General features: G+C 41.2%; 2 long non-coding RNA genes across 3 annotated transcripts in view; one reads left to right on the top strand and one right to left on the bottom strand.

Moving 5' to 3' along the window:
• Positions 1 to 16,396: 16,396 nt before the first annotated feature.
• LOC132327054 (uncharacterized) lies at positions 16,397 to 47,778 on the top strand. Of its 2 annotated transcripts, XR_009486430.1 has the most exons (4): positions 16,397 to 16,805; positions 32,791 to 32,874; positions 38,391 to 38,462; positions 42,865 to 47,778. It is a non-coding gene; the product is annotated as an uncharacterized LOC132327054 (long non-coding RNA). The 2 variants fall into 2 exon arrangements; XR_009486429.1 differs by lacking the exon at positions 32,791 to 32,874.
• A 22,323-nt stretch (positions 47,779 to 70,101) lies between these two features.
• The window catches only part of LOC132328070 (uncharacterized), a 5,167-nt gene continuing 3,179 nt past the window's right edge, over positions 70,102 to 72,089 (bottom strand). Inside the window, exon 2 of the long non-coding RNA XR_009486675.1 lies at positions 70,102 to 70,539. This is a non-coding gene — a long non-coding RNA (uncharacterized LOC132328070). The remainder of the gene's footprint in view (positions 70,540 to 72,089) is intronic.

Raw genomic sequence — 72,089 nt, 5'->3', positions numbered from 1 at the left:
TCTGGGAGAGTCCTGAGGCAGCCAGGGTAGGCACCAGCAGCACTTGAGCTCTCCCCTCCCTGTTCTGAGTTTGCAGAGTACAAGCGCTTACGTTTTTTAAAATGTTCCAAAACTACAAAGTGAAGAAAGCTGACTTAAAAACTGCCCAGTGCTCTCAAAAGGTAGGAGTTAAAGCGTGCAGAACATATGGCACTATTTACTGCCGGCTCACACACTGAATTCAAGGGAATTTTCCATCAGCCTCATACTCTCTGCAAAAGGTACATTACAGAAAAATGCATGTGGGGATCCTTTAATTTCTCTTGCATCTTCTCTTATAAGATGCAGCTGGGGAGCAACACCCACTGGTATTGGTAGCATGAAACGGCGATCCTTTCCTGTTACCGAGGTCTGGTACAAATTACCATGGATTTAGAGGCACTGTATAAAAGACAGCACTGATTTGTTTCTAAATTTGTATCTTGATTAAACTGTCAGGCTATAGCACAAATGCAGAGCTCACCTGACTTTAAAATCCTACAACAATAACTTATCCAAGAAGTGCAGTACAATTTGAAAATGCTTATAAATGGATCAATACTATGCTTTATGTTTAGATTTTACATCTCGGTCATGCCAAATCAAATGGAATAGAAGCAGCACTTTACATTCAGACGGTAAACCCAGTGTGCTCCAAAAAAAAACTGTAAGTGAGGGGAGACTGTGAAGCAGGATTTTAAAATCCACCAAGCTGGCCAACAGGATAACACCTGCATTATTATTTTCAGAATTATTTTTAAGTGTGTTGTGGTAAACAAAAAAACAAATATAAAGGGCCCAAACTCCTATTCTCAGGAACTCGCATGCAAACTTGCACGGGTCAGATCAGTGTTTTTCAGCATTTATCCCTGTAAATAGAGCAGAATTTGGTCTCATCCATTAAAGCAAAGTCATTTATTCCAGAATAGTTTCAATGATACCGAATATATTTTAACTATCCAGAATCTCAACATCTAGGATTAGTACTGCAAACACACATAGGCATTGCAGTCTAATGAAAGAAAAAGTCAACAGAAATACGGTGCAGCAGAAGTGAGATCAGCCATGCAGACCTTCCAAAAAGTAGCTTAGGAATTAAACTACTATTATTAAAGCTACTGTTATTGAACTATGTTAGAGCTTTCACAGTTTATAGAACCATTCTGCATAATGCAAATATTATAAAACAGAATAGATCAGTTTTCCATCATAATTACAAGCCACTGCTGTTCCTAAAGCTTTTGCTTTTTTAACTGATGTTCTTGTATGTTTGAACAAAGTTTTTCTACTTGCGTTTACAGGGTATCCATGTAAGAAAAGAGCTATTCTAAATTAATTAATCAACACACACCCTTCCAAAGAGGGAATATATGATAAAAGTATTACATAGTGAAGTTCAGGCATATTTTTATACTCACAAAAGAGGGTAATTGATCCTCCCCTCTCCCCAGTTTCAAATGTGGAACTTGGCTGCTATGGATTCTTTCCCACACAAATCAAGCCCTAGCTCTTTTGAATTGAAACAATATGGGATGATTATTGTGGGAAATTTTTTACTGTTACTGTAATTTAAAACTTTCTGTACCTAATTTTGCATTTTCTATAAATCAAAAACCCATTTCACTTAGGGCTACAATTAAACGGAGGAAATCAAAGACTAACTTCTAAGCAAGTCTTGCTATTAATCATAGGACAAACTAGTAGTACAACTACTTTTACTGCAGTTGCTTTCTGCCTGGGAACTACATTTTCATCTGAAGCTCGAGTTCTTTAGAGGAGGCTGTGCCACAGATGAGACAAATTAAGCAGAGGTACAGCAAATGGGAGAGCACCATGTGCTGTTGAGGATGAGCCTGCCCAGCAGCCCAGCACAGGGCTACTGCAGAGACAAATACTCAGGGTCTGACACTGCCATTCCAGAAGCTACCATGCTTCTTCCTTCACCAGGAGCAGCCACGGAGTCACGTCTGTTGCTTTACGTATCTGAACTGAAATCAGTATCTTTCTCCTTTTGAAAGAAAAATTTACAAAAGCGGTGGATTTCAACACTGAAGTTTGTATTGAAAACAGGACACACAAACGCAAAATTAAATCAAAAATGTGCAAAATGAGTGCAAAATGAAACCGTAGAGAATATGGAAACATAGGTCTTGTGTTTTTTCAAATTGGAAATCAGATGATGTATTTTTATTTTCTAAAAATAAAAAATGCATATTGATTGCTAGACAAAATAAAACATGAATTCTCAAATCAACAGAAACATGTTTCACCCAGCTGTCTTTATTTTTTTTCTCTGTCTCTGTTTCTCAAAGAAAATTTTTTATGTAATTTCTTTTTTTTCATGTATTTTAGGGAGAGGTTTAATGTCTCATGGTGTTAGTCTTTGCAAAACTCCTACAGAGGTGCAAGTCATACAAGTCATCACATTATTTACAGCAGTATATCTACAATAAGAATAGATGATACTAGTAACTTATTCATAAAATATATGCTCAAAAGAAAAATTGGCTAATTCCAGTTAAATAGTCCGCAATGTGTATTCCATGCTAAAGAGGAGCCTTTTACCGATTGTAAAATAAAATTCAAATGTATCTTGTAAAAAATGCCACTTTTTAAAATCAGATGCAAAGAAAACAGCTGTGAGGAGTTTGAGGAGTTATTGGAAGGGCTTCTTACACAAACAAAACAAAACCTTCCCAGCACTTACTTATGACTCTGTGATTCAACAAAACCTGAATGGAAATGGTTTCACCTCTGAGCACAACTAGATTTCAAAAGTAAATGACTTACTAAGGCTATAGATTGAAACACTGTTTTACCATTGATTTTCTTCCTAACTAAGATCTCTCACGTACTTGCAACTCTCATTATCTCTGACAATGAACTCCTGCAGCAACTGACACATCTGTTTCTCAAAAAGTGCACTGAAACCATGTCAGTGGCTGTGGCCCCAGGAGCTCCCAGGCCTTTGCTTCAGGCTGCTGATACCTGCTCATCCCTTTGAGCACACCTTTCACTGAGGACAACAGGGAGCTTCTTCTGCCTTCCTCTGGTCTGCCTATCAGTCAAAGGCAGGCACTGACCACACAGGAGGTGCAGGAGCAAAACAGTGCCTGCAAACACAGCTTTGCCTACCAGGAATGTTGAAAAGACTGGATATCAATTGACCTAAAGGGTGAAGAAAGAAAGAGTGAGAAAAACCCAAAAAATCAAACACAGAAGTTTGGAAGTCTCGTGCAAAGAGCATGAAAAAAGCCCGGAGCACTCACTTCATGTAGATAGCTACAAACCCTGCCCAACTCCACAGTCCAGACAGCAACATCTACACCTTCGCTTTTTCTCTTTAGGTTTATCACATTAATTTCTCCCATTTGATCTCAACTGATACTGCAAACAAGGGAGCAGAGCTGCCTGCCCCGGCCAGCTTGTACACCCCTGGTGCTCAGGACATCCATATGCAGCTGGGCCTGGGAGTGGAAATGAGAGGCCAGGACCACTAGCTAACAAAAGCACACCTGAGACAGCTGGAGACACCAAAATAAACACCAGCACCACACCTTAGGGGCCCAGCAGCACTCACCCGAAGATTTTCAGAGCCATTAATAATCAGAATATAAAGCTGCCAAACTGGGCAGAGGAATACTAGGAAACATTCCAGAGAAGTCTGGCTGCAAGACTCCTCTATGCCTACCTTTGGTTCAAAGCACTGGTTTGCAACTCAGCACCAAGCAGCTGGGGATGAGGCAGAGAGGACAAGGAAAGAGGACAGAGAGTCCCAGTCCAGGACTACATGGGGGTGTGCAGGTCAGTCCTATGCATAAGCACCTGCAGGACTTGGTTTTCACAGGCACATTTATTAAAAATGCAGGGAAAAACTAAACCCAAACAGCTTTTCCAGTGTTTCTAAACACCCTGGCCTGCTGGAGCTGTCCACACAGTGGAACCAGCATGGCTCTGTGCACTCAGCTGCTCCTCGCTGAGCACCCCCTGTGTGTCTGGGGCACTCCAGGTGGCCACGCTCTTGGGGTAGGGACACGGGACACAGAGTGACCCAGACATCTGCTGCTCCAGCCATTGCAGTGCCACAGTGCCAGTGTGGACAAATCTGCCTCCTGGCTCCCAGAAGCCAAGCTCCTAGTGCAAACAGAGTAGAGGCTGCTGCAAAAAGAAAGGAATCCTAAACTCAATTACATTTAGGCAAGCAGGAGGATAAAAATAATAGAATTTTTGGAGAGAAAAAAAAAATAAAAATTCAGCAAACAAAACATGTAAATATGCTTATGTCTTTATTTTTAAAAGTTGCCTCCCAGCTTTCTGTTCTGCAGAGAGCACATAAAACGTTATGATTTGTAAGTTCTAGTTGTCATGGTCGTTGTTTAGTATTCTGTAAAGATCTGGGGGATTGTTTTGTTTTTTTTTTTATTTTTTTATGCAATGATCTACCTAACCTCCCCATATAACCTTAAAATGCTATCAACACACCAGATTTTAATTACTTGCACAGCAGAATCCTAAACTGGAAGGATAAGAGACCAGGCAATTTCACAGCATCCTTCTCCCAAGCTGTTCAGATCCGACCTGAACTTTGACTTCAGGTATATTGATGCAGATGCTGGTGTGTTAGTCTCTCCTATTATTTATCAATGCATAAAACATTGAGAGACTAATTTACAAGATAGCGGTGATGAAAGAAATCTCATGGCAAACAATACATAACCTTTCCAATTTGATAAGGAATACTAGTGAATTTTGAGAGGCAAGGCCTCTCAGAGCTATGAGAAAAAGCCTCCATTCAAAGGCAGTCAAGGCCTAGAACAGCAGCTGCACCCCAGATGTAGACTACAAGATGCCCCTTGTGCAAAGGCAGCACTGGACCCCTCAAATTTCTGAGCAACTCTCCTCTCCCAGAGCAGTGTTCTGTGCTGTGTGTTGGCTGTATCTGGTTTATTCAGACATCAGCTGTTTCTCACACCAGAAATCTCATGAGCAACACCAGATTTATCTCCAACTTATAAGAGGAAGTGCTGAGGCATGGAAAGAGGAGGAAACTTGAAGAGGCTCTTACTCTTATACCCAAGGCTGAGTGAAAAAGAACCTCCCAACTTCTCACTCACTTTTCCAAACAATGGCATCACAATTCCCAATTCATCAAGGCCTAATTTCTGGACAACAGCATGTCTGGATGCATATTTTGCAAATTAAAGGATATTATAAGAAATGATAGAAGAATGACTAAATAAAGTCTGTGATCAAAATAATCTGCAGTCCCAGAAGTGTTAATTATTCTCTGTATCCCTTATTTCATCCAGTGGCTTCTACAGTAGTACCTCATGGTACACAACAGACAGAAAAAAGCTGGGGGCTATCTGAAGTGATTTGAGTGGGCCTTAAACTTTATGCAGGCCTTGAAATAGCCATTAGCATGAAGCTGAAATTCACTCTGTGAAGAGTGGCTTTATTTTTTTTAATTGCCATTAGAAGCAGACCCACCCGACAGCTACTGGCTACCCGTGGAAACTTTTTTGTCCTGAGCACTCTACAGAAATGCTCATACAGAGCCAGAGCTGAGGCTACAAGCACACTGGCAAAGTGGCTTTTCACCTTGATCTCCTGGTGTTAATTGAATTGTAAGATTTTTCTATTTGTTCTTCCACTACTTGCAACTTTAATAGACACAGTTAAGGGGTAGGCCTAGTTTTTCACAGATTAATGTTCAGGAAAGCTTGTTAGCACTTCCTGCTGAAATCTTCACTTGCTCTTCCATTTAATGTTTAAGTTAGATTGTATCTCAGGAGGAACATACTGAACAAAAACAGTTACAAAATTCAGGAACAGGATACAGGTGCACTCATCCCCCTTTTCCAGGGGAAATCCAACTCACCACCAGGCCTGTGTGGACTCTTCAGCGCATTCAGCTCAGCAGGCATCAAAAGTTAAAAAGCTTGCAGAAATTATTTCAACAATAATGGAATTTTAGTGCTTCTGTGTCCAGCCCAGAACCTTATATGGGTGCAAACCAACCATATCCAGCTGACACTGTAAAGAAATCTATTCTGGGAAGAGAATGATGCTCATACTTTAAGTTCCTTCCAACTTGATAAAACCGATTGCAAGACATGGCCTGCAGTGTCCTGGACCAAAGGGACCTGCACAGCAAGGACACACACACATGTATGGCACCCTCCACAAATGAAGGTCTCCTTAAAAAATTACACTTACTTTATGTTCAATGACTTCCACTCTGGCCTGCTCCTTACAACGGTCACAACCACCTTCCAGTTGGCTTTCCTGTCCCAACCAGCCCATTCCTCGAGACTCCAGGACACCTTGTTCCCAGCTGGCTGCACCTGCAGCCATGTGCTATTCCTTAATAGATTTTAATTAATTAATTAGATAGAAATCCTTTATCTTCTTTTAAGCAACACTGCTGAGCTTTGATTCCTGAAAGCATTTTGAGGAAAACAAAATGCAAGCACCAGGTACCATTTCTATGCTGTTAAATACCACCCCCAAAACCATTTTGTGTTATAGAGAAGTAATCACTACTCTAAGTAAAGTGCTATATAGCATCTTAAATGTGTACATGTGAATACTGTACAAGCAACTTCACTTTTATTTACACCAAATAGGAGCACACTCATACAAAAAATACTCAGATCTCATACGTGAGACATATACATAGTAACGCAGGTTATACTTTAAATGAAATAATTTTATAGAGACATTCAAAGGTACCAATAAGACAGTAGAAATAATTGTTTTAGTATAATTTAAAATGTAAATGTCATGTAATATGTAATTTAAATGTAAATCTGCACCTTAAACCTTCAATCCATCAATGTAAATCTCCATATAAGAAACAAAATTTCCATGTGATCATGTTAATTCCTCCTTCTATAATAATTATAGAACGAGAAACGTATAACCTTCAATTAAAAACTAGTAACTAGCTATCTTCATAACAGATCGAGTTGAAAAACTGTTTTTATAAAGTGGATACTAATAAAAATAAATTTTAAAATGTTAATTATTTATTCACATAATAACTAAGTAATCAAAACCACTCCTGTATGTCACACTGCATTAAAACCAAAACTAAACCTCACGATGAACCCCTGCAGCAAAATTATATCCATCCTTTGGGCCTGTAACAGAGTTTCCATCCATTTTGGGATGTGATCAATTCCTTACACGCACCCTGCAATTCATAAATGCGTGCTGGATTAGAAAGTATACTGATGCTGTGTCCCTTAAATGAAGAAAGCAGGATCCTGACACTTCTTGGGTTAAACTGGGTAAAGCAAGGAGGTACAAAAGCTCACTGCCCAAGTCTGAAGGTTGTAGAGAATGTAGCATTCTTTAAATGCACTTTAAGAGTCATTCGAGTTCAGGCTTCCTGCATCAGGTTTTTAAATTAGTGTTAGTTGGGTTTGAGAGCACAATCCAAAACCCTCTGATATCTGTGGGAGACTTTCCACAGACTCAGGACTGGATATACTATTTTGTTTCCTACAGACAAATCAGACAATACATCTTATCTGCCAAAGGTAACAAAACGATCATGAGAACTCGCCTTTCCTAAAAAAAAAAAAAAAAAAAAGAAAAAAAAAGTCTGCAACCAGAGAGAAAAATAAATATATACATAAAAAAAGAAGAAAATAAAGAATGATTTATCAAAGAGGAAAATCTTCTGAAAATGATACTTGCTGTATATACAAATGTAGAAGTAAATATACCAGAGGTCTTTGTGTTTGGGTAGCAAAACAAATACAGCGATCAAAATCTCCTGAATGCAACAAAACAGCCTTCCTAGCCTTTTGCAGACTGCATTCCAATAAAAAGCAAGAGCGGCTCAGAAAAGATTGCCAATGCATTTAGAAGTCCATGTCAAAGCTTCATCTTCACCAACACAGAACTGCCTGAACTGAAACAACTGTCCATCTGAGACACTGTCAATATTTGTAGCTGCTTTATGGTTATTACACCCTGCAGATGAAAATGCAAATGAACTCTCCCACAGAACAGCCCCTCCTCGATCACCTATGCTACTGCGATTCCCTGAGACCAGTCACTGTGAGCAGTGCTTCAGAAATAATAACGTAACTTGTGTGAAAAAACCAGCATTTGGTGATCACTTTTACAGGCCCCTTAAACTGACTCCCCTCTCTGAGGAATTAACTCCAGTGTAAAACACCTTGGCCTAGCAGGGCTGTGAAAAAAAAAATGTTCTGCTCTCATTTATTTCTCTAAGCAACTCAGTTCAGCAGCCTGTCCCCCCAGCATTAAAATAAATAGACTTGACGGTGCTGCTCCTTGTCTTCCAGCTCCTGTCTGCAGGGTACTTTCCTACTTTTGGAACTACGTAAAATGAGGAAAAAAAAGCAGAGAAAAATAAAGAAAACAACACCAGCCTAAATAGTACTATTTTTTAAATTTGGCACTCCAAAAATATTTGCCTCTGTAGTTATAAAACCATGTGAACTCTTTTATTACTGAAATTGTAGCTGGCCTCTCCTCTGGAAATGTCTGCTTACATTGACAAAAGAACTTCAGGAGCTGAATGAATGCCACAGCAAACATATCTGTGTGAAGGTATCTGAATAAATGGGCAACATGCTAAGTGTCCTTCAGATTTAAAGTATGGCAAAATATCAGTCAGCAATTCAAATGCAATCAATCAAGAGCTGTAGAAAATGATGACTTAATTAATATTTGATAAAGGCATATTGGTTATTATAATAGTAAATTCATTTTTCCTTAGCTCCTCTTCCCTCCCCTTTGCAAAATGTTCGATCGGTATGCAAAGCAATTTACTTTTCTATTTGCGCTTTAACAAGTTTGAAAAGAGCAAATCACTTTGAAACTCCACACAGATTGGACAGGAGCTAAATGTTTTCCTTGGCAGATAACAGGATACGACAGTTGAGGTTAATTTAAATTTACGTGTGTAAAAATAAATAGGCAGTACATTGCCATCTCAGATCTATAGACTCCTTCCAAAAAGGCTGCCCTAATCCCTAATTTAAATAAAGAATGCATAAGGTAATGCATCAGCTACATACCAAATATTGACCCAGCATTCCCTCTTTTTTATTCATAGAACACTCATTTGGAGCACCAGTGAGATAAAGCTCTTTGGAGCACCATCCCCCCCCCCCCCCCTTTTTTTTTTTTTAAAGCAAAACAACAAAACAGGATTCGTGCTTAGATGTGTATTTTGGAGCATCATGCATAGACAATTTTTATGAGAGTTTTGAAAAGTTATGTGGAAGACCCTGAAAACCACTGTAGCAGTCAGATCTTTATTTGAAACTATTATGTATATAGTCTTAATCTAAATCCCATTTGAAGTCAGTGAAAAAACCCCTGTCGCCTTCAGAGGCCTTTGGATCAGATCCTTTGTTTCCAGAGGTACAACACAGCAAATTTCAAATGTATGCAAGAACGAGGAGTGTACAACTACTAAATAAATGGTAACACTAATCTGTGAAAAAAGACAGTTTTTATAAAGGGCAACTCAAAATTATGAGATCTCATATTTGATGGTATATTTTTTTTAAAAGACAGGCTGCAAAAGGGCCTGATCCTGAGCATTTTATTCCTACATATCCCTCTACAAATGAAGATGTCTTGAACAGAATTACATTCTGTTTTGGAGATCATAAGTCAAATTTAAATAAAACCCTTCTAGAACTGGAGATTTAAAATATCCTCTGTGAATGCAGAGGAATACCTGTGGACAGATTTCTGCACCATTGCTAAGAGAATCACGGGCTGCTTTGCTCTCTATTGAGAAGTTACAGGCCAGAATTATTAGTGATTCCACAGATCACAAATAACACAGTCTGCACATAGACTATATTAGTGAATATCTGGTGGGGGGGGATTGCTCCAAAGGCCCTCAAACTCAGTTCAACAGAATTCAATGTATTGTGGCTCAGGTATGGAGTCAGATGCATAAACAAGTACAGATCTGCACAGCCCAGTACAGTTTACAGCAGATAAAACTCAGGACTTGCAGAAGTGCGTGTGCACTTCCAAACACCTACCCGTCCATTCTCTATCTACTGGGATCACTGCTGGGGAACGCCTATTGTGCTGGCTACAGGGATTCCAACTTTTTGTCTTCTGGCTGCAAACGTGAGTCTAGCTGCACACACACTGAATAAATGAACACTTATCTCTGCGACAATCAAACGCGCTGGGCGAGCACACACTGCACGAACACGCATGCAGCTATGAAGGAACACGCTCCACACCGTGTCTTATTTGAGAAACAAGACACATGCAATTATATTTTTAAATTATTTTTCCCCCCTTCTCGGACAGGTACAGGCACCAGCATTAGAACTGTGGCAGCGTGGCTTTGTTGTGCATCTCAGACCTGCACAAGCACCACCACTGCAGGGGGAGGAGGGAGGGCTGATTACCAGCACCTGCTTCAAGCTGCGAGGGACTGATGCAGTTAGCAGGAAAAATGCCTAATTAGAGCACATTTCCATTTTCCTGAGGGAAGGTGTCACGATCACGGGCCTGCCCCTGCCCTGAGCACCCATGTGCATGGCAGACTCTGAGCACCAAGGCCCTGCCAAGGTTTATGGAACATGTGGCACACGGATGGAGGCCGAGTGCAGCACAGAACCCATTCTGCTCACAGGGGAGCTGATGAAGCACTGAGTGGATGAGAATTACATCCCCCCGCTTCAAAAAAAAAAAAAAAATTTTTTTTTCTAAAGAAAACTGGATGAAAAAAGACATTCCTTCCACTCCTTTTATTTCTCCTTAGCTGCTACCGAAGGTTTATGAATACTTGGCATGCACTATGAGAAGACAGTGCTGTACCCATAGAGCCACACAAAATACAATCCAGCTTCACAGTCCTACTCATCTCACACATTCAACAAAGACGAGAACCCCGGACTGCACTCACATCTACAAGAGCTAACTCCCGCTCCATCCTCTTTCCCTTTCTCCTCTCCACCTCCTCCTCCCTTTTCCCTCTCCTTTACCCACAATAAAATCTCTCTTAACCTGATCCAAACCTGGCAACATTAAACTGGACGAAATTACAATTAATTTTAAAAAGTTTAGCCAGATGGCCCAGTTGCTATCTCTGGCAGCAAGGATCCCATGGTAGCCTGCCTGCCTGCAGATCCTGCTCCTGTGGGATCACTGCTGTGCCACGCACGGAGCATGGCTCTGCCCAGCACTCCGCACCCCTCTCAGGCCTAGAACACATGGACCTTACCCTTGTGTTCCCCTTGCTCTCCACACCAGTAGGTAAAAGCCAGATTTTCAGCCAAGAAAGGTGGGAGGCTAACAAGAGAGAGTTCATTTACCAGCAACTCCTTAAATTTCCTTTCGGAGGACAAAATTGCATTTTGAGGATTGAGATGAGGGAGAATCAACCTGCTCTATCATAGATTATTTAAATTCTGTTTCACTCAATTATTACCTGAAAATATTCAAAACTTCATAATTATTATCTGAAAATATGCCAAACTTCATCCAAGCCAGCTATAAAATAAATTTTTTAATTAAGCAAAGTATTGTCTATGCTTTTGTTTTTTCATTTCATGCACCAAACATTTTGTACGAGAATCTTGGCACTCCAACACAAAACACTTTCAAAATGTAAATGCTCCAGCTCACATGTATAATTTCTGAAGACATTCATCTGAAGGGCTGAATAGTTCTATCAGCAGTTATATTTCAAGTTACAGACTAAAAATAATTTTAAATTTAAACCCTGGAAATTGCCAATCTAATGAACAGATTTTAATCCCTGTTCAATTAACATGCACGTGGTCTTTACACACTGCTATGATCAGCATACTTATAGAAACCCTCACTGTGAAATAAACCAGGCGATTCTGCTTCTTTTACTTGCAGAGGTAATTTCTAGCAAGCCTCCACAAAATAATGAATATGTAAGAAACAATTTTATATTCCTTTAAGCTAGTCCTCATCAACAAAACATCCCCCAAGTATTACAAGCTAAAGATTAAAAAAACACCTTCTTTAGATAAATAGCATCATTAGGAGCAATACTGCCGAGAACTCTGAAATTTCTCAGTGAGGAGTGTTCAGCAGTTTGTGAACCCTCAACTAAGATTTTACTTGCACTGTACCGTGTAGCTGCTATAGGCCTCTAAAAACTACTTTGAAGAAATTAATTTTAGCTATCACCAAGCCATATGCTCCTAAATTCCTTTCTTAATCTACACAGTTCACTAAAATATTCTCTAGTTACTTTGAGCATGATCAGCCAATAAATACTGCTTTACTTCTTAAAGTTATGAGTTGTATTTCAGTTTATGTTGCCATAAAACACTTCTAATGCAATGCCAATACGGAGATGTTTTTGATACAATGCTGTCAATGGCCTGATTTTAAAATTATTTTTGCATAAGTCACTAGGTATTTTTAAATTATCTTGGGTTTTTTTTGAAGGGGGGGTTATTTAGTTGGTTTTTTTTGTTTGTTTTTTTTCAGAGAAAACCCCTGAACTTATTTGTATTTGGTCTGTTATTTACTTTAAATCCTAGACATAAAAAAAATCAACAGGAATAGATTAAAATATTTTACACAAGCCTCCCATTTTTTCCAGTGTGCAGAAAAAGCATTTTGGTTTAGAAATACATATGAAAGGACTAGTTTCCTCATAAAGTGTCCTAAAATATATTTTTTTCAGATACTTTAATTTCCTCATAGATTAGTCTATACAAAGAATTGAAAATACCCATTATTGTAAGTCTGGCAATTTCACAGTAGTAATAAATCCTAAGTGTTTAACTATCTGTCAAATTGCGCCCAACTCAGTACATCTCTATCCACATGCTACTTTGGTCTATAAATGGCATTACTCTAATATTTAAGTATTCTACTTAAAATAAATTCCTTCATTAACACCCGAAGAGAAAGACAGTGGGAGTGTGCATGAGCATGTGCCAGGTCGCATACATAAAAGATAAAAAGAAAATACACTTTTGGCACTTATGGACCTTTAAAGGCCTTGAAAAACATTATTTTTTAAATATATGATAAAAATGGTAATTAGAAAGTAAACCTGAACAATTCCACGTATCAAAAAATTTAAACATGAATGATGAAAATATTTACGTTCAAATTCACGTTGCTAAGAAAATCAGGAAATGTAATTGTGATGAGATACAATCATTGAAGAGCATCAGATAGTTACCTGCAAAGCCAGGAGTTGAGCAATGCCACCAGGTCCCTTCTCTTGTATGTGTCCCTACAAATAAACCCCATGCACTGGCTGGTGGCTACGTTACAGCTGCTCTGCACAGGGATGCTTAATAATGCTTCACACAGACTGAAATATTAAATAAATGTAAAAAACTTGCACCGCCCAACTTTGTTTCTTCTCTTAAGCTCCCTTCTATTTTTATTTTTTAGAAGGGTAGGGGGAAGCGCCATTCAGGAAAGCAGTTATATTGTGCTCAATGAAGGCAGGACTGGCACAAGTCCTAGAACATTTGCATTCAGAAATAAAAGCTGTGATCGACCTTTGTCTGCTAAGAAAATGAAGCTTGCTGGTTTTAAACAGGCTAGCGAAGGGAGGGGCAGACTCGATAGAGAGGGAGAAGAGAACCTAAAAAACAGCAACAATAGCAAATATTAGTCTATCACATCCTTAATAGGCAGCAAAGCGATCCTCCCGAATGAGCCTGGACCTCGCCGGGCTGATAACGCACTCCTGGTTAATCATAAATTATCAGGCAGACGCGAGCCAATGTGCCGATCCCCACGTAGTTCCCGAAACTTGATTTTCCCACTTGGCATCCCCTGCGCTCCGGCGGGAGCAGCTTACCCTGGCAGGGCGGGACGGCGGCCCGCGAGCCGCCGATGGATGCGGCGCTGGGTGTTCCCCTCGCAGCTCCGCAGTCCCCGGGAAGGCGGGCGGGAGGCTCCGGGCGAGGCGGCGCATCTGCGCGGCCGGGCAGGCCCGGGAGGCGGCCTCGCCCCGCGCCCGCACCGGCCCCGCCGGCAACAATGGGCGGCTGCGAGGGGTGGCAGGGACGGCGGCGAAGGGAAGGGAGCAGAGCAGGCAGAAGGGAAGGGAGAAGAGAGGGGAGGGAGCGAGGGAGGGAGCGAGGGGGGAGAGACGGAGGGAAAGAGGAGAGGAGGGGAAAAAAGAGAAGCGTGTTAAGCTTGTCTGGTAGTTAACAAGTCTTGAATGAAGAATGTTAGCAAACAGACAAACAGCATGTCTGATGCATGCTAATAGTCCTGGCTTCACCACTGACAGTATGAATAATTCAGTAGAAAGGAGGGAAAAGAAGAAGCGGGGGGGGGGGGGGGGGGGGGGAAGAGGGATAAAAAAAAAAGGCATCCTCCCTTCACGCTCCCAAACGTCTGCAGAGGAGACGGGAATAAAAAGTGTGCCGCAACTTTCTCCTTCCCACCCATCGCACAGAAAATATTCAGCAAAAAGGCCGGTCGGGCACCAGCCCTTTCGCCAGCCCAGTCTCTCGGAGATTTTCGATTCCTATTTTTGTTGCCTATTAATTTCCCCCCCACCCCGCCCCAACCCCCCTCCCTCTTTACCGCCTATTTTACTTCTTTTGTCTGGGAGCTGGCACCTGTCCCAGAGACGGCATTTTACTGCACATCCCCTTTTCCCTCCTCAGCAGAGAAAAGGGGGGGGTGGGGGGGGAAAGGTCTGCAAGGACGAAACAGCCTGTGCACCCCCTGCCCCCCCAGATATCCCCCCCATATTTCCTTTTCAGCCACGGTCCAATTACAAGGGGTTTGGAGGGATATCACACGCCCTATTTCACATGGTGCAGATACCTACAGCCATTAAAAATATATTTCTACGAAAGAGAAAGAGAAAGAGAAAGGCAGAGAAAGCAAGAGGCTCGTTCCCTGAGCAGCACTGTGCACTGGGACTCTGGGGAGGAAAATCACCAGCAAAAGCCCTCATCCTCAGAGCACACAAACCTGCAAAGCCCGAGTCATAGCTCAGGCAAAGGAATCCATTTCCTTAACAGAGGGAAAAGGGAGTGAGGGAAAGGGATGAGCAGAGGGGCGAGCCCTCGGCGCTTTGCCCTCTGCATTGGGATGTACAGCGCAGGAGAGGCGAGAACCAGCCCCGCTCGGGAACGCTGGGAGAGGAAAGGAGGGCTCAGGCAAGCAGAAGAAAAAGAAGATCCTATTTGCAGCATTTTTAAAAGTTCTGCTCTGGCAAAGGCCGTCTGAAGGGGAGGCCCTTGCAGCAAGAATGCGAGCAGCAGCCGCCTTTCCAGAGTCCAGCCTCCTCCTTGTGAGCGACTGGAGCAGTCTGGCGGAGGAGGAGGAGGAGGAGGAGGACGACGACGACGTGAGCCAGCGAAACGCAGCGGGCTGGAGCTGATGATGAAAGCGGCACGGCCCTGCGCGGACAGGCTCCTTTCCATCCCCCGCAGCCACGGGCACACGGACACGCACCGAGCCCGGCTCTGCTGCGACCCCCGCCGGGTCGGGGGCTGCGATGGGGACGGCGCCGCCGGGAGGGGACCCGGCAGAGAGGCAGCGATGGGAGGAAAGGCGCTGCGCTGGAATGTAAATGCACCCACGCTATGGCAATATGCTTGACAGGGCAGTGCGGCTAATGAAGCTTTTAATTGGGGGAGGTGGGGGTGTATGTGTGGGGGGGTGGTTTCTACGGAAATATCTCCCGGGATTAAACGGAGAGAAGAGGCTCCTCTCTGCAGTCACACACCTACACTGCTCTGCGTAACACAGCAGTCCGTAAGGACCACGAACTACAGCACACACACACACACACACACACACACGCATAAAACCAACCCCAACCTACCGAGCTGAAAATGGCTATTTGAAAAAGTAAATACTGTATGTGACAGAAAAACTTTGCGATTTTGTTTTCTCATGCCCTTACTTCCAAACCAGCTGCACAGCCAAGCTCAGGCTGCTTGGCCCTTATAACTCTCTTGGCACCGAGTCAAAAGCTGATAAGCATTTGGGCGAGACAGCTCAACTGCTGTGCTGGAAGAAAAACAGCTGCCATGATTGCTGTTTGATTGAGAGCGCTCGCACACACTCACAAAAAACATACCAGGCTGCAAGGACGGGCCACAAATGCCTGAGGATTCAGCTTCAGAAGATCAACATACATTTCCTTGAAAAAAAAAAGAAAAAAATTATATAGTTTTGCCTCCAAACACCCTCCCCTTCTTTAAAGAAAACGTGCTGCGTCGACTTGCTTTTCTTCTTCCCATCCCCCTCCATAACCTCAAGCAAACTCAAGGAATTGTGCCAAAAGTCCCGTTGCTAGTTACCAAGTGCATTTTTTTAAACGTCCCTTTGATACTTCTTTCCCTCCTGCTTGCCATGGAATATGCAAGTAAGATAATCTTTCAATTACTTACAAGAAGTAATTAAAAAAGAACTTCTAGTTCAGCGTTCCTTTCCCTCTTTCTCTCTTAAGGGGCAAGAGGAGGGAAGCGAGGGGGAGAAGAATGTTTTTTCTCTTTGCCGAGTCCAACATTTGGCTTTTTCCATTTGTGGCAGATCACTGTAACGCTATTGTAAAACAACTTCCTGCCCCTTTTGGCTCACGTTCCAGAAGCTGCTAGGCTAAGTTCATAGCACAAACTTTTTTCCCCCTTGCCGAAGAAGATAGACAAAAAAAAAATTCCTGCAAATTATTTTCCCCCTTTTCTGGCTCATGGACTCACAAGGTGAATTTATTGCAGCTCTTTAAGAATATTACACAAGAGACGTCGGTATCCCAGCTGGATAATTCATAAGATGAAAAGGTGGGGTCATTATAAATATATGTCTGTGTGTGTCTGTGTGTGCCTGCATTTTAATTCTGTCATTTTGAATTGTTAAGTCTCAGTACCATCAGGTGGATAATGAGCTAAGCTGCTTCATCTGCCGTACTAATTTGTATATCTATCATAGCACAGATCATTGGCTCAGTACATACAGCCTCCTACTTTCCAATTGCTTTTGTGCTCTAAGGTGACCTGCATCTCTCTCATCTCCCTCCTCTCCTCTAAATGCTCAGCCTCATGAAAATACCCAGTGGAAGCTCCTGAACCCTTCCTGCTAGAAATGGGAGACGTTGCAGTCTCTCTGCTATAAACCAAAAATGAAAACTAAGGCCTCCACAAGTTGCTCTCTCACGGTCTCTCCCTCCCTCCCTCCCTCTCCCTCTGTTTCTCTCATAGCAACAGCATTTCTTGGTGCGCCTGCTTTGGCATACATCAGCATTTCCACCGTCCAAGTGTCCTTTTGCGTCACATCTCGCCATTTCATTCAGCCAATGAAATCTCCTTCTTGCAATAAAAATATATAGACTTTTTCTGTTATTGGTATATTCAAAATTTTTTCATGTGCTTTCCTAACAAAAAACGTTGTCAAGCATTTGATTTGCCCTGAACTGGGGGGGGGAGGGGGGCGGGGGGGTCGGGGGGGGGAGGGTGGAGAGGGGGAGGAGACTGTACAAGATTCAACCTTGAAGAATCTTCTTTGTGGAAAATATGTTACCATAAGAAAAAAGGGATCAGATAGTTACTTAAAGAAAGTCATAGTTGACCCTCTCACTTACTATTCATTCTGCTTATGCTATCATTGCTTTCCTGATGTACTTTTAAAGCAGCTAGGCAGCTTCAACTGATTGGAAAAGTCAATACCATGTGTATTGAAGTTTATAAAATATTCTTGAGGAAAAACAATATATTAATTGATATTTTATTCCACTAAATATTGATCATGAGGTGATAGAAAAAACTGCAATGTGAAAAGAAAACCCATAGACATATGTCTCTATGCCATCCAAAGCGGCTGCTCTCCAATGCACTATCCTGCAAAATGGAGCGGAGGGTTTCCCACTCGGAGGCTCTTTCCAAAGAGCATTTCCTCCTTCCATTACCTCCCAAGTGCAGCATTTCAGTACCCAGCTGTGGCAGAGATGGTGACAAAGGCTCTGTCCCACGGCCCAGGTACCCCAGCTCACAGGCAGCGGCAGAGCTGCAGGCGCTGTGCCTGGTACGGGCAGCCCTGCCTGGGCTGCAGCAGCAGCCTGGCCCTGGAGCCCAGCTCCAGCCCCTGCTCCAGCTCCAGCCCCAGCTCCTGTCCCAGCCCCAGCTCCTGCCTGCCAGCAGCGAGCCCTGCTCTCAAAGTGCTCAAATCAGCCAAGTCCAGAGGGCACGGGGTACCACATGTGGCTTTCTTCGAGCCCCAACGACTCCTGCCGTGGCAAATTTAGGGAACCTCTGTTACCCATTTCCATCCAGCCTCAGATCTCCAGAAAATGCTCAACCAGCAGCATTCTGAGGAGAATACACATTTCTTCTGTAAGCAAAATATATGTTTTATGGTTTTCCCTTACCAACTTTTTTTTTTTTAATGGTGTGAAACCACAAAATGTTTCTAATATTTATTTTTAGGGAATTATAGTAAAAGCATACTAGAGATTATCAGGACAGAGTTGACAAGATATTTAAACAGTAACTTTCCCACAAATATTTATTTCGGTAAAATGACACCTAGTAATTCTGACCTCTTCTAATAACTGGTCTCTATTGCATATAGACTGTGGATGCAGAGGATGTGCATACATTCTGGGTGGTTAAAAAGTAAAAGCAAGCAAAATTTCTGGATAACAGCCTTAGCAGCAGATAGCCATCACATTCAGCGAAAACTCTTATAATTTTTGTTTTAAAATAATGGCATGACATTCCTGATAGTATTTATTTTAACAGAATATCCACAAATGAGAATGTTAACCCTGCACAGAAAAAAAGAGATTACGAGTGACAGTGCAGTCAACAACTTTTAATGCCAATGAAATATAAAAGACAGACCTATTTTTTAGGGAAGGATCGGACTTACATAGACAAATTGCTTAGTTCAGAGTGTTTTACTTGTATTTAATCAGCTTTCTAAATGACTTTCCCCCTTGTTTCTCAGATATGATTTTTAGCTCCCTATTTATTTTTCTACTTTCTATATAAAACATAGGTCCTCCTCTTCTTTACTCTCCATACCTGCCCCTTCCTTTCTTATTTTCTGTTAATGTGAAAAGAGCTGAGGTTCATCCCTTCTTTTGCCTGCTCCTAATGGGGATAATTCTGGTGCATTTGGGGGGTTAAAAGTGCCTTGCCTTTACACAATTGTGGCTCATATTCATCCACCCAAAGCTACCCTTCCTCAAGGAGACACATAAATGCATTCTGTCACCACAGTTGTGAAGTAAGGTTGAAAGTTGTCTAACTTTAAGTTACCACAGAACTAAAAAATTTAGGGATTCAGGAAACAGGAAAACAACTACCTCAAGTCCAACTTGTAAGCTTCACTTAAAAGAAATGGAATTCCAAAAAGGGAGGTGGAAGAATTATTTTAAGATTCATCATCCCTGAATAAATTCAAATTATGCAAACAGTAGTAAGCTAGTATTTTCACACCACAGATTATACTATTACAGAATTTTATATCTCCTTCCTTTTCCTTTATCTCAAGTTCTGTTTATTGGAAACTCATTATAAATACTCCTGCTGAACACTAATTAATTTCCTCATATTTTAACTCAGAGTGGCATCTCTCGTTCTTTCCTCTCAGTTTGGTATGACAGAGACATCCACACTGAGTTCACCTCTAAACAGATCATGATTTTTACTCTCCAGATAATACAGCTCATTTGCAATATGGGGTGGTTTGTAATCTAACAGCCTTCAGGAATATTTAATAAAAGAAGATCAGGTGCATTCTTAGGTTGTTTTTTTTTAAAATGATCCAATAAACATATTTCCTTTTTTTTAAAAGTTATCCAGAAAAGTGTAAATTCCTCCTTTTTTATTTTATTGTATCATTAAAATAATTCCAGGGTTTTTTTTATAAAAAAATCACCAATAATAATTTAATTTAACATTTAGACAGCTTTTGTTTTTAGAGCTACTCTCTAGGAATTAAGAATAAAAATAATTAAAATCTATCTAGAAAAGCAAAGCAGTCTTGTGCACCATTTCCTGAAAGGACCAGTCTGGGGATTACAGGGGTGCATACTTCAGAGGAAGGACAGCAATTACACACAGTGCCATTGTGCAGGTCACTTAGGAAAGTTCTATTTATTGCTGGATAACTTGCATTAATACCAATGGATCAGTGGCCTACTAAATTATGGGGGAAAAACACTGAAATACCAAATAGGCAATTCTGAAATGATCTAAACAGTAAAAGCAAGCTGAATGAGGATGTATTTCTACACCCTTCCCTTCAAAACATAATGAAGCATTTTGCAAAAACACTTCCTCCAGTACACTGTACTTTAACAATACTGTTGTATTGTATAAACTTTAACAATAGTGTTGTACAGAAAACTTGGCATTAAACCGGTATCAACAGAAGTGAAGCTCTGGCACTAGGACGAGTGATTTATTTTTTAATTTACTTTTTTTTTCCTCCAAGAAAGGAGGCATTAAAAGGGGTGGTTGCACGAGCAGGTTTTTAAGGGTGCTGCCGACATAATGCTGTTTATCTTGCAACTTTTTTTCCCGGGTGTTTTTTCACTCTACTCTTGTCCCGGTACCGCTGGCCGCGCTCCCCGGGCGCAGGTGAGCGGCGCTCCCTGGGCAGCCCCGCACGGGGAGCCCGCTCGGCTCCGCTCGGCTCCGCTCCGTCCGTCCCGGGCGGCGCTCCCGGCAGCCCGGCTGAACCGCCCGGAGCTGCGAGCCGGCACCCTGCTCTGCCCGGAGCACCGCGCTCAAACCCTCCATCTAATGGGTGCCTCTGCTCACAACCGGGTGCCTCGCAGAAATAGCTGCTGGAGGTTTAAAAAAAAAAAAAAAAAAGTATCTAGGAAAAAAGAAGGTAAGAAAAAGAAAGGAAAAATAACACACTGGGGAAAAAAAAAGAGCTTGATTTTAGAGAAGAGTAAGCTGCAACAAGTAAGCAAATACACATGACGAAATCTTCATTGAAAACTTTCAATTTCTCGGGTCTTAAAGGGCTTAAAATTCCTTTTTATCATAAATTACTTACAGGTTTTTAAACTACTCAAGACCAGTCCAGTGTCCAAGTTCTCTTACATTAAGTATCTATGTTTTAATTACACCAGAGTGAAATAATCCTGTACAAAGCGAATTGCAATGCACACAAAATTTACATACAGCACAAATTCCTTTGTGGTTTTTTTGGTAGGGAAATGTTAGCAAAACTGAAAAATTTGCATGAACTGTAAGAAAATAAATAGGGACATCCATTACAGTATCACTTTCATAGTATAACTGCAATTACTTACTACAGACAGAGACAATCCAAAATGGTTGTAGATAGAGAATTCTGTTTGTGAGTTGAGTGTTAGTATCAGATATATTTACGTGGCCAACTTCAGCTCTACAGTTCAAGTTACCATTTCTTTTGAGCCCATTAAAGGTAAAATACAGGGTACATAAAGTGCACCTTAGGTTGGCTATGTAAAGGATAACTGGAAACTCACACAATAACAGTATATTGACACTGGTAAATTTAAATCCCTCTCCTCGAAAAAAAAAACCAACCCTCCTAACATTAATGATATTGACACATTATTATAATCAAATATAATGTCAAGAGAATAATGAACCTACTGGAAGTATTCATGTATTTATCCAGACAGATAAATACAGGCTTCTACACTCCTGATATCAGCTGCAGGTATAAAACACAGTTGTGAGAAAAGGACAGTACTTTATAGAATTTGTGTTCCATGAATGGTGTCATTTGAGTCTTTTGTCTGTCTGTCGTGTCACACTTACTGGAGTTGTCACACATGCATTATTAAGTTTCATGAATTGTAAAGGGATGCCTGAAGTTATAAACTCATCTTTAACATAATTCTGCTGCGTTTCAGTTGCAGTGCACAAAATGTCCTGCACAGAGGCACAGGTGATGTAACTAAAGGTCTCCTCTCTCCCTGTGGACAGAAAGGGCCAGTTCCAAGGCTTGGGATGAGGCCGTGCTCCTCCTGGGCTGTCACTCCACACTGGTGTGTAAAATGGGTTTTAGAAAGGAGGGTCATTTTGGTGTTGCCAGCAAAGCAGAAATTCAGTGCAAAAAGTATCTTTTTTTCCCCCCTAATTTTTCATTTTGCTGTTTCAAGGATGAATCAGCATCCATGTGATTAAATGCGTGCCATAATTTAATAAAGGTGATTTTACTGAAGTTTATTACAAACACACAAGCCCTATAAGGAAAAGGCCAAATAAAGTTTGCTATGTAGTCTACACTAATAAAGAGTATTAAAACTGGCATTCCAAAAAGAAAAAAAAAAAAAAAAAAAAAACGGGTTGGGGGGGGCAAAATTGTGAAAACCTGCTTCCAGACCTATTCAGTGAACTATGTTTTCAGTTCATCCCAGGGATTGATCCATGGTAATTTGAAGTTTCAAATTTAGCCATTTTTTTCTTAGGGCCTTAAAGCATTTTACTGAATATTTTATATGGGTGATCAAAGCCCTGGAATATTAAAAGGTCAACTCTTAAATGTATATTCCCAGAAAAAGTTACCAACAGAAATACAATGCAATGACTTTTCTTTTGATGGACCAAAAATATCAAGAAAACTGTACAGTATTTTTTCTAATGCAAACAAGTAACTTAACAAGAAAACTGTACTGGGAGAAAAACCCAGACCTTTTGTCTCTTGGAAACAGGAGAATGTGACTGGGTTGTATATGGAGAAGTCTCCCTGACTCAATTAGAAATACAGCTGCTTTTCAAAAAATTTTGAAGCCAAATACCAAAATTAAAGTTGATGTCAGAAGCTCATGTTACTTCTGTCATTTATCTGCAATAAAATTTAAAAATTTCACCTCCCCCCAGCAACCATTTCAATAAAATCACATACTCTGTCCCTTCCGTACGTGAGTGCAGATTGGGACACCTGGATACAGGTATGTACATGTATGTATGCAGTTATAGTCACATGCTAGCACAGTCCAGTAAGTGTGAATAAGACTCAAAATCAATATTGTTTATGTAATTCTGCACAATAGAAATTATAATATTTTTATAATGCAGCCTAAAGATTACTAATGAAGGATTACATTTGAATTACAACAGGAAAATCAATGGAAGGCACGGTTCAGGACCATTGTTTTTCTAGTTATATAAACAAATGCAACATTTTAAAAACCTTAACACAGCTTAAATACAGAGTAAGAACTACATAAAAGAAGCTGATTGTAGCAGCGCTACGCCAGCAGGAATTTTATCCCTCGGTGTTACCGTAACAACTCATCCCTAGGCTCAGAGAAGGAAGGAGGCTCCCTGCTCTGGGACTGCCTGGATGCAGGACCTTGCTCCCACACCTGGGAGCCAGAGGGAGACTGACAAAAACGTGAGGGATTTCACTGAATAAAGCACTGCATGTGAAGACCAGAATGTTCCAGCTTTCAGCTGGCAGTGCCCCGAGTGTTCAGCTCAGAGGGGAAAGCAAAACAGGTACTTCACACTCATTGTGGGGACTTATAAAAACAGCTTTGCTTTAAAACTGCACTTACACGACTGTTTGGGTAGCAAATAGGGATCCCATGCTCATGGGGAAACATTTCTATAGGAGTATCACGTTCACTGTCTAAGAAGCCTAAGAAAATTATTGGAAATCTATTAGAAAAGGCCCTTTTGTGACTGAACTACTGCACAGTTCCAGCTCATCTTTGCCCTTCCCTAACAGAGAGCACCATTTTGAGGCTATCGTGCATTTTTCCTTCCAAAGGGGTTAACGTCAGTGGAAAACGCAAGGATCCTCTTACCACAGAAAAACTGAGCAATGCAGTTTCCCAGAGAAGCTGCCTTTTTATTTTTACAGGTGCAACTGACGTCTGTCTTGTATTTTCTGCTCACCCAAGTATTAATTTAAAAACCACACACACATGAACATATGATATGCAGCTATCTGCACCCAGGTAGCTCTTTTACACTTTCCCATACTTCTTTTTACTCAAGTTTTTAATAGAAGGAGGCACAAGAACAGATTTTGACATAAGACAAATAAGGAAAATAAGCATTCATATCAAATGAATTTTACTGAATTACACTAGGCCTGAATATACATCCTAGTGTTTAGAAAAATGTTCATCTTCAAAATGTAAAGAACAGGCTTCGTAATTTCCATAGCACACCTAAAGCCTGATCAAACCCCATGTTCTACAGAACTATTTTTAAAATCTTTCACTATGTATTTCAATGGTCCAGAGAATCAAAGAAATCAAAAGGGAAACAGAAATGGTTTCATATTAAAAGCAGTACAGACAAGTGTACACCAGTTGCTAAAGAGAGGAGGCTATTAAATATGAACGGTTCCTACGTGGTTTTCACTGCAGGGGTCACATTTGGAAAGAATTTTGATACCAAAATTAGAAGCTCATGTTTTAATTTCAGCAACATCTTTGTCTAGGAAATGAGAGAAATCTTACCCACCATTAAGCTTTACCAGGTACACTAGCTGGAAAAACCAGTGCCAGAACTAGTAATGCTGAGGAACCAAGTTCACACAATAAAATAGACTATTCTCTGCTCATTCTATTAATCTAAATCTTGCCACAGATAAAGCTATTTTTTAAACAGTAAAATAAACCTAAACCAAAAAAAAAAAAAAAAATACTGAGAGGTTTGAGTCAGGAACGTTCAAAGCAAAAGCATTCCAAAAGGTTCCCTTCACTAAGGATCTTACAGAAGAGGCACTTCTACAATGGCATCCTAAATTATCATATTGCATGCTGAAATGTTTAACACATTCAGAAAAATATAGTTTTCCCTTTTGTCAGGCATCCTATAGCTATTGTAAGGTTCCAATATCTTTCTAAAGAAAAAGAAATATTTTAAAATTTGAATACTAGCTGAGTATTTTCTTAACTTTTTTCTTTTAAACTCCAAGCTGCTATCCACATTTTAAAATTCTACTACAGTTCATCAACTCCAAACAAAGCACAACCATATCAGTGCTTTAAGGCAAGAAAAACCCCCCAAAATAATGCAAATAGCATTGCCTTGAGACTCTTTTTAGTCTCTAAAATCCCACAGATAACAGAAAAGCAATACTTATACTGAAAAAAATGATAAAAAGGGATGGACTTTGCATTTTTTTTTTAGTAAACATATTAATTTTAACTAAGCAACATGAGGGACTAATAGACATGTCAACCTGACAATATTATTTTAGTGGAAAACAGGTAAATATACATTTCCACTCTATCTTCTAATGAAAAAATCTAAAAGTAGTGGACTTTGGGAATTTCCAGCAATAAATAAGGGACACAGAAGGGCTGGTTTCAGTATTGCTGCAGTCAGCATCACTTGCTGCTCAGATTTGGTTCAGCTCTGAATGCAAGTTTTCACTCAAAGGGCGTGATAACTCAGCTGCTCAGCCACTGCTTTTGTTAAAAGAGCTCATTCTGCTGTATTACAGAATGTACTTTTAAGTCTAAGAGTAGATTATTAGAAGTGTTTGTTTAAATAATTCAGCTGCAAGAAAACTTAAAGAGGGATGTAATGTTTTACTTGAAATGACTGGAATGCAAAGACACATTTTTACCTTAATCCTATTCATGCTGACAGCCACAGAAGTTCCAAAGTTTAGTATTGTAGTGTTATTTTTTTTTTTGTGATGGCAACATTATAAGCTCCCCCCAAATACACTCAGATCCCTTGTGCTCAGTTCTAACCCTGCTGCGTTTTACACAACTTGGCTGTCATCAGCAATTAGGGTTTTTTGGTTAGGGTTTTTTTTTAATAGAAGGAAAAAAATGTGGAAAAGCCATATGCTGGCTGAAGTTATGTGTTTATAGCTTAATTATTTTATGATCAAAAATTGTATTTCACAGATTTTACTGCTGAGCAAAAAGAGCATACAGATGAAAAAGAACCAACTTTCAGTTGGTAAAAGGTGGTGGCTTTCTGTATGCAAGTCTTCCAGATAATTTATCTCAGCTTCCATGTTTATATACGTTCCCTAGTCACAGCACCTAAAAATGAGATGCATCACATTCTGCCACCAGTTACTTTCAAAGCCAAGAAAAAAAAAAAGAAAAAAAAGAAAAAACATCCCAGCCTTTTTGCATAAAATCAGTGATAAAAACGAGGAAGTTTTAGTTCTCTCTGGCTCAGTACCCTGTGCTTGCCATGCTTGGCCTCACAGGGCCCTGTGCGTGTGTGCACTGCTGCAACATGCAGAAAAAGTTATGGAAAAGGTGCTGAATCCAATCTTCTGGGACACAGCACCACGCTTCCTTACAGGCTGAGAAACAAGGCTCATTCTGAGACCTCAGAGGCCCAAGTTTGATGCTGCAATTGCAATGTGCTTTCTCACTTTCTTTTAAGGGAAGAAATCGCTATTTTTCACTAGTCTGTGCTTCCTCCTTTGGAAGAATCCAGTCAGGGGAAAAAAAAAAAAAAATTAAAGGCTGAAAAGTGAGCAATTGAATTACAGGGGGAAGACCCAAGCAATATATTTAGTTCAATGAGGGATTAAGTGCCACGGCCACTGGTAATTAAAGAGCTAATACGTCCTCTTTGAAATAGTTTGACTTTTCCTCTGGCTGCGAGCTCGGCGCCCTCGGAGGTTGGGTTGAGGCAAACCTGATACTCTGCCATTCTCCGGCAGCACGTGCCGAAATTAGTTCTCCGTTTTGTGGTGGCCCTCGGAGAGCAATTCCCATTGAGAAGTGAACAAAGGCCGTGACCCCGGGGTCAGAGTGTAATGCAGGAAGCATGACCTCCCCTTTGTTCAGAACAGCACTGTTTACTCTGCCTAAGTAAAGATCACCAATACATTAACTAAAGAGGATTAAAAAGGTCATATCCCTAGGGATGGAGCTCACGAAAGTGGCAACTCTCTTCAGTCACTAAATCACTGGACTTCCCCATCTAACCCCCCTGCAAAAAAGAGACACCTTAAGCTGTCATGGCTCAGTGCCACATTATTTTCAGAGCAAAATTCTGTACAAATTCACATTTCAGAACCAGGTTAATTTCTGCAGAGCTAGCCAGCTGCTTGAAAGTTATTTATAAAGTTATCAAAATATTCCAAGTGAAAACGCGTTACAATTTTTTTTATTTTGTATCGCCTTTTGAAAAATACTGAGTTGACTTATAAAATTGATTTGGTCTCAAAGTAGTTACTAAAAAGTGCAAGTTAACTATTGTAAATTAAATTCTTAAAATATCCTGTAGTCTGTGGATGGGCAGAGCAGTTGCCTGTTGCTGTAGACAATTGCTAAATCCATGATGGCTCACTTGCAAATAGGAGAACAAGGAAAATAAATTGAAAATATGCTGCCTATATAATTTAATGTATGCGGATTGCTAAACTTTATCAGGCTAAATAAGCACTTCTTTTGGCTGTTAAGATTTCTCTCACCAACCTCTCATAATATCTTAGAACATGATTATTAATATGGGTACTAAGACAAACATCTCCTGAAACAGCTAAATTAATGCTGCATTGGTAACACACAGCTAGACAGCATGTTGGACTGTCTCCTTTCCATTCTCACCTCTAATCCACTGGCCTGCTGAATGAGCCCAAATTTGCTTGTACCTTGGTTTCCTCATCTGTGATGATATGGCTCACTGGGATGCAGATGTTACCAGCAGTTAGACAGCCACAATAGGAGGAAAAGAGCACACAGAAAAGAATGGTCCAGACTAAGATATTTTCCCTTCTTTATCCTTAGGCAGAGGCACCTCTGATTAAGCTGAACATTATGTTAGAGCTTCCAGAAGAAAATAATAGGAATCAGGCCAGGCAAGGGGGGCAGGTTTTAGATCAAAGTCTTTGGGGCAGGGAGCTCAGCACCACAGACAAACCCCACATAGGGTAAATGATTTGGAATCAGCATGAGATCACCCAACACCAGCAACTTTGAGAAGAGGACCAAAAGTGGCCAAAACTCCAAAAATCAAGGTCCTAGAGTCCCACAAAACAGCATGAACCACAAAGGGGGAGGGCTGAGACAGTGTCATTCCATTCTCAGACACTTTGTGCCAAATAGCTATTTTTGGATCCATAACAATATGTTCACCTTTTTAGTTTCTAGCAGCGTGAATTAATGCAAGAGGTGTGGCAAGCTGGGATCTCGTTGCACCCAGCTTGCACTGGCCCTTCTGCACCCATCACTGCAGTTTCTGCTCCTGTGGTCTCTGATCTTTTCTCATCCCAGTCGAAGGAATCACAAACTTACTGCAGATTCCAACACAGCCAAGAGTAAAGAAGAAACTTGCAAAACACGTGTCTGCACCGTGATGGGCATCATTACACTGCAGGGGGGTGAATGACTTGCACTCAGAGTAACTCTCACCTGCCCAGTTCTGTGCCTGAAACAACCAAATCAAGTAACACACTTTCCTGTGACTGCTGTTCCCAGAAATTTGATATGATGGTATTGGCCTTTTTATTATACACCAGGAGTCAAGGACAGAAAGTGGAGTCAGAAAGCCTTGACAACAGGTTTAGAAAAGGCTGTGTCCAGGACAAAGCAAAAATGTACAGCAGGTGTGTAAAATAATGTTGTATGTTCATCAGATCTTCCCACTGATTTCAAGGGAAACCCTCTGCTTTTTGACACAAAAGATTATGCAGGCATAGTATATCCATCAGGAAAAAAGGGTAACAAAATCTCTAGATACAGAAGGAGCAGGTGGGCAAGAGCAATGTGAGTACTGAGCAAAGCTTTGTATCAGGCTGAGGCAAAGGGGTACCTTTTCCAAAAAGCACTGGACTGAAACAACCAGAACAAAGAATATACTTAGACATTACGATTTAAAAATGGAGACTGGGAGCATAAGGACTGAACCAGTGGCATAAGGACAATTTATTGACATACATTAGAGGCAGGAAGACTGCACAATTGTCTGGCAAGTCTGAAATAGTACTGGGAAACAAAGGGAGTGAAGAAAGAGGACAAAAAACACCACAGAAAAAATAATGGCTGATTATGACCTTGAGCTACTTAGCTATGCACAAGAGGAACCCTGTCTTTTTTCACCCTGCATCACCATACTAACATTTCTTGTTAGCTGGGTTCCTAATTTGGGATATTCATAAAAAATACCCACTACTTCTTCCAGTGGAAATTCCTAGTCTTTTCTTTTTCAGTTCTCTTTCACAACAGCCAACAGCACTTTCCCTCCAAGATGGGAAGCATAAACAACACTCAGGAAAGTGAGAGAATAAGATGTCCCTTCTCTTAAACAGGAAAACAGAGGAAACATAATTCTGTGACACAAAATCCTTGCATGGTTCATTTTTTGGGAGGGGTGGAGCAATCTTGACCCTACCTCATATTCTAAGATATGCCTTTCTATCTCCGGATGCCCAGAAATCCAGACAGACCAAAAGGTACCTTCTAGGCTAAAAAAAAATTTTTAGGCTTAATACAGATGGAAAAAGCTATGCTATTCAAATAAAAAAATTGTCCCCTCTGGTCCTTTCAAAAAGCAAATCCCATTAATCAATTCTTTTGCAAGTTAAGGGTGAAAGAACAGCAGATAGCAAAAGAGAAAGTGCTGAAATAAAGGGATAAATTAAAGGCAAGCCATTCTGAGGACACACACACAGCATTTCAGAAGCAGCCCAAGGTTGGAGGCAGGGCATCCAACAAAAACCTGCACTTTTTTATCAGGAATGAAAGGACAGCAGTCCTCAAAAATAGCCACAAATGATGATCCAGATTACATGCCAATGAATTCTGTGATTTAGTAAACCGTCTGGAAGGCTACTTTAAAAGATTATAACTTTAATGCCTGCACAGGGATTACATAATGGGGAGAAAGACAACATTGATAACATAGAAAAAAATATGTCTTTTTTAACTTTGAGTGCATTCACAGAATTCATTATTATTTATCTGGCCTTTCAAAAGGGCTTTGACAATGTGACTCATGAAGACTATAAAGAAACACAATAGTCACGACTGGAAGTTGGAGTATAGATTAAAAACAAGCTAAGGAGCCAAAAGTAAAATGTACAAATGAAAAGACACTTTGACAAGATAAATGTTAAGAGCTGTTGAATGCAGAGGCCATGCTGGTATCAGTTTTTAACTTTAGTTCATGTCTAGAAAGATCAGCTATAAAATAAAGGGGCAAAAATGACAAGCAAGGGGAGAGTAGTGGAGTTACTGAAGGGTTTCACCAAGCTGAGTGAATGTGAAACACAGTAAATATTTTTTTTTTATAATTGCTAAGGAGATCATATTGCAGCATTCTCCGAGGGGAGGACCTGGGTACCACCATAACAAATCAACAAAAACTTTCAGGGATATGCAATAATGTCAGGTAAGTCAAGCAGCAAAAGAGTGCTGTGTTGAAAACATTATCCTTCTAATATCCGCCTGCCAGGGAAACAGCTTCCTGGAGAATGCTAATGAGCCTTTCCTCATTAAAGCTACAGCAGCAACAGGAGTGCAAGGGCAGGTGTCTACGACAATGTCACTTTTAAGAGACTGCCATATATGAAACCCTACAATGATCAAACTATCTTAGTGAGCACATGAGCAAGGGAACACAACAGAGATACACAGCCTGAAAGTCAGGATCTGTAGTCCGACTTTCTCACCTGCTTCCAGTCTGGAAAGGGAAATGATTCAGCTAAATGAAACAAGCAGCAAATTCAAACTACAGGAATATATTATTTTTCAATGTGCAGCCTGAACATACAAAAAATCAATGCCTTGTTAAGGGACAGCAGCAGGAATAGGCAAGAATGATTCTATCCATAGCCTACAAAAATACAGGGTTGGATGGGATTGTTTGCTGGGAAGAGCACGGGGACCTTTGTGCAAAGCCAAGCGACCTGCCTGCTGCACTTTCTGACAAGGACAGGGTATTCCAAAAGGATCTGATGCTGGTTAACTTCACTCTCTTACCAATCAATCAATTTTGTAAAAAATGTCAGGGTAGATTTGGCATTAATTACACCATGGGCCTGTTCCAGTGCAGCAATTCCTACTTTTGTTTTCTGTGGCCAAAAGAAGCGGCAAAAAAATAGAGGAGTTCACTTTATCTAAAGCAAAATGCCTCATCCTCTAAGCTGGCTATGGTGCCTGACACAGCACTGTCAGTGCATCATTTACATGTCACAAAAACATGTAAAAACATGTATGTTTACTTTGCCATCTGCTCTCCCCCTGCCACCACAAATAAAAAGCAAGAACCTCAATTGTAAGATTTTGTTTTACTATACAAACGTTGCATATAGCACTCTGGTTCGGAATGTATAAATACATTTCCTTTTTTTAATCTTACTATCTTTTTTCCCATGCAAGCATCATTATTTGCAAAACCCATTTAATAATTATAAGACAGTCCAAGTTGTGTGTCATATCCTGGGATATTGCCACTCATACAGCGGTTTGCTACACTCAGTCTTTGGTCTTGTGGCTAACAATTCACCCAAGCAGTGAGAATACCTCACCACAACCCACACACTGCTGCTCTTCAAAGGAAGACAAGGATACATAATTAAGAGATGATGAGCTCAAATATAAGACATGAGATGTGGGAGCAGATTTTTAACCACACCGGTGAGTGGTTTTACTACTGAAGTTTCATCAGCTGTCTTTACTTATGGTATCAGTAGAACTCACACATTCTCAAACTATATTTGCAGCAGCAAAGGGAAAAAAAAGGAATGTTGAAACTGTACCACTGCATAAAAATAGTTTTAACATCAACTGTTCAAAACTGAAATTGTAAATCAGCATTATTAACAAAATGCCCTTGAAACAAGTGGGGCCTATGTCTCAAAAAAAACACCAAACCAGCATCCAGTTTTGCTAAAAATACTGTCAAAATTTCATCCCACAAGAACTGTAACCTGAAAATATTCTCAGTCTCATTTCAAGACTTTATGATGCTGAAATTGTGGCCATAATATAAAGAACTATAGACAGAAGTATTTGTGTGTACATGCACCAGCCCCGGAACTAAAAGGCACAACGCAGAGTGGAAATGAAAATTCAGATGTGGGTACAGATCCACTCCAGCACACACGTGATCAGTCCCTCGCTGGCTATTCAGAATAAACAAAACATCAAACTACTTTTCTGCAGAGCTTAAACTAGTTTTTGTTGCTCTTGTCATGACTGATTAGGGAAAGAATTGATAAGTCTGGAGCAAAACAAGATGTGAATAAAGCTACCAAACTCAAGCGAGGGCCACTGACCAGCTTTCAGAAAGAGCCATAAGAAATAGCAGGATTACATGCTCGCCTGTTTTCTGATTAATAATAACAACAACAAAAAAAAGAGAATAACTCAGTTTTACCTAAAAGAAGCCTTCATTTTGTGCCGATGCAGACCACATCTCTAAAAGTCAGGGACCTTTTGCAGGGCCAGAGCCTCCCAGCAGCAGCCACACCCTCCTCTTCCTCATTTTTCTTCCACTGACCATTGAATACTTTCCAAGTCAGGCACTGAAAAAAAATAACCCAAAATAAAACCCACATTTTTAATGGACATCAGATACCATATTGCTGATTTAATTAGGCAGATTAGAAACAAATAAATATATTTGCACACACACCCATATTTGTATTTTCTGTTTCATTTCAAACAAATTTAGTAGGCCTGATTTTAATCTATTCAAACCACAGGAAAAAAATAATGAAAACATGTTCTATGCTGAGAGCAGAACTGAGCCCTCTGGCTATCTCTTTTTAGAGTTTTATATGACATGTTGTCCATTGGTACTGGAAAAATTCACAGAACAGGAGCTTTTCAAAGAATCTTCAGATGAACCTATATGTTTTGTTTTGCAGCAGTAATAGATGCCAGCACACTACAAGCTGAGAGAGACATCCCAGAACCTGTCTCTTCAGGGATTCTATGGATTTGACACTCAGGTAGATCTACGACTTCATATTAAAAAAAGAAAAAAAAAAAAAAGGAAAAAAAAAGGAAAAAAAATGATGCTGCATAGCAAGTATCAGACAACATGTCCTTATTCTTATAATATTTCATACAATTTCTTTTATCCATAATTTGGCAGTACACAGAACTATCTGGAAACTGATTGTTGCTGTAAACTGCTTTGCACATTGTATCATCTGCTGGCTTTAATTCATTATTTAAACAACACTGTAATTATACTACATTTTGTATTCTAGTTAACAAGGAAATAGTCAATATGAATTCAAAGTGAGAAAGCAAACTTCTCCCATATCTCAAAAAAAAAAAACCTACTTATTTTCAAACAACCAGCTCCAGCATTCAACAACAAAGCAGAAATACAATATTTAGGGTTCAGCAACTTGAGCTCAAATTTTTTTTTGCAAATAACTGCACCAAGATACTTTTGGGTTTTTTTGGTTTTGATCATTAGGACTGTGAAATTAATATTAAAATAAGCTGCTTGTTTATTTAAATTTAGAACTAAATTTATACCTTGAATTCACAGATTCAAGCTATTATGCTTGCTGAAAGAACAAATTAGTATCAAAATAAGAACAGAGGGTATGATGTGTTAGGGGGATGACAACATACCTTACAGGCAGTATATTTAATAATGCCAAGTCCAAAATTATTTTGTAAGGCCAGAATCTTCTACATATTTATTCATGTACAATTGTACACCCACAGAAAAACACCACTATAAGCAAGAAATGCACTTCACTCCTAGTCGAGGTGTTTGCAGTTCCATACAGTCCTGCATCCTAACAGGTTTCCAATACACAATTCTGAATTCTCAAAACCTGCATAATGCTATATTTGCACATACAGTAAAACATGTATTATTGACTTGCAAAGTACATCAATACTGAAGTCTTTCAAACACCGTTATTCCCAAAGAAATCTTTGTTCTCTAAACTGCAGAATATTAGATAAGACTGCCATTTATACCGGAGTGCTCCACTACACCCCTGACTTTTAAATCCAAATACACAATAAGGGAAAATGCCAGCACATTTGTATTTTACTGGTCCACAAAACAAAGATTCACCGTTCCAAGCCCTCCCTCCCATCCATGTATTCCATATCAGAAAAGCACACTCACTCCAGACTGTCTGCATTCCTATTTGCAGAGATGCTCTGCAATAAAGGGAGTGAACAGAAATCCAAGGGTTAACAGAAGAAACAAAACAAAACCAAACCCTAAACCAAACCAACAAACCCCACCACCAAAATGCCCAGCCATGCTGCAGTCCTTGCAAGAAAAGGAAAATGTTCAGCAGACAAGAGCCGAACAAAAAGCAAACGGAGAATTTAGTGTCGCGATTGCCTGGATACCAGTTTGGGATTTAGGCAGCCTTGGATTACAAGGACTATTCCCTTGAAAATCCAGCCCACAGTTCCTGCACTGTTTTCTACAAATACCACATCCAAACTGTGACTAAACACCTCATTATGCTTCTCTGGCACTGTTAGGAGCACACATATTGTACGATTTTCTGGGGCACATAAAAGCAGAGGAGAAAAAAGTGGCTGCTTTTTACCAATAGGTAATGAAATGATGAACAAGTTCCCTGCAAAAGCTTGCATGATCAGTAAATCTTCTTTCCCCCTGCCCCTTCTGACCTGTGCAGGCAACAGGTGACAAAAAACAGCCCCAATCTTCAGCTTTACAAATATGAAAATCTATGTCGACTATAAGACATCTGCACTACAATATAGCCTTTTAAAATAAATTTAAATTGAATTAAGAAACTTAGCCAGGCCTCTACACTGGCTTCAGAAAGTAAATGCTTTTCTTAATATTTATTTTTAGAGGTTTCATTTAAAGAAGATACTGTCCTCCCAGTTACAAAAAATAACTGGTGACTTGAGGTAACAATCTAGTATTGACAGATCTTAAAAGTGAAAACCCAAACTGCATTTTCAAAGGAACTGCATGCCTCGAATATTTTACGACAATCCCTTTTTTCTGTAACTTGCTAATTGATCTTAAATATGTAGATGAATTATGAGCCAATAACATCCAATTTTCTTAGCTCTTACTCCAGACAAACATTATATTCTGATTTATGAACATCTGAAATATTTAATTTGCTGCTCGTGGCATTTAAACAGTTAATCTAATTTATGGCAAGTTTTAAAGACTCCTTCTACGTTCTCCTTTAGGCTTCACCTCTCCAAAAGCCTTTTCCCCATTCCTTATTATTTAGTAATAGTATCCCTTTGTGTACTGGACATACTGTGGCAGTTCAGGAGGCTGTGGCAGTTACATGGTTCCTCTGCCAGTCCCCATATTGCTCATTAAATAATTTTACTCCCATATATACACACACAGCTGGTAAAGGGATGGCTTTGCTGCATTCAGCTACATCTACACTTCCAGAGCGAGCCTCGAAATAAAAAATCACAGCGTTACAAAAACGCTCAGCTCTCATCACCGCGCACTTCCCGAGTCTCCGACTGCTCACGCTACGTTGGCAAAGCTGTGATGGAGCAGTACACCTGTGTCTCTTCTAGAAAAAATCCACAGTAGGCTAAAAACGTTTCAGTTCTGTTAATACCCACTTCTCAGTTCGCAATTAAATAGAACCTTTCTTTAAAGAAAGGATTCCCTAAAATATTTTACACGCTTACAGTTTTCTATTTCAGAAAGCTTTACAAATTCTCCCCTTTTCAAATATTCAGCTGTGCAGCACCAGCGAAGAGCTCCGGGTACAGCAGATGGTTAAAATTCTGCATCATTTTAAAGAGCCTAAGAGAAAGCACTGCCTTTTTTCGGGGGAGGGCGGGGGTGGAGGAGAGGAGAGAAAAAAGCTGAGAACAGCAATTTGCAGCCCCCTTTTTTTTTTTCCTTGACAGCAGCAAGCTCCGCCTCAGTCTGGCCCTTCCTCCAACCTCTGCTAACCTAAAAACCAGCGCCAGCCTGGCAGCGGGCCAGGGATTCAAAAGTAAACATTATCCTCCTGCCATTTTTCAATGCTGTTTATCATATCCTGATCCCTTATTTTTTTTTTACCCCCCTCCTCCCGCCGCCCCCCCCTTCGCCATTGCTGAAATCCCCGTCTCTGCTCGCGGTTTGTCCGGCCCTGGGAGTCCCGCTCCGATGCGCCGCGGCGAACCTGCAGGATGTGGTGCGAGCGCGGACTGCGGCCGTGCCCCGCCAGGCGCACCTTCCCTCCCGCAGGATGGGATAGGATGGGATGGGATGGGCTGGGACGGCCGCCCGCCACCCGCTCCCCGCACAATGCACTCGCCTCTCTCTCTCAGCGCTGCAGCTGCCGGCACAAACGCGGCTTTTGCCTCCGCGGCTTTCCCGTTTTCTTATTGAATTGTGAGGGGAGTGCTTAAAGACCAGAGCCATCCACGAGCGGCCGTGAGGGCGCCGTACGGCGCTGCACCTGACTCTTTGTTATCCCTCATCGCTCATCCCCGGTCCCTTCCGCTCCGCGCTTCCTCCTCCCACCTTGCGCTGCTCCTCGTTTACCAAGGCTCCGGAAAAAAACCAACCCGACTAACTGAAGTAGCTGCGCGTTAGGGGTTTTTACCTAGTCGTGCACTGCATGGTGTGGATAGCAGGCATATCGGCAGGAGGAGGAAGGGAGATTTAAAAAAAAAAAAAAAAGAAAAAAAAAAAAAGAGGGGTGGGTGGAGTAAAAATAAATAAAAAATAAATACATAAGGAGAGCGGGATGGTGCCGCTGGAGCTCCCGAGCCGCCCCTCCGGCTGGGGAGGAGCGGGAGCGGGGCCGGGCGAACACGGCCATGTTGTGCGCGGGGTCAGCGCGGGGCACTGCGCTGTGCGGCGGAGCGCTGCATCTGCGGGCGACTCCTGTTGTTTCCCTGTTAAATCCTCCGCCCCCAACCCCCTGCACATTCCTGCCCGGCAGAGCTGGATCTGGGGGTTACTTGTATTATTTCCCATTAAATCCACCCCCCCCGCAACCCGCCACGGAACGCCGGCTCGGAGGCTTCGCTCGCACCCCCTGCTTTCCCCTCTCCGGGCAAGCGCAGGGGCACGGCGGCTCAGCAACAAGGTCATGTGCCATCGGCCCGACGAACAAAAGCCCTTCCCTCGTTATTTATTTATGGATTTGGGGCGTGTTCCCGGTGAGGAGGAGCCTTTGTGCGCGCAGGTTTCACACCCACAGGGGCGCAGCGGCCGCGGCTCGTCCAGAAGCGCCGCGGGACAGCCCGCGGGCTCATTAATAATTGCTCGCCATCTCCATATTGAAATTGCGGAGCAGCGCATGATTAATTAAGGAGGGAAAAAAGAAAGGGGCGAGCGAGGGAGGCCCGCGCGGACGCGGCCGCGTTAACCCCTTCGCGCCCGCCGCCCGGGAACTCGCCGGGAATATTAATTAATTCTGCTGTTTGCGTGTCGTTAGGCGACGACGTGAGGCCTCTGGCACAGGCTCTCCAGAGCCGACGACTAATGAACAAAATTTCCTGCAATCCGCTCATCATCAGCTTTTCATTTGGGAAGAAAACCCTACCCAAAAAAAAAAAAAAAAAAAAAAAAAAAAAAAAAAAAAAAAAAAAAAAAAAATCTAAATCTCATGCAATGAGGCTTAAAGAGTATTTACAACGCTATTTATATAAAGAGATATTACAATTAAAATCCTACGAAATGTGTAATTTAAACTCATCCGAGTGCTCCAAATAATGAAAATATTTCCCACTGCGATACTGTGATTAGCACACGGGATTGCAGCTCCTCAGACAGAAATGGGAGTAATAAATACGCTCTATACAGTAATCAAAATATAGAACAACCATTTTTCAGAGCGCTCCAACTTCAGACGGTTCTGTCTCCCCCGAGGACTCGGTCACTCGGCTCCCCCTGTCACAGGGCCGGGGGTTGTCTCGAGCAGAGCCGGGATTGCCTGAGCGCTCCCGGAGGCGCTCGGCGGGAAGTGAAGCTGCGAAGCGCTCGCACGGCACCGCCGCTCGGCGAGGCCGCGCCCGGGGCCGAGGGGGCCCTGGCTCGGGGCACGCGCGCGGCGGGCCCGAGCGGGGCGCGGGAGCGCTCACGCACGCACGCGGGGCCCGAGGGCGCGCACAAAGACACGCACGCACGCGCGCGGCGGGAACGCGCGGGCCGGACCCGCGCTCTGGCGGCGCTGCGCCTGCCCCTGCACCCTGGAAACCCCCACGGCCCCAACGCCACCTTCCTTCTTTACCCTTTCCCTTCTTAACCCTGTTCCTTTTGTAATCCTTCCCTTGTTTTACATCCATGTGCTCCAGAATTCCACCTGCAACTCTTTAGCCATTTATTTATTCCCATTTAATCTTTAGTTCCCTTGGTTATTAGCATCACTTACAGTCTTCTGCAGACGGCCCCTTTATTTGGCTGGAGGGTGTGTGAAATAGATAGACTGTGCACTTAACTAAAGCACCTTCTTTTGTGAAGCCAAGCACACATTCATTTGACTTATTAACCCTCCCTTTTTTTTTTTTTTTTTTGCAGAGTATGAATTCTGGCTGTTACCTGCTGGGTGGCTCCAGCAAGCAGAATTTATCCAGGCACAAATCAGGCCAGGTATGCTCCATCTCCTCAGCATGCTCAGTCTGCAGTATGGTACCAAATTCATCCTGAGCAGCTGTAATCCCACTGGCACTATTCAGCACATCCATCGATGTTCTGCCCAATGACAGGAAAGGACAGGCTGCCAACTGACACAAATTCCTTTATAGAGCCCAAATTTTTAGGACCTGCTAGATAATAATAACTCCTACTAGCAATTTTCCCCATCTGCATATTAACAGATGTGTGTTTGTCAGAGCCCTCCCGTTTCCTCTGAAGGATTTGGTGACTGGGAGAGAGCTGAAACACCAGTGGGCTGATCAGGGATGATAAAGTTTTGTGTTTCTCTTCCTACTGCTGACATTCTGTAAAAGTTTTTACTGGCTGTAATCTTTTTTCTATTGGCTGTAATCTGTTTATCCTTGTAATAGGTGAAGCCACACTGGGCAACTCAATGAAGTCACACTGTGACTACCACTGTCAGGAACATTTTCATCCCTTCACAGACCAGAATAAAGCATATTCGGCTGTGCACTATGGAGAGCAACTTGTTACACCTGAGGGTTTTGCATTTTAGTTGGCATCCAACAAAGAAGCAAAGTGCAGACCGAGCAAACCACAGCCCATAAAGACTTAGAAAGGCAGGCCCCAGTTCTTTAGATACATGTTTGGCTTTAGAGGCCAGAGAATTCTTTGGAGGATATAATCCTTTAGCTACAAAAACACTAATAAATATTCAAGTCAAAGTGAGTAAAATCCTTTCTTTTCTTACAAAGTTTGCTCAGCGTTGTCACACGAGCAAATACCAAATAATTTGTACAAGCAAAAGTTGCACATACCAAAATGTTCTTCATTTTCATGTCCTTTACTACTTTTCTCTGGTTTAAAGTAGCAAGGCATTGTCAGAGCTAATACAATACACAGTCAAACTCAAGGATGGAACACAGCAGTAGGAGTTTAATTTCTCTATATAAAATAATTTTTAGAATATGTAAAAACATGTTTTTAAAATAATTAAAGGTATACTGAGGGTATTCAAGATAGAAAAGTAAGTAACAATTTTAGTATATTTTTTCTCATTTTTTATCTACATGTTCAATTACAAACTTCCCAGTATTATGAAGCTTATGGGAATTGGCTAGTGATTCCAAACTCCACATGCTGGTTTAAAATTCTCTGTCTACAGTTTGTAGCTCAAAGGGGTATGAGGAAGCAGCATGGTTGTAGATTATGAAATTCTAATGGAAAAAATACTCCCTTAAAATTCTTCACTGCTTTATTAAATGATCCAAAAAATGAGAGGTGGGGCTGGCATAACTGCCAGGCGGAATGATTGCCAGATACCTCCTATTAGAAGACTACATTTTCAGTTGGTTAAAGAGTTTGCCAAACTCCAACTGTTTGGCTGAAAACAGCCCTCACCAGGTGTGTGCCTCAGGGATGACTTGTTTGAAAATCATCAACCAAACATCTTAGGCCTTTCTGAGAAGGCTGTTTGGTCATGCTGCCTAATTAGGGAAAGCTCTTCGAGAAGCTCCTGCTTGCCCCTGTTTGGAGCGGGGGTTAGAATGGGAGTGGCCTGGAAAGGAGGTGGAGTTTGCTGCTTCACTTGGCCAGGCTGCCAAGGTGAGAAAGCCTCAGCTAGTGTACGCTGGCCAGGACCTTCCTGAGGTTTGACGGAGAAAATCACAAAGCCCTCACTTTCATAAACCTTGCTGCTGGTGAGATGGAGACAAACCTTCTGCCTGACACCAGAGCTCTGTCATTCCAAGGGATGGTGGAACTGTCTGCCCGAGCACCACAAAACCATCGTCCTCTGCTCTTAACGTCTCTCCTGTGGCATTCAGACAGCCCAGTGCAAGGTGCTTGATTTCAGTATGGATGAACTAAAACTATTAAATCAGAATACAAGCAAAAGAAGGGAGAAGGGCATCTGTAAAGTGATGGAGACTGGCGGAGCAAGGGAGGCAGGCTGGCTGCAGAAGGTGGGAATAGACTGTCTGAGCATGGAAGTTAAAACATTTTGCAAAAAGAAACTGGGCATCTTGGCTGGGGAAGCAAATGGGGGCAGGTAGAGAATAGACAGTGCTGACAAGGCAGGGCATTGTCAGGGGAAAAGAGGGAATCACCAACAACTGTGTTGCTTATGGAGATGCTTGAAATAGAGAATTATCTTCTTATTGCCATCAGATGGCTCAAGTAGCACTGTGGGATGGTTCAGAATATTCCACTCCTCCTGATGACTCATTCGGATCTTAGACTGCTACAGGATAAAATCTCTGTTCGTGCCATTTGCTATTAACCCCCTCACCTAACTTGCGAAAAACTACTTGTTCAAGCATGTGTCCTGCCATGCAGACACATGCATACACATGTCAGAGCTATATTGAAACAATGGTTAATCTTGTTCAAAGAGGATTAAAGTATATAGAATCCAGTAGAGAAAAACAGGAATAAAATCTGCTGTGCAGCAAGTAGCATTTCTTGTATACAGCCCTTGTTTGTATGGTACAATTCTCACTTGTGGGCCTTCCATCTTTTCTGCTGGGGCCCAGCTTCAGGAACTGGATGAAACAAAACAATGCCATTATTGGTGGCTACCCTATTTTGTATTCTCCTCACTAACAAGGTGCAGTTCTATGTCTTATTAGCTGGATCCTTCTCAAACTACCCATCAGAGCCTGAATTACAAGGTTTTCCTGTGGCACTATTTACCACTGTGGTACTTGGATGCTTCTCAGAGATCCTCTAATTCATATTCACAGAAATCCCATGAGCTAAAGGAGAGAGACTACCCACATTTTAAGGGTAAGACTTTGACACAAGCATCCTCTCCATCCTGGGAGCCCAAACTCCTGGTAAAGCACCACACATACTGGCACTGTGTGCTGTAAGCACCTTTCCCCTGGACCCTCCTGGCAGGGGCAAAGCCTTGCCAGAGTTCACAACCAAGGAGCATATGAGGAACCAACATTAACTGACTTATAATTTGAGTGTGTTAAAAACAAAAAGTAAAATACCTGCCCTCGTGGATTTCTGCCAAATACATGCCCTTTGTTCTACACAAAGCACAGTTCTGAAGCAAGCACTACCAGGCACTAGGAGGTTAGGGAGCATTTCCAATTATCCCAGGTTAATAAAACTGGTTTTCTCAGCGTTATAGTGCTGGAACACAATATAAAATCAGTTTTAAAAACTATTTTCTATCTTTTAGCATCTTCTTTTTAAGTAAGTATTAGGATTGGGGAAGATTTTTTCTGGGGAGACTTAATGATGCTTGTATCCCCATTCATTTGTTTAGCCCAGAAATAAGTTTTGCACCCAAAGACAGGTTCTGAGAGCAAAGAGGGGGAGAGAAGAAGTGTGGAGTTTGTTTTCAGAAACTGCACTCACTCCTTCCTCCTGGACTGTGCTGTCTGCAGCATGGACAGACAGCAGGACGGGGCTCTCCTTTGCTTTTAGTTAGTTTTTAGCTAGCTTAGGCACAGAAGTTCCCTGGACTGTGGTTTTTCTTTTTCTTGGACCTGTTAAACCCTGCTCTGGACGGAATACCCAACAGAGCACCGGCAGTTCCACCTGTGGGCACCTGGCCAGGGCTGGGCCGTGGCATTTCCAGCACTGGAGGGACTGATCAGAGACTGGGTGAGCTGAGCTACAGCCCACCAAGGGACTTTCTGAGTTTGTCATCTCTTCAGATTGGCAAGAGTTTATTATTTAATTTTGTTCTTTTTTTTTTTTTTGTGCTGGTGAATGCTTTGCCTGTTAAATAAACGGTTTTTTTTCCACTTTTCTCCAAGGAAATATTTTCCTGAACCATCTGGGGGAAGGGCCGCTTGAATCTGCTTTCTGAAGAATCTCTTTAGAGGTTTTCTCCCAAATTTGCCCTAAACCAGGACAGACTCAAATTTTGTACAGCTGGCAATTCCAGTAATGCTTTGGGGAGTGTCATGGGCTGCTGAGCATTGCTGGTTTGTGTCCAAGCAGACACAGTGGGCATTAGCTGAGATCCACAGCTCCTGTAACTGGTGACAGCTCAGGATCCACATGGGCTCAATTGTGTGTGCTGAACTGAGGGCAAGGACTACCAAGTGACCATTACAACCACCTGCCAGGCCAAAGTCAGGTTTCCTTTTCCTTTTGCACAAAAGGAAGACCGGAGGCTGCAAGGAATGCACATTCCTTTCCCACTGCCTGAGGCAGGAGGATCCAGGTCAGGGCAGCAGGGAAGGCCACAGTGCACTTACTGGCTGTCTGAGTTTGTGGTTGTTTTGGATTATTGTTCCAGTAACACTTTTTTCAGCTTCTTCTGAATTTTCATCCTTCTTGAGCATTTTCAGTGTTTTGAATATGCCTAGAGCTGAAAGCTGTAACTCAGAGAAACCTGTAATAACATGAATGCTTATGCTAACTTTTACAGGATCCCTCAGACACCCCTGGAAGCAAAGCTCTGAATGGGATAAATCCAGAAATCACAAGCAATATGCCTTCTGCAGTTAAATGGGAGAATATTTAGAAAGAAAATAGCTTTTCAAGGTGAATGAGTTTGGCAAGAACTCACTGCAAAGCAATGGAACCATAAATTCCTTTTTGCACAGCACAGGAGACCTTGAGCCCCAAAAGGCAGCTGAGTCTTTGGCAGAATAAGCTTCTTCTACATTGCAGCATAATGATGCCAACAGCAAGGACCTTGCACCGAGTGTGGTCAGGTGGCACCTTCCAGGAGGACACATGGTTTGTTTTGGTGAAGAGCAAACAGTTGCCTGAATATATGCTAGACACAAATTACTGAAACTCTGATGATATGGGCAAAATGTTGCTATTTCAAACACTAAGAACAGCATCTTCTCAATGGAATGGTGGTGGCCTTTTGGGGTGAAATGTTCTTTGCACACTGCTACAACCTGAAACCAGCCCTGCTCAGGGCAAGCTTGACCAAGGCTAACAAAATTATTCCATGAGAAAAACAGTTAAAGTAGTCTAAACAAAATCTCTAAAGGACTCGAGTAATATTTTGAAGGCATTATTCTGATACGGAGAAAGAAAAATTAAAGTTCCTCCCTACAAAGTGTTTTTTTCATTCTTGCATCATCTCAGCACTTCTATTTCAACAGAAATATACTTACAAAAATCTGCTAAAATCACATTCTGGAATCCTAAATGACCTATGTGGAAGAAATGTCCTAAATCATCTGGAACTGTTGGCTAATGTGTGAACATTTTCAATGAAAAAAACCCAACAAAAACAAACAGAAGAACCTGAATGTGAAAGCAGCTCTTTCATTTTCCTACAGAATGCTGGATTACTTCTGATAAAACTTGTAATTTATAAAAATCTGTTTCTTTGGAGAAGGTACAACTCGCCCATCTGTACTCTCATAATTCAGAAAAAAATGAACCTGGTAAGTGATTTATTGATGAAAAAGTAGGGAAACTAGGAGTTAAACCTCCTATGTTCACAATGGACACTGTTAATTTTGAAAGGTGAAAAGGCAAGTGGGAAAAAAAGGAGCTTAGGAGATGAGAAGGTACTGGAGCTTCCTTCTTAATGTCATTTCCAACACTCATATGCAGGTAATCCTCTGTATAAAAGTCATTTTGTTCTTATCTAAACATTGTAACAGCAGTATTCATATCTTCCAGAACAAGACATACACTCTTAAAAAGTAAGGGGTATTGACTGATACCCAAGTAGAAAAATAATGGAAGAAGTGTGATAAACCCCCAGACATTCCTCTTTCAATGGATTGAAAAAGTCAAAACCAACCACCCCTAAATTTAAACCAACCTATCCAAGTGTCATTTCCTAGCTTTGGTTTCTTTTTGTCACAACACTGTTACTGAAAGGTGGATTTTGGTTGATGAATTTACTTGTAGCACAGGACTGTATGACAAGCAATGCTTCTGCATTTTGTTGTATGTCATTAGTTTCCTCCCCATAAACCATTCAGGCTGTCACTCAAAGATACCTTCCATGTGGTTTTTTAGTCTCAGCAGTTTAAATTTTGAATTATTTTAAAATAAAGAGTGAAAAATGAGATGGTGTAGTGAAATCTGGGTTTAGTCAATTGCACTTTTAAGGGTATCCTGATATTTGAAAAAGTGGCCAAGCACATTCTGCCTGTTTGTTTTGATACAGATACATCTGTCAGGAATTCGTGCATAAGCTTGTATGGGATTCCCAGGATTGTGTGTGTTGTAAAAGAAATCTGTATTGGTCTGCTCCCAATCTAAATACACTTGTGACTAAAGCTCTCACATGCAGATAGAGATCTAGCAAATCAAAGTATGTTTCCAGGAGCTGTAACTTATTGAATTTACATACAAAATCAAATAGGTGATGGGAAAAAAAAGTACATCAAAGAGTACTTGAACTCTACTGTAGTACACTCCTACCATTAGATCTTATTTTATTGAATGATTCATGCCTTATTGGCTTTTCTAGATTTGCTTTTATATTTCTGCCTTGCTATTTTAAGATGCATTATCTTTAATCCAAAAACTGCCATCCTACCTAAACCTATTTAGAATTTTCTATGATTAAATTTCATTGAATGAAGATTAGTGAGAATTATGGCTCTTTCACAGCACAGTCTGAGGGAACACACCAACCACAGTTTGGCATACCCCAAAAATGCCTTGCCCACCTTTACATTTTATAACATCAAGATGTGAAGCTATAAAACTGGAAGGAATTTTTTCTTAACTGAGAAAAACCAGTGGGAGAAACTGATTTGTGTTCAGCTTTCTCCTCACAGCAGAAGGCCTTGCAGTTTTCATACATTCATGTGTTATTTGTGCCATGTGCAGAACACAGGACGTGTCACTTCTGTAGAGATGGAACCCAGATCTCAGGGTGGGAGGGAGCTCAAACCAGGACATGCTTCAACCACAGACCAGTTCCTCTGGAACTTGACTGCTTTGCAGGAAATTCTCTGCTTTGGAGCCACCACAGATGGCTCAAAATCTGTCTGCACATGCAATTAGCAGAAAATGAACAGAAAATTGCCATTATTTGGGAAAGTCCAGGGCAATAACTGAAAATAGTCCATTAAAGCTTATACATTCCATGCTTTCTTCACTTCAGATAAAATCCCACTCCCTATTTAAGAACTTCTTTTAGAAATTATTTCCTTGGTCATTTAAGGAAACTGGAGCATACTGCGTGGTTTGAAGTTACCTGAATTCCTGAACTTTGAGGTGGCAGCAGTGGAAAGGAACTCTGACTTTGGGCCTGATCTGCTTAGCAAAAGCAATGACTTTGATTCTAATGCCTTTTGAGCAACAGCTCTTTTTACAAAATAAGTAAAAATCTTACATATTTGTAATATACAATCTCAAAATTTAGTTGAAGAAATAGCATTTAAAAGGTATTCCCCTGCAGAGCAGTTAACAAGCATTAATTTAAAAAACCCACACTAACTTCACTAACTACATCACTATGTATTGATTAACATAAAGGAAATATTTTCCTTTAAAAAAAATACATAATAGTTTAATCTGATTTTTTTCCCCAGAGTTCTGAGTTAGTGCATGATTATTTCTAATGGAAAATCTCAGTGTGCCTTTTCTGCAATGAAAATATTTAAAAGATAAAATTCTTTAAAAATACATTTTTTTATGTTGCTAATTCCTGACAATTTAAAAAATCATCTTCTCATGCTCACTGTATTGAGCTCAGCATTTTGTAAATAGAAAAGTTTAAGATTAAAAAAATCCAAGTGTGTGATTTGTTGAATAAAAATACTCTAGTTGTTGGTCAGTTGTTTAGTTACATCAGAATACATGGTAAGCAAGTCTACATTCCTTTGAAACAACAGCTTCTGGTTTTGAGGTGTATTTTAGTGGCAAAAGAATATTAGTTGCACTATGAGTTGTTGATTTATTGAATTGTAGAGGATACAGCCTCAGGTACTACCTGAACTGCTTCCCACCTGAACTGCACAGGCTGCTGCTTTGCCAATATTTCAAAGTATGTTTTGCTGAATGAACATATTTTCAACATTACACCACGGTGGAGTAACCTCTTCACTTGACCAGCACTTCATGGGATCTTTGGTACCAAGAGGTCCAAAGTTATACATGGGGGAAAACAGGCATAAATAAATGCAAAATAAAAAAGTCTAAAAAAGTTTCCACCCTCCAGCAACCACCTAATAAAAGGGAAAGAGAGAACCTGATGTGGGAGGAGTGTGGGAGTCCCTTGGGAGTTTCAGGTCCCTTTCTGTTTCTCTTCCTCTTCTCTTTCCCCTTCCCTCCCCCTCACTCAGCTCTCACACCACTCCATAGGCTGTGTGATGTTTAGGATGTTTTCTTTCACCTGAAGTGGCCTCAGTGGCTCAAGCACCCCTGAGGAAGGGCTCTGTCCCCTCTGCCACCCACTCCAGTGCCAGCAGCAGGAGATGAGAGAGGGGCTGGCCCCAGCTCTACCCAGGAGCCCCCTGCCAGAGCAGCCCACACACTTGGAGGACACTGCACCAACCACCTGAGGCTCAGCAGGATACCCAGGGCTGCCAAGAGGATACAGGAAAAACGTGTGTCAGTATGTGAATGTCACAGGGCCACAGGTCTGATCTTCTCCCCAGTCACGGACCTCACGCCTCTGGACTTGAAAGGACTCAGGATTTGTGCTGCTTCTGGCTGGGGTAGAGTTAAATTTCTTCCCAGTAGCTGGTAGTGGCTGTGTTTTGGATTTGTGCTGGAACAGTGCTGATAACACAGGGATGTTTTAGTTATTTAGTTTAGGCATGCACAGAGCCAAGGCCTTTTCTGCTCCTCTCCCACCCCACCAGTGAGGATCTAGGGGGCACAAGGCCTTGGGAGGATACACATGCAGGAGAGCTGACCCCAACTGGCCACAGGGACATCCCAGACCATACAGCATCACTCCAGTATACAAAGCTGGGGGAAGGAGGAAGAGGAAGAGGGGATATTTGGAGTGATGGTGTTTGTCTTCCCAAGACACTGTGACCTGTGATGGAACCCAGCTTTCCTGGGATGGCTGAGCACCTGCCTGTCCAAGGGAAGAGGGGAATGAATCCCTGGTTTTACTTTGCTTGTGCACACACTTTTGCTTTCCCTATTAAACTCTGTTCATCTCACCCCCTGAGTTTTCTCATTTTTCTCACTTTTTTTCCCAATCCTCTCCTGTGTCCCATGAGCATGAGGGAGTGGCTGCATGGGGCTGAGTTTCCATCTGGGGTTAAACTATGACAGAGTTTCTCACACAATGAAACCCTTGTTCAACTGCAGAGGGAAAGGCTACTAAAATGACAAAGCAGAATCCACATGAAGCAAACTACAGAAGAAGCTGCCCCACCCTTTTCTTTCCAGATTTCAGAGGAGGTCCTCTGCTGGGCTGGTCTGAGCACTGGTAACTCAACGAGGGTCAGGCTGTTTCACATCACCCTGGGACCTGGGCTGTGCAGGGACAAGGCTGGAGGCAAACACCCCTCTGAGGACAGCTCTGATACAGGCTGGTTACCTTGCTGGAGGGAAGACAGTGTCTGGGCTTGAGCTGTCATTCAGTTTAACCATCTGGTATGGAAAAGCAGAGCATGTGGTTCGGAACTGCAAGCTCATACTTGTTTCTAAGTCATCATTGGCCAATACCTATTCCAAGCTCCGTGGTGAATATTTGAACACTTACACAGACCTTGTGAAAAAGAAAGGAACTTTTTTCATGGAAAAATGGCTGTGTGTATCAGTTGTGGGGCAAACATCTTCCACTTAGCAATGATCAAGGTATGAAAGACTGCAAAGTACAGTGCATTATTTTCAACTTCTAGTCACTTTTTTTTTTTTGATGAGTTTAGTTGTCATTATTTATCTGTTACCTGCTCTCCAGAACTTAACACTGATATTCATTAGTGTTACAGGAGTACTTGAGATCTCTTCTGAATTTTAGGGCACTGCTGTGGTACTGTGCACTTTGGAAAATGTACAGGGTTAATACAGATACTAATGAGGAGAAATACAATACAGGGCAAACGGGAGCAAGAGCATTGGTTTGGGGGATGTGTTGCATCTTTGGGGAAGAAGGAGAGGCCAAGAAATAAACTAAAATGCTGCCTTTAAAACAACCTTAGTAACACAATGTGAAACTAAAGTAGTATCTCTGACTTCAGAGGTCCCTTTAATTCCAGAGATGTGTGATTTAGTGTTACCTGTTGTTATTTCAACCTTAAGGTAACCAAATATTGGCAAATATAAATAAAAATGGAGGAGGAAGGAGAACAGAGCTACAACAACCATGCAGCTAATCAAAGAGTGCTCCCTGAAAATAAAAAGATTTTCTTTCTATAATATAAGTCAAAACTTATCATAAGACCATGATGTGTGGGACTTTCACCACAGCTGGGCAAATAATGCCCTTTTATGTTGATTGTGTGAGGCTGATATTTGGAGCCATCACTGTAACAATTGCATTTGCTTGGGATGATCAGGAACAATTAAAATGTTTCATTTGTAAGAAAACTCATGCAACTCTTTATTTATTATTTAACTAATGGGAGGGGCTGTCATCTATAAATGTTCATATATTATTTAGAAAGGAAAATGCAGTACCATGTTTTGTTTCATATATCAGATGATTTTCTTATCTGCAAGGGCTGAATGTAACAGTTTATAAATGGACAAAAATAGCTTTTGAAAGGCACTACAGTATTTTCCAAATAACAGAATGTCTCTGAAAAAAACACATTTTGCCTCAAACATGCCCTCCCCAAAATAAAATATTGTAAATAAAAAGCATTATTTCACACAAGGAAGTTATGATGTTAAACCTGCAAAGATCTCTGTTTTCTGCCTATAAACATGATATGTAGAAGGTCTGTCCTGGAGCTTTCCCCACCTGCCTGGGCCCATGAAAGCCCTTGAGGCCTTGGCCAGAGTATCCTCAGCCAGAAGGATTAGACTGTCAGTGCAGAATGCCCTACACTGATTATAATGTGATATGATGCTCTGGAAAAGTCTTGATTTTCCCCTAAACCACCTGGCTACTAACTAAACTTTTTCCCACCTCACTTTTTTATCAGCTTAGGCTCACTGTCCTTGCTCTCTGATGCACTCAAAACTATGGAACTAAAGTCTATTTTTATGCAGGTCATTCTGTCTACATCCTGCCACCCATTACCTTATCATGAGCTGTCTTTCTGAGGTTGTAACTTACTTACAGCATTCATTTGCACAATTTTACATCAGAAGAGTTCCTGCTGAGATGCCCTAAACTCCACAGAACAGAGTTCCCTAAACCTCTGGTTTCTTTAACTTCTTTGGAGGCTGAACCAGGGGTGATGCCTCTATAGCTGAGCCACTCCAAACTCCTCTTCCACCTGCCCCCTGCTAAGCAGGACTCAGATGTACTGAAGGCTGGTGGCCTGCATGCCCAATTCACATGGAATTTTTGCAGAGCAGCCTGCTGGTGACAGATCCATCAAGCATTGCTTTTGAAGAGCAGCTCCCAGTCTTCCCTGCCAACTATTAGTTGGAAGGCAGAAATTAGCCAAGATATAGAAGTTTTAAGGCACATCAGGAGGCTAAAAGCGTATTTGTAACTTTTCATTCAGGGTGTAGATTTACCAAATTTGAAGTGCCACAGGATGTTTATTGTGTGTCTTGTCTATAAAATGACATTACTAAAGAATCTTCTGCTTTCAGAAGGCTGCAAAGGCCAGTACACACCATCAGCAGAGGACAGCACATGTTCTTTATGCATCCATAAAGTTTTCCAATACACTTGTTGGTGAACTTGCTTGAACTCCATTATTATATCCAAAGGGAGTAGCCAGCAGCTATTCAGAAGTGCTCAGAAAATGTGTTAGCAGTTAGCAAGTGAATTCATTTTTCTGTTTTAAAATTCTTTCAAGAACTAATAAACTACAATAACAATAGAACCTTTGGCACTCTTACTCAGACCAATGTTTGGACACCTGACATGCTCCAGTGAAGTGTGACAGCATCTGTCACCAGCCCGTGTCACAAAGTTACACAGCATCTCCCTGCAGCTGGGAACTACTTGGATGGACACAATTTCTGTAAAGGCAAGTGGAGAACTTCCCTGCAGGAATGGGAGCACACAGTCTCCACAGCTTTTCCCTGCCAATACCAGAACTCCAGGTGTGCAGCTGGCCCTCCCTCACTGCCAGTGCGAATCATACCAGTGAAATCATCTGTCAGATACTTAAACCCACAGTACATTTAACTACAAGACACTGGTGGCATAACCAGATTTATGAGTCCCCTTGAGTTATGGAATGATGACAGAAATGCTGATACAACCTACTTTAGTATCAACATTTTAACACCAGTTACTTTGGTTACCAAAGGTTTTGCTGTGCAAAGATCAGAGTGCTAATAAGTGCTAAACTCCCTAAAAATATTTTACATGTTTCTTATGCAATGGAATGCTACAATTTTCCAAAGTCTGGTATCTCAACACTTTTAAAGACTTGAATCTGTAACTTGCACTCAAGTGAGTGCCACCTGAGGAATAAAACTCTCTGTTGCTATTCTGCCAAATTACCTGATCCTCAAACTCTGCCACCGATTCTGGACTGAATACTGCAACTACTGTAATTCTTTACTTAGAAAAAAAAACTTATTTGTGCTAGATAATACTTTTCTGTTAGATTCCTGCCCTTCTGAGGAAACAGAAAATTTTGCAGGTTAGAGAATGTAATGAAAGAGCTAGATTAATGCAAAAAATACATGAAAAGCAGTTTCTCTAGCTGATATCACCATGCTGCTAAACAGGATAGCACCAATAAATCCATAGCATGTACACAGCACCAGTATGTACACCTGGAAGCTTACACAAAAAAAGCATGTTCATCAGAAAAAAGCCAACTACATTTGGTTCTTGTTTTCGGTTCATTTTTGCATTGTTTAGAAGTACCTACTTTTAGGTGAAGCAGTCTAAAATACATTTCAGAGCAAATTATTCACCTGTATTTCTTGTGTAACTTGAAATTTTCTAGCAGCAGATGCGCGCAGAGAAAGACAGAGTGGCTGCAGAACCAGTCACCACCATGAAAAGTAATTAATCTTTCATGGCAATTATTCTTTGAGTGACCCCTCCACAGTATAAGAAGTGGCTAGCTAGAGCTTTCCCTCCAGCAGCAGCACTCTGACCTCACCAAGGGAAGAGAACACTCCCCACGAGACATGCCAGAAGGAGCCCCAACCAAACATGGCATCTCCCCCTTCAGACACCCCAAATTTACTCAGAGTGCTCAGACCTGGCCACATTCCTGGCTCACATTCCCTGCAAAGTAAAAACTTTTGCTTATGTCAGAAAAATCCCAGAGGGACTATATACAACCTAACTCAGTTTCATATCGTGCAAATCCAAGTCCAGTAAACGCAACAAGTGCAAATCTCCCTTCCAAGGAAAAACAATTTATATGAAATGTATATGGCTGGAAATCCCCTCATTGCCTTTCCCACATATTTCTCTGCCACACTTTTATTTACTCATTCTTAGTCTGTGGTTGCACCGTCTCACAGGTCACCTCTAAGTGTCAAAGCTGGTGCTAATGTGGTGACAGCAGGAAGGGCATGGAGGGGTCAGGCTGATCTACATCTTGATACAAGGAAAGAAACAATTTTTCTCTGTGTCTCACCAGTTTCCTACCCTGGGTTCATCTCCAGGCCCCATATGCCATCGCACCCTTCCAACTTCCACTCCAGTGGCTTTCAGCTCCTGCACACAATCCAGCTGTGAGTGCCACAGAACAGTGCACTGGGGCAGGAGAACCATGGTCACAATTAAACCCACTTCTGTTTAGGTTTGGTATTGTTAAGTGTACAAAACATCCTGTTCTTACAGAGGGCAATTGGTGTGAAATACAGCTCAATAACAATATTGGCAAAGGAGATATTGTATGTAATATTGTATGTAATATTTCTTATATGGGACAGGCCTGGGGCTCCTGTGCTCCTTTCCACTACCCTCTGGCAGGGCCAAGGAATTCAAAATGCCCTTTGTCAGGTGCAGCTGCTCTGTGTGTGCCTTTGACTTGAACTTCAGTGAAGGAACAAACAAACGGAGCAATCAAAAGAAGACAGTCCTCCACCCCAATTCCTCAAAGAACCCTTGCTCAAAGAACTACTTATGCTCAACTAGAAATATCCTTAAACTCATGTATGTAGCAGAAATGAAAAAGGATCAAGCAGTGCCATGATTTCTGCATTAATATGATTAAATTAATTTCAAATAGTGTTGTGTAAAGTAGCCCGAAGAGTAACTATTTTTAACTTAATCAGTTATGTTCTTAAAAACTTTAATTGCAAAAACTATAATCAACATCTACTTTTCTGAGGCTCTGAATTCAATGAGAGGAACTGTTCAGAAGTATTTCCTATTTTAATGGATCAATGCAAAAGTACTGAGATAAAATAACAGCATGGGGTAAGATGAGGAGTAAAGCTATGCTTAGTGGGACAGTACATGTTTGTGCTGAGGCCCATGGGACAGAAAACATAGCCAGAACTTTTCATAATGAAAAATGGTCACCATCACAAGGGGATTCTTCATTACAATCAGGCATGTTCTTGGCTTTTCCAACATCATTTTCACAGTATGAGTGAAGAACATTACATATATGTGTCCTGAAGTAGGGGATGGAAGGGGGTGCATTAAAGACAGTAAGAGCAAAACTTTTTCAGGAGGAAAATATGGGTCCTTTGCAGGGATCCAAGTTCTGTTTGCTACCTGAATCATTCTCTTCAGTTTCCCACTATGCCTTAGTCAGAGCAAGAGGTGATCAGAGATGAGGCTTCCCAGAAGTTCTTCTGTGCGAGAACTGACACTAATAGTTTCTGATTCCCTCCTCCACCCTCCATCACAGAACACTCCTGGCAGAGACCAGCCTTTGCAAACTCTACCTCCTGGTCACACTGTTTGGTTTTGGACTTCAGCTGGGAGGAAAGGCAAGGAACACAGCATAAAAAGGCAATTCTGGGATCAGCCAACATCCACGTCAGCGAGCTGCCGCTGCCACATCCGAGCAGGCAGACACTGACAGGCTGGCATGACTCCTGGGACATGGATGAGGAGGGAGGACAAGCTGCCTTGGGATAAAGGCCTCTCCTGGCACAGGATTACCTCCCTGGGAAGGTGAGGCTCAGTGGGCTGTTGGCAATATCAGGGCATGTAAATACTTGTAAATCCCTGGCTTTTCTGGATGTCTACAAATTACGTAATAACACAATGAGGAAAAGAGCCATTTGTTCTAATACTGAAATATCCCATGTATCTTACCTCTTCAGAGTTTATTGCTGGGGTTTGAACACAGCCATCAGCCCCGATGCAGACCTAGCAGGTGCTGCAAAACACAAGGGGAGAGATTTACTGATCATAAGATCAGTGTTGGGAAAAAAAAAAAGAAGAAGAAAAAAAAAGAGAACAAGTAGAGGAAAACTAAAGCACCAGGTAAGAAAATCCCATATCCTTTTTCCACTTTAAAATAAAGCAATTCTCCAAGGCTGATTTATTATTTTTTTCTCTCTGAAAAACTGCAAACTCTGAACAACCTTATCCATGGGGTCTCTTACACTGCACACCTAATTAAAGGATTTGTCATCATCCAAAATTACTGTGATATGTCAATGTTCTGCTTGCTCCTTTTCTGTGGCACTGAAATCTCAATATGCAATTTCTGTGTTTTCCCTCCATTATTCAAAACCAATTCCACAAAACCAAACCAAACTAAACCAAAGCCAAAAATCCACCTCTCAATCATGGCTGCAACTGCCAAAAAATCCACTGCAGTCCAGGACACCCAAGGGCATCCAAGCTGCGCCTGCAACTTTGGCTTTCACTTAGGAGCGATCCAAGGGGTTTAGGAGCTGGTGGAAACCACACCAATAAAAGCACAAAGTAACGTAACAGCTGCGTTTCCGACATTAGCGTTTATATAAATACAGCATCTTTCACACTAGGTCAGAAAACAGTGTGTATTTTTATAAAAATAAATCTGTTTTCTACAGCAAGCAAACCATTAGAGACTCTTCAGTTTGTGTGCTTCTCACCTCCTTAAAATTCCAGAAACAACGGAAGAGCACATGCGGATGTATACACACAGACACACAGACACAGACACACACACACACACACACACGTGTCAATTAGAAGAAAAATGCCAAGAAATGATTAATGTGGTATATCTGATACACTATGAAAGAATTAGTCACTTCAAAGAATTAAAAAATTGCCAAAAAGAAAGCTATTTTGAGTGCATCCTGTACCAAAACACTCGGCAGGGTTTGAGAGAAAAAGATAAGAGAAATTTTTATTATTCTAAAATAAGAATACAGTTACATGTTTACAGTGTAGCTGAGCTGCTTTGTTGCTCTTCATCTTTTTTTCAGAGCTAGCTACAAAGAAGCTTCCAACAGGCTACATCACATCCATGATTATGAAAATACTCAAAATCCTAGAAAGAGACTTATCGAATTGCCCTCTGATTACACTGAATGTTTTACAGTCAGATCACTATTCACCTGCACCAGAACTTATTGCTAAAGGAAATAATTTGTGAATGAAAGAGCTATTTTTTCACATGCAAAGTGCTTTATACCTTGCAAATTGTTGGGAAAAAAAATAGGTAAATCCTCCACCCTCCAACCCTGTTGTAACTCTAATGTGATTGAATACAGGTGCTAAAACCATACTATTTTTGTATCCAAGAGTCATAACTGAGATGCTTGTAATTATGAAGCACATGAGAAAGTTAGAAAAAAATATTTGATTTAGATAAAAGGCCGCAGTTAAAAACTTGGAAGTTGCGTTTCTCTGCATCTTTGTCTGTACCCAAGCCTTAGCAGTGCCTGGAGATGGTGGGGTTCAGCCTATGGTTTCACTGGGTGGATGGTCCTCACCCAATCACTGTATTAAATATTTATTTGTCCATTTTGAAGCTAAGATTCGCATTAGATTTCAGAGCATGACTACATTTGCAGTCAGGTTATCACTGCTCCTTTACTAGATACTAAAGCCACGGAGCAGTATGTCTCTAATTGTGGAAAACATTCTTAACAAATCAATCATGGTTGCATTTTAAAAATTATTTTACGAGTGGTAAAATATTTTGATTAATAAAATAGTCAAAACTATTTTAGTCAAAATATTTATTTAGTAAAACACACCAAACTGTTTTTTTAAAAAGTCAAAAAACCTTCCAACCAAATGATGACGTGTTCTTCTCAGACTAATTTCCAGCAATTTTATGCTGTTTGCACCACGTTAGTAGTTGTGTAAGCTGAAAAAGAAGGTTCTTAAACAAGTATTTTTTTGGTGCTTACTAGTATTCTAACTGTGGAGTATTTTTCAATTATTCCAGACTATCTTCCCCCCAATACTTTATGTGAATTTAAAAAATGTTTATTTTAGGAGCTGCTTTTCCCCCAAAAGGTTTAATATTTTGTAAACATTTCCATGTAAAACATGCTTTTGCTCTCTGTGTGTGTCTTATCCAAGCTGGCATTTAAAATAACGTTCCCAACTGGATTTCCAAGGGTCAGATGCAACTTGGCAAGGCAGAGACAATGAGCTGATTATACCTTTGCATTTGGTTTGGAGCGATTGTTTGCAGCCAGTGCAGCTGAAGAGTTAAAGCCATGTGCTGAATTTAAATCTATAAACATGAACGATGGTGCCAACTTGGCAGCGAATCCTGCATTCAAAAGGAACGGGGCTCCCTGGCTGCCCTGACAGAGGCAGCAGGAGGAGGGGGAGCTGCTGCCTCCCCAGGCTGCACATGCGATGCCCCCAAACAGCCCCTACTTTGCAGAAAGACTCTTTACAACAGAACAAGAAAGGTCACAGTTTGCATTTCAATGAGCATATTAAAAGGAGATCTGGCATTATTTTATTCCTTCATAAGAAAATTCTCAGATCTCAAGCTACAGCTATAAAGATAAGTGGTTTTTGTAACTGAGTTAAAATCAGTCCAGCTCAAGCGGGGCTTACGGGTTTCAGGGTAATGGGCTACAGTCAGGCAGCCTGGAAATGAGATGTCAGCTCCCAGCAAAACTGCAATAGTATCCTGCACAATGCGTTCAGACACACCATTTAAAATTCAAAATGCAGCTTGGAAGGAATCGAATTACAGTGGATAAATCTATATTTCATTTCAAGAACTGCAAAAGGCCATACCTTCTCTAAAACTGGAGGATAAAAACAAAGCTAAGGAAATGCTTGCTTTGGGAAAGACAGTCTTTTTTAGTATGTATTTTAAGCTTTTATTGCAAGCTCTCAAAAGATAAGGCTGTTGGTGATATACCAAAGTTTTCAGGAGATATCTTTACAAGTGTACATTAGAGCTATATGAACAGCTTTCAGTTTTTTGAATCCTAAAAGATGCCAACTCTTTGTCAGTCTGTACACAAATGAAGGTCTCCACACCATCTCTGCATCTAGCTAAGCAGGAAACATTTCAGGATGTAACCCAAACATACCTTAATAGAAACAGGAAGAAAAAAGAGCACCCAAACCCAAACCAGAAGGGAGATTAAGCTAATGCAATGTTTTTTGTTAAAGGACAAATGTCATTTATTCAGCTGGACTCTTTTTCACCGAAGAGAAAAAGCCGGCAGCACCCCAGTGCAGCGGTGAGCAGTGCCCTCTCACTGCCTCCAGACGCACGGACATTTGATTTGCTGCTGATTAGTGTGGGCAAAAGAGGGGGGGAAAGCTGGCATCAAGTCACATCCTCCATCTTAGTCCCAGCTGGTACCAAGCTCTGAAGAAACAAAGCGACTTCAGACAGTGCGATCATATATTCATGACCAAGAAGAAATATAAAAACCAGCACGTTTGAATTCCTGACAACCATAGAAGAATAGTGCATTGGCATGTTGAATTTTTCCAGCCAGCCTTTGCTGACCTATAAACCTTTGTGACTGGAACAAATGCAAATAGAGCTGACTTGCCTCCCAAACTACTGAAGGGTATTCAAGCCGAGTTGTGTCTAACAGGCTAACAATAACCCACTGTCCCACCCATGCAAAACACACAGTCTGGGAAAAACAGCTTTAGAAAAGCACTTGCCTGAGACATAAAGTGCAGACTGTGCCAGAAAAAAAAGCGCCATCTTTCTTTTTTTATACTTCACCTAAAATGCCACAATATAAAGTAATATGGAGTAAAATTATCTAACTATTAAAAGAAGAGCGCACGGGTTTAAAAACAGGCTGGAAATTGGCAGCTGAAAAAATCAGGAACTGCACTGTCTGAAGTCCCATCGGCTTCAGCCACCAAATTTCATGCCCTAAAAGCAAAGTTACAGTAAATTACAAACCTAAAAAATGGTTGTATGCTTGTAGTGAGGAACAAAGCAACACAGACCCCCTTATGTGTCTGAAGGAGATCTCTTTATTTTAAAAATGGGCCCCATTTTATACCTTTACTTTTAACCTGATATAACTGAAACCAAAGCGAGACTTAACAGAACAGAAAGAAGACACCCATTGGCTGACTCAGCTGCCATGCTGCATGCCTCACATCCTTCTAGCCAATCAGCTTCCTGCTCATATGCTGTCCATGCATTCCTCCAGCCAATCAGCTGCCTGCTCATACCCTGTCCACACATTCCTTCAGCCACCACAATCTCACTTCTAACTGACTCTCCTCTCACTCATAATGGCCTCTCACCTCTCAGCCTGCAGCTCTGCCTTTCCCATGGGACCTTCTCATGAGCATAAGCCTTAACCACTCTAATCATTCTGACCCCATATCCTACACACGCTAACCAATTGCATACTAGCACTGAACTACACTACACTTCAGGAAAAGTGTATCCAGAGTAAAAGGTCTGCTTGACTACAAAAATTCTGGGATATTTAAGTGATCACTATTCCTGTGGTTTGTGATGGTATTGACTACTCCAGCTTCCATGCAGGCCCACAGAAAAACTTCAGTCAAGGCAGATCCAACTCTCAAGACACAGTAATCCAACAAAATCTTTTCCAATCAGAGAAAGGAAGCAAGGCACCACTGCAAGGCATTTACTCAGTGAAACAAATAATTTCTTTTCATGAGGGAGCTAAAACAGGGAAGTGGGTGGTTCTTTATCAAAGTATTTGCATGCCCTTGCTATCCTTGTATTTGACCGAGTACAGGTCTGTGACTGAATGGGACCGAGCAGCCTTCCCTTGGTCCACCTTCACCAGAGGCCAGTTAAAGCAGCCTAAGTCCCTGTGCAGATAGAAAGGGCTGAACAAGAGCACAGGAATGCAGTGGGAATATGGTGCTACCTCAGTGTTCCTGCTGTGTTGGGCAGAGCCACTAGGGATGGAGTCTGGCCCTAGACTTCCACCTGAGCATTTTCACCTTACCAGATAAATTTGTGTGTCTAATTTATCATCCCTTAATTCAGGTATTCATCCATCTAATTCTCTGAAACTGTGGATGTAAGCAAAGAAGAAAAAGAGGAACCTCATGATGAGCACTCAGATCACCAGCTCACTGCTGGAAGTCTGGGCTGAGCAAACTCCTGGTCTGGAACTGAGGTTTAGTCCCCAGATCTCACCTTCCTAAAGCAGAAAGGATCCAGCTCAGAGAATCAGCCCTACGAGCAGATGCCATGAGTCTTTTTGCATTCAGCAAACTACTTGCGTGTCTAAAATTGATTGTGTGCAAATGCTTGGATTCTGAGCATGACAGATACATTTCTGAAACTTTTTCAACATCTGGCTTTTAAGAACAGCGTTTTAAGGAAAGCTGAGAAGATTTGTCTCAAGTTTCCATTAAAGCATGTATGACATGCAACCATTTCATAAACATTCCCCCATTCCCTCATGAAAAAAAAAGCAGAGACAACTGGCGGCCAGAATAGCTTAAAAGACACCACAAAAAGAGAAGCACACATTTCCATCACCTGGGAGAAAAAGGTAAGGCAGAAGCCTTGTAAGAGGCTACTGAATTTGCACAGGAAGAGGGAAGTCTCTTCTGGACCAAACATCGATGTATGTGCACACTGGGAGGTCTAAAGCAGAGTCTGGCTGCATGTGGAATCACTTCAAAATCACTGCCTTACATGCAGGGACACATGCAGAAGATGTCCAAAATAAGTAACATATCTGTGGGGAATTCCCAGCAATGAACTTAAACACATGCCATTTTGGCATGTTCTTTATGAAAGGAGATCAGTATCCCTAACTCTCTTGGACATCCAGGAGATTTGGGCTTGTAGCAGCCCACAGGGTGTTTAGGCTGGAATTCATCCCATGAGTAGCAGCTGCCTCTGTTAGGAACCAAGTGTGACTTGCCTTTTGAGCTGCTTGTGCAGCCAGAGGAACAAGAAATAACGATAGGAGCTGTCTTCTGAGGTGACAGAAGGCATTCTCCACCTCTAGAGCCATTACAAGAGGATCCCTGATGTCCTTGATGACCTCAAAAGACAAGATATAACATGCAGAGGCTGAAGCTTTTAATCCATAGGGTTTCATTATAAAGCAAAAACACATCCCAAGAATAAATTAAATTCCACCACGTTGAAATTGAAAATGGTGAAACAAAAGCAGGTATTTCATTAAAACTCACTGATATTTGTCTCTTCCTTGCATTTCTGCATAAATTTTGTATCCTCTAATTGTATTTTGTTTTTAAATACTATTTCAGTGGCACTGGTATTGATCCTAATTTGTCTGGATTTGCAGCATTTATAGGCATTATGCAGCTAGAGCCTGTAGAAAGACAAATAGGAGAATATGAAAGGCACGCTCTTCCTTTGGTTTTTTTCAATTCGTGTTTGCTAAAGGTGTTAGTGTTGCAGAGTGTCAGCAACATTCTGCCATGTGATGAAATGAAGGATGAAGAATGAAGCCAAATTACCATTATTCTAGCTTAGAAACAACTAACAGTTCTGCAAAAACAAAGATGTGTAAAAATCTCTTTTACATTTAATGTGATGCAGCAAATTTATTCTGTGGATTAAAAGGAGTTTACCTCTGAAGCATACCTTAAAATGCATGGCTTTTATGGACTTGCTACAATGTGAAGAACAACTATATTTCTTCTTTTTTAAAAATCTTTTCCTGCTACAGTTCCAAGGACTTGAAGGGTCACATGAGTTTCAAAAGCATTAACTTATCTAAAACTTTCATCTTATCCTTGCTAACTTTTGAAATATGGAAGCAGGCAAAGCATAGTTGAAAGGTGAGCTCCCAGCTGTGGCACTGCTCCGGTACAGAGCTGCAGGATGTCTCACCCATTTGTTAGAAGCCTTTCGGAAATGCACAGGCTCTGTTTACTCAAACCAATCAAATCTGACACAGAAAAGCCTGCCTCAGTCTCTCTTGGGTCAGGGCACTGCTCCATGCACCTCCTGGCTCTCAGTTCACATCACCTCCTCCATCTGGTCACTCACAGGACTGTTTGCTGTGGGGTGGAACACATTTTCTCAAAGGTCTGCTCCCCTGGACAGCTCCATGACTGATTACAAGTAAAGCTAATAAAGTAGTGGTAAACACCACAGTTCCCTTCATTGTATTTTTCATGTCCTTGTTCTTTTTTAAAAGCACTGAAAATTCTTACTAATGCCAAAGACAGAAATGACAAAGCCATTTGGTCTTTCATGACCAATGACAAAACCAACCTGTGGACCCACAGGGGATACTATGAACACCCAGCCAGAAGAGCTAGAATTTACATGACACTTCACATATAGGTCATGTCCTAAATGAAGCTGAAGAATGGGGGGGAAAAAGGCCTTCATAGCATTTTTTTTTGAAACAGAAGAATTTCTCAGTGATCCCTTATGCCCTTCTGCAAGAAGAATACCTGAGTAGGTGTTTTGGTCAACTGAATCTTAAATTCAGACTAAATGGCCTTTTCAGTTCAAGGGTCTCTTGATTAAATTTCTTCACATGAGATGGGGAGATCAACAGCGGAGATTAGATGTACTACAAAAAAGGACTAATCAGAATGCTCTGAGTACTATGAAAACATCAGCAAGCTAGGAAGGCCACAGATGAGACAAATGCAAACCCAGCACCAGCAGCAGGACACACTTGAGGAGCTTTACACATACTATAAGCTCAAGAATGAACTCAGAAAAGCAACCACCTTTTAGCTCCACTGTCCTGAAACTCTTGGCTAGTGGTTTTCTATTCCTATCAGGCTGTTGCTTTTTTTGAATCCCAAAGGCAGCACAGATTTTCCACCCATTGCTGTATGAAGATGGCCCAGGGCTTCCTTCTGCCACTCCCTACTGCAGCATTCTCAAGGGTGAAACTGGGCCCATAATCACAGGACCAGCAGAGGTTGCTGATTTCCTCAGCAGCACTGCATTTTGGAAATGCTAAAGGACAGGCACTTGAAAAAGAACATTTCTGGAGAATTACCTTTGTTGTTGGCAAGGCAAGCCAAAGTTGATTTGGGTTAATAAACCAAACGGTTATCAGAGGAACAAATCAAAACCACATACCTTTGGACACCTCTTTTACTAACTCACAGCTACAACACTACCTCCATGTCTTGGTTATACACAATAGAACAGCCCTAAGACCTTAACTCAGTGCCTGCCCTTGACTCAAATCAAGCACATGAGAAAACAATCCCAAAGACCCAAACTGGGGATGCTTCTGTTCCCATTTTCCTGCTGACACTAACTCCAGCCTGGAATGTATTCTCAATCATTTGAGAGCTACCAGCCCACAAAGTACCTGCCAAATGGGAGAGCTTCTCCAGCTTTGCTGACACATGAGGAGTATATGAGCAGCCTAACATCCTCTGGGGCTTCCAGCCCATACGTCTTTATGCTCCTTTTAGAATTTTCTGTGCTGTGGATTTGGAAGTCTCCTTTCTTTACAAAGAAAATTATCTCTGATAGACAGTTTAAGCATGCCTGATTAGTAAATGTGAGGAATCATCCCTGTTCCTGTGTTCCTGTGAGCTGGCAAATTTTGTCATTCACTCACGGTTCAGCTTTAGTTTAACTCATCCCTATTTGAACACAAGAGCATTATCCCACTGTTTGGGGGTTAGGATTTTTCCTCTAGTTTCTTTCTCTCATGGAATTTTGTCCCATCTGCTGCTGAGAAACAATAAGGACCAGTACTTAAGAGAGACACAAAAATTAGCCAAAGTGGGAGAAGGTTGCAGCTCGCTTCTCTCTTATCTGGGGTCTTCTCTTGAGAAGGGCAGAGTTACTGTGAGATTTTGGCCAGGGGGTGAAGGGCTGGGCTGAGTTGATCTGGGCTGGGCTCGGCTCCTCTCACTCTCCTGCTTTCTGCATACAGGGAGAAAGGTTGAGCTGTTGGTTACTGTAGGGAGAATTCACTGCCACGGCCAGAGCCCAGCCCTGTGTTGCTTCTTCCTTACTGTGGGTGAGCCTTTGCTCGTAAGAGCGGCCATTGGACCAGGACCTTATTAACACCTTACCTCACTAGAGAGGACCCTCACCATCTACACCATTGGACTGGGACCTTATTAACATCCTACCTCACTAGAAAGGACCCTCACTATCTACTCGGGTGCATCAGGGGAAAACCCAGGACCCTGAGCCCCTTTGAGGGGGCCGTATTTGAGAGCCCGGCTGCCGCTGCCCAGCCCCGCTGCTTCTCTGCCACTGCTCCGGGTTTTTCACTACACTGTGACCCCACAGTCCCTGCCTGCCAAGACAGCTACGGCTCCTGCTACAGCTGTGGAGTTTCTCATACATTTTGTTTGCTGCTCCAGGGCCTGCTCATCCCTGCCATTCCAGCCGCCGCTCTGAGGGTCCTGCTGTGGCTGCAGCAATCGGGGCCGGCTGCCCCTGTGGGCTTGCAAAGGAAGCCCCTTTGCCATCCCGCCTGCCATGACCCACATGCAGAGAGGCGCTCGCGCCACAGCGCCCCCTGCAGTCCCGGGGGAATCATTGCAGCCACCCTGCATGAAGGCAGGAATTCCTTGCCCCGATGAAGGCAGGAATGATGGATCTGACTCCGTGTTCTCAGAAGGCTAATTTATTATTTTATGATACTGTAATATATTAAAGAATACTAAACTAAACTATACTAAAGAATACAGAAAGGATAGTTACAGAATACTAGAAAGATAATAATGAAAACTCATGACTCTTTCCAGAGTCCCGACACAGCTTGGCCCCAATTGGCCAATGGGTGAAAACACTCAGAAACCAATGAACCAGAAACCAATGAAACAATCACCTGTGGTAAACAATCTCCAAACATATTCCACATGTGAGCACAACACAGGAGAAGCAAACGAGATAAGAATTTGTTTTCCTTTTTCTCTGAGCCTTCTCAGCTTCCCTGGAGAAAAATCCTGGGCCAAGGGATTTTTCAGAGAATGTCAATGCCACAGCCCTGCCCAGCCCGGAGCCACCAGCGCCCCTGCTGGCTGTGCCCGGAACTGCACCACAGGGGAACTGCTGCAGCCGGGAGAGGCTGGGACTGGGTTTGTGTTCTGCTCCTTTGCCTCGTTATACACATACACATAGTAAAGAACTGACACTCCATTTCCCATATCTTTGCCTGAAAACCCCTTAATTTCAAAGTTATAAATATTTGGAGGGAAGGAAGTAATAATTTACCATTCTAAGAGAAGTTCCTGCCTTCCTTGGCAAACACCTGTCTTTGAAACCGAGACACCCACATTGGGACAAAAAGAGTAAATCTTGTTTTCAACACAATATTTTGTTCTGAAATAAAAAGTTCAAATTATAAATAATTCGAGATTTGAATTCTGCATCTAATTCTATGCAGACAGGCTTGTTTAGATGAGGTGTAAAGAACAAGTAAAATAGATAAACAAGGACTGTAGATAGGATTTCATCCAAACTCAGCCTCAGAAATTGCTTAGCATTTGGAGAGTACTTTGGATTGAACTGCTACCTCTGAGGTAGCTGGGTATTCTTCCCCAGTCTAAGAACTGCAGGTTATTTGTACCAGTCAATTTTGGACAGTGGCCAGCTGTCATACAAACCTCTTGTATAAAAGGGACAACCCATACTGACACTGCATTTCTCAGAATATTATAAGCAAGAACCTGACAGATGTATAAGTGACTAGTAAATTTTAAAAGGGACAGTGAGAGAAGGTATTCTTTCAGGAGGAGTGCCACGGAAGGGTTTTGCCACAGGATTTGGGGTGTGAAGGCATTTTGGAGCAAGAGGTATTGGTGAAGTTCTGTCAGATTGAGTCACACATGGTTAAAGATATAAAAGCATGGATCTCTGTATAAAAAATAGATGTTTATCAGGTGCAGCCAACTTAAAAGCAGTAATTTCCCATTAATTTAAACAGGGAAACTTAGGGGGAAAAATAAATTTTTACACTTCTGATCAGATCATCAAAATTTATACCTTTGATAGTTCTAACATGTTGCAGTAAAAATCTTGGGTTTGACTTCTTTTTGTTTTGCATTTGATGCAATCCCTGCAGCTTGCAGTGGACACTGCTGTGTCACAGACAGTGTTTTCTTTGAAGAAAAGTTAAATTGGTTAATTTTTTAGTTTAGTTTAGTGCATTAGTTTCCAGGAAAGTATTTTCTTGGTTACATTTGGTACTATTTTTCCAAGAACATATTTATTTTTGATAGTATTATACATAGCGTTTCCCTTGGGCCATTTGTCCTTAATTTGTGAGGCAAAGGGGACAACATAATTCTTTGGAAAAATTATTTGCTGCATCTCCCCAGGACAACAATACACCTCATTCTTATCTCCAGCCTAACAGCATGGGCAACAGCACAGAAATCCTGCAACACTTCCATCAGATCACAGATGATCACAAGCATCTTCCTTCAGACTGCTCCTTCTTCTGTGCCAACTACAACATAAGCACCCTTCATTAGTCAGCCCAAAGGTCAATTTTGGGAAAGATGCTGCCATGCAGACTTGTGAGTGCTGGAGCCAGGATTCTCACAAGGCCCAAACCCACTACAGGAAGGTACCAACTTGTGTTTACCTATTCATAATTCACTGGTGTCACCAGTTCCTACTTGAATCACATGACAGTGGGAGAGCAGATGCTAAAATGGTTTATACTGAGAAAGCTAATGGATCTTGAGGAATAGTGTGTTGTCCTATTACAGGGGCATTGGTTCAAGTTTTGCTGTTGGCTTCAATGAAAGTAGGATCCAGCCTCTTAATTTCTGGTCTCTGCTGTAAATCATGAATTATATATCAGAGCTTTAGGAACTTGAAATAAATGTTAAAAGATTTACACAGTTATTATGGGACTCACTTGTGTGTGACAAGGGAGACAAGTCTTTTTGATTATTCAGTCAATTAAGTAAATATGTTTCTTGTGTTCTGATGCTCTCTCCAATATTCCCAAAAGTTCATGACTGAGGTAAAAGACTCTAGGTTTAGAAACATGGTCAAAGCCCGTGTAAGCAGCAGCAGCACTGTCACAGCACAAAGTGGGAAGCACACAAGGTTATATGCTGAGTTGTACAAAAGGGTTGCCTGGCCAAACCATTTGGAATGGATCATTAGGAAGTCTCCAAACGCTGCACTGAACAGCCAAGCAACACAATCCCCCTGATTGTTCTGCAAGGGGCAGTGTGAGCCTGCCTGAGAGGTGGGGGCAGTTCCCACGCCTGCCCTGGGCTGTGCTAAATCACCTCCCTCGTTCCATGTCCCCCAGCTCAGGCTCTGTCCCCGTGTGCTCAGGACACCCCAGCAGTAGGGGGAGGGATGCATTTTGTATGCCTCATTGCCCTGGCAGAGGTGGCTATCAATAAAATTTTCTGTAAATCAGCCTCACTTTTAAGAGAAGCATTTTCACTTCCAGGCTGTTCACTCACAGCTGACAATATAGAATAGATTTAAATTACTTTTTCTGAGATTTTGGCAGATCACACTAGAAACAACTGAAATCAGGAGAAAAGTAAAAGAATTCACATACTGACCCAAATTAAATTCCCAAATAAATACATGAGTTATGTCCCTCCTTATTCCAAGAATCAATTTAGTTACTGCCAATGCTGGGAAGAGCACAAAAAATACACACATACTCCACATAACCTTCTTGATTGTTTTATATTCAGACTTCCAGACATACTTCATACTTTTATTTAGTCCCAAAATTAATCTACCTACATAGCTGGTTTTTTTTGAGGAAACTAAAATATTGGTGTGCCCTTGCTGTAGACAATCTTCTGGATGGTTTCAACTGCTGACTTCTCTTATGTGCCTTTTAACATTTCTGTACACTTCACTAAGACCATTTAAAAAAGACACTAGCTAAACTGAGAACTAAAAGGATGATCAGACATTAAATACATTCACTACTCCAATATCCTCAAAAACTAAAGGAGTCTCAAAAATCATTCTACTTTGACATGAACATGTTTCCTTCAACAAGTTTCTGTTGTGGAAAGTTTATTCATCCTCTCCTTGCTTATTTTTTGTGCAACACAGTAGCAACAGAGACTTGCCTTCTCTCTGTGGCCTGATTATCTTAGCTCACTTCTCCATTCTGCTTTTTACAGGATGATTTCATGCTACTACATTTCTTTTTACAGGATGATTTCATGCTACTACATTTATGGTTTCATTTCTAGCACAAATACATAAACCACAGGGATGTATGAGACAACTCAGTCATGCTTCAGGAGCATTGTAACAGGCTTTGAAGGAGACTTTGAGTTTCTGTGTCTGAACTGATTGGGTGTGCTGCATCTGGGTATTGGGTGTGCTGGAAATCTCACTTGTCCAGACCAGGTATCAGGCACCCAGATAACAACAGTTCAATAGTGAAAGAACACAGAAAAAAATCATATTAATTCTGAAGGACTGTTTAGAATAAAACACCACAATATTCTATCCTTCCTTCATTTGCAGGAGGTCCTTGTGTTAGAATGCTCATGGTATTGATCTGAGGGAAAGAATGATGGGTAACTTCACCTCATATGAGAAAATGACAATTTGTGTGTTACAGGGCAAATACAATTTCATTGTATCCTATTCATGAATTACAGGTTCAATCTGAAGGCATTGTGATAGCCCTGTATTATACACACACACATATAAATAAAATATGCTACTTTTGAGCTTTGTTCTCTGGTCCAAATTTCAAGATGAAAAACAACACAAAGGAGGTATATGTCTACCATCCTTCTACATCGTAACTTCTTACAGCAAACACAGCATTAATTTATGCTAGAAATATTTCTATCTGCCCTTTTTTGAAACGTGGAATGCACTTCATTATCTCAATGCACTTTTGGTCAGGCCACACTCCCTTGGGTAGGAGGGGCTGTTTCCCAACACAAGAACAGACAACTCAAGAATTTGGAGCTCTATACTCTTAAGTGAAATGGACATTGCCAAGCCCTTTAGGGTCACACTTTTTGAAGGAGATCATCCTTCTTAGTCAGGGCCTGCTTTGCAAAGCACCCAGCTCTCACAGACACAGTGGCCAAAGTCCTACAACACTGAGCTTCCGGGTGTTATCTGTTTTTCACCTCACACTCCTGCTCCAGTTTTGAACACTAGATACTGAGCTCTTGGGTTTTTGCCCTTAGCATACAAACACCATAAAATTTCAGAAACATGTAGTGTAGGTGAGGGCAAATCATATGGGACTAAACACTCTGGTGGAAAAAAACCTGCAGAAGTGAGCCCTTGGTGAGCTGGAGTGTCGAGAGCCCAGCTGTTACCCTCAGAAGAGCAAGTATCCTAAATTATTTACAGAACATGACACATCACAATGAAAGACACAGACCAATGTGCTACACAAACTGTGTTTGTAGTGGCAGAAATTATTTACCAGTTTGTCAAATCCTCCAAGGACAACTTCTGCCTTGCCTGATGCACAGGGGAATACAGAGTTAGCTATAACAGCAGCTGCCTTAGCCATGTATTTCTTTGCATTTATTACCCTCATACTATGGAATTGCAGCACTTTTTTCAGAAGTCAGAAAGCAGGAGGACCTGTAAAGGACCTGTATTCATCTGTGGCTCCTGTTACAGCCACAGCAAACACTGGCACTATACTTAAGGGCATGAAGGGATTTACCAGACTGTCCTTGGAACTTAATGAAACTTGGTTTGATTTGGAGAAGAAATCTCACAACTCGAACACTTGTAACATTTAAAATGCTTTGTAAAAGACACCATCAAAGGCCAAAAACATTCAGTACTTACATGGAATTCCTGTTCAGGTCAATAAGAAAGCATAAGAAAATGTAGGCAAATATTCATGGGGTCTTGGGAAAACAAAGATGTAGTCTTATGAGAAAAGACAAGTTTTTCATATTTATTCCTCTGAAACTGCCTCTTGGAAAATAATTTAGATACAATCCAAAAGGTATAAGAATTAATTAAGCACAGTATATGTAGACTAGTGTTTACATCCCAATATTTGTATTCCAATACTGGAGTTGAGCAGCCACTTCTTTAACATCCTTCCCTAAGTGTCCCTTTGCCTCACTTAAACTTTTTGGAATTCCCCCCAGTTTCAAAATGCAGACATCTGAGTAAGAGGGAAAACATTGTTTCACATCATCATTAAAGAAACATTACTTTGAGGAAAGCTTGCTAAATGAAATGACAAGATTGTTACTTCTCCAAGGGCAGTTCCCTTCCTACAGATAATCTTCCTGCCAACCTTGTGCCATATGACTAGAATTCCAAGGACCAGTGACTTCAGATTATTTTACTGTCTGAACGTTAGGATAGCTTCCTGTGCATTTAAGGGCTCCACATGCCAAAATGCTCTGCTGTGCAGCACAAGAAAAGCTGCCACAAGACAGACACAAGAAAAGCTTTCTCATTCCTGGTGCTTTAGTATAAAATTCCATGTACAACTGACTTCTTAGTTAAGGCACTTAGGAAAACAATCACTCTCTGCACTGCATTGCCATCCATTTATTAGTTGTTCATTTTTATCCCTTTGCTTTCAATTAAGTGGCTAAAAAACCTACCTTTTTGAAAAATGTCATGCATATTTATAATCCCATCTATTTATAAATCTTTTTCATTGTTCTTTGTGCTTAAAAATGGAAGGGAGGTAATTTGTATACCAAGGTCTATCTTCACACTAAATATCTGCAGAAGTCACTCAGAATGGAGATGCTAAGGTAGAACAGCTTTATCTCTGCCCTGCTTACCATGAGACCTCGAAACTGTGAAGCTCAGAGCAATACAGATCCTCAGAACTGAATGCCAATAAAACAGCAACACCACAACTGACATTGTATGAGCTTTGATATTTTTCCTCTTTTACACCGTGTTAAGTCCTTCTCTCAAACCTCAGAAGTGAAAGGAAAACAGAAAATATATATTAAAACATTGCTATCTATAACTCTAACTATAATTTTGCACATTAAAAAAAGCTATGCTTCTTTTAATGTGCAAAACTCATGATGAATACTGTTCTCTGAACTGTAACTGGTAACAAATGCCATGTGCACCAAAACCTGGTACTTTCTCCTCTCCAGCAGGTGCTTGTTTCATGCAGAATTTACAGCATGCCACTGTGCTGCTGACTGTTGTGGACTCTTGGGCATTGGGGGAGAAATTCCACAATTTCTCCTTGGGGGAAGAATTCCACATATGCAAAGGGGGAACAAAATGCAACAGGTCCCTGGCAGAGACATAGATGTGTGTGTGTGTTTTGTTAGGAGTAGCTTTAAGGTACAAGAAGAGATTATGAGAGTTCTTTCAGAGATTATGTAAGAATGAACCAGCTACACAGTCCATGGTCAATTATGGTTTATTTATGGATATTGGTGTGCACACATATACATGAGGACACTACAAGCCCACACATCAGAATGAACTGGCATTGCAGAACTACTGAAAAAATGGGATGATGCTGTTACTATGGCTCAAGAAATACATGTTCCCTCCTCCTGCCAGTGAAACCTTGCCTTGGAGACAAAGCCTGATAATATCCAGTGAGTGTTATCCTCCAAGGGCCTTAGCCAGACATCACCATATTATATTTCTTAACTCCTACCATATTCATGCCCACACCATCTCCTTCCACACAGAACCGAGTGAGCTAATCAGCCAAACCTGATGAGTTTCTTCTCTCACACAAGGAAGAGGAAGATTCAGGCAAAATCATGACCACTGGGGAATACCATGGGAATTTGCCATCAGCACCTCCATCAATCACAAAACTTGGACAAGTACTGAAGGGGAAAAAAGATGGAAAAGTTTTAAAGCTGTGATCATCCTTTTTTGTGTTTATGCAGTACCTAGCACAATAAAATAATGCCTCCTTATCAGTATGTCAAGTACAGAAATAGCTCAAAAATCCCTTCTGGACTAAGATGGAAAGTTCTGCTTCTGCACATTAACCTGTACTATTGTGGGAGTAGCAAAACCAGAATACACAGAACAAGAAGAATGGTTTTGCTTCTAATTTTTATTTAGAAATGCTTAAATTAGAAAAACATAAGGGAAATGGAAGGGATAGTTTTAAGAAAAATTTTTAATTATAACTTCCTAAATATCCATGAAGTACTATTATTCTGACACCTTGTTTTCAAAGGCAATCTATCAAGTGGTGCCACAGGTGATATAATTAATTATCAGCACCATCAGGGATGGTAGGTTTCTGTTAGATGGACAGATCTTATTGTGCCAATACTCACTGTAAGTGGGTCTCTGAAAACACATCTCTGGCTCTGAACATTCTGTGAGGATGATCAAAATCTTGTATTATTTTGATGTTTCAACAGTTACACCCTTTGACCCCACTGTGAGATTGGAAATGTTTACATACTAAAACACAGAGTGAGAAAAAGCTGCCCTAATGACCTGACTCCTGTCCATGGAGCAGTGTGGCTATCACAACAGCCTGTCCCTAGCACTTAGGCTCTCAGAACACTGGGAAACAGCCTTAAGAGGGGCCTAAAAGGTCTGAAGACACATCTGGGATATTGTCTCAGTCTGAAAATGCAGTCCTTTGACATTGAAATGGAAGAAAACAGCTATGTTCTACTCAAAATAGTGGGTGAGAGAGAAAGAGTTGACAAAATACTCAAACTGAGTAAAATAACAAAGATATTTGTTGTGTTCCCTCTGCTCCACATACCCTTAGAACCACGTACTGAAACAGAATGTACCTGTCTGTCATGGAAGAAAAGAAAGAGCCAGAAAGGACCAGTGAAATCAGTTACAGAAAGAATCAGAAAAGATTTCAGGTGAAATCAAATGTTAAAATATGAAAATACAGTTACCTCATTCAAATCTCCCTCCTCATAAACTTTCTTACTTCCAGTGAGGAAGAACAGCAATCCCATCTGTGCCTTCCTGCCTTGTGTGTGTAACACACTTCCACTCAGTTTGCCTTACTTATGGGAGATACCAGACCATGTGAAAAGCAAATGCTGGGATTTCCTGACTTGCCTGATACTGTGGTAAATTGTTCTCCAGTCCTAACCAAATTAAAAAATATATCCTAATACTGAAAAAAATATGTTGAGCCTTCTTGATTATAATCACAACAAAAGTCATATTCTGAAAAGGGTATGTGCCAAAGACAAAACATATACAATAGCTATATATAAAGCTGGAAAAAAGGACTTCTTCTAATCCATTCTTTAGCTTAAAAATATTACAAAAAACATATTTTATTAAAGTACTATAGAATATACTTTAAAAATGGCAATAAAAATAATTTGCCTTAGGTGAGAGCTCTTACATGGTTACTGTTCATTAACTTCAGTTTAATAAG

The sequence above is a fragment of the Haemorhous mexicanus genome, chromosome 5 (assembly GCF_027477595.1).
Source record: "Haemorhous mexicanus isolate bHaeMex1 chromosome 5, bHaeMex1.pri, whole genome shotgun sequence".
NCBI classification, from domain to species: domain Eukaryota; kingdom Metazoa; phylum Chordata; class Aves; order Passeriformes; family Fringillidae; genus Haemorhous; species Haemorhous mexicanus.
This window is presented reverse-complemented; position numbering and strand designations above follow the sequence as displayed.